A 72,089-nucleotide genomic window follows, 5' to 3' on the forward strand; every position below is an offset into this window, starting at 1 on the left:
ACTATTTTTGAGGATGTTGTCAGTTTGTACGATGTGCCAGTTCTTTTTAAAGATCTGCACAATCTGGCTGGATTTTTCATTAAAACTGGTAATCATCCTCACAGGCCCATTGCATGCTGATCCTATCGGTTCTTTAGCTACAAGAAGATCTTTTCTATTGATCTTCTTGATTTTGGATTCAGCCTGGGTGAGGCCAGAGTAGTTGTATCCTCTATCCTTAAATCTCTTAATGGCCTGGGCCTTAACCTTCTCAAAATCTTGATTATTTGAGCAGTTCCGTTTAAGGCGCAGAAGTTCACCAAAAGGTATATTTCTGATGACACTTCTTGTATGGTGGCTTCCAGTGTGCAGGACAGTATTGTCCGCCATTGGCTTTCTAAACAGTCTAGTTGATAGTGTGTCATTATCAATATAAACCTCAAGGTCTAAATAGGTAACTGAGGTATTGCTAATTTCACCTGTAAACCTTAGATTTAATTTATTATTGTTTAGAGAGGCCACAAACTCCTCTGAATCTTAAAAGTTGCTAAAACCAATTGGTGCTGCTGAACAGAAGGTTTTAAGACCTCCACAACAACCCGATGGGATTCTAGAAGGGCTAAACATTCCTTTTTCAGTTATTTTCTTGAAATTTCTGAAATATGCAAAGGGTTGGCAAAATATTCCTCTCTCCCGATGTCTTTCAAAAAATTGAACACATACTTCACCCAGGGTATTTTAGTAGCACCTTCCAATTTTAGAATGTCTGTCAGAACAGCCCTGTTTAAGTGTGTTGCCTTTTGAGTCCAGAGTCTGTGCCATAACAGCACTGGCTCTAATTTGATCAAATCTGAAATATAACAGAGGCCTAATTCAGAGTGACAGTTAAAATTTGAGGAGCTTTGGGGGAGTGCCAATATGTATTTTAAAAAGGAGTTTTCAGGAACCTGAATAGGTGATGTATTTGCAAAACCCCAGACCCGCTACCGTAGGTAGCACCTGCTACACATTTAGCTTTGTATATTTTTATCAGTTCTACGGGGGGTCTGGTCCCTAATTTCCTAGAAAAGATTTTTAGAGCAGCAGTTGATCTAGTAAGCTCAAGTTTTTTCACAGAAACTGCTTGGGACCATGTCTCATTTTGGGCAAAAAGTATCCCTGATAGGAGAAATTTTTAGCGAATTCAAGCTTCTGACCCGCTATAAAAATTGGCCTCTTAGATTTAGTTTGTCTGCCACAATACATAGTGAAAGTTTTAGAAGTATTGACTTTCAGGCCTAAATCATTCATAAAGCGGGAAAAGCTGTCAACCACCCGCTGTAGACCCACTTGAGTACGTGACATAAGTACAGCATCGTCAGCTTAAAAAAGTGCTGGTATTGGGCGACCACCTATAAATTGGGGATCCAAGCTGTCTTTGCACAGAGCTTCTTCTAGTCCATTTAGGTATAAATTAAAAAGGAAAGGGGACAGAACACAGCCCTGTCTGACCCCACTCCTGTTTGGTATTTGTTCTGTGCACTCTCCCTTCAGGCCATAGCGAACGCGGGCCGACGCGTTGCTATAAAATATCACACAGTCACTTATAGCCATTTATATACTCGAACACACATATATACTGCCTTTCATATATGTAGTTACTCACACATGTACCACTGAGATATATATTCACTCACTAACACACCCATACACACACACTTACCCACCCATACAGTCCATCACAGATGCAGTCTTGAATCCATGCACCCAGTGAATCACCCACTCACACATCTATGCACACACCCCACCCACACAAACACTCAGACACATATACAGATACTCAGACAACCAATCAATAACTCATATAGACACTCATGTAGCTATTCACAAACCTATGCAGGCGCTTACACACCAACAGACGGATACAGACATTCACACAGTTTAGTCACTAATCCATGCATTCAGTAAGATATGTTTAATCACTCACTTATAGAGTCAGTCACACACCTACTAAATCATCCATTCAGACACTTATACACCCACTCATTCTTCAATACACCTGTCTATATATATATTAAACATATTTAAACTTTACAGAAACACACAGTCACTGCATGATGTCATCAGTGATGTCATTTGAGATGTCATCAGTGATGTCATCAGTAATTTCACTGACCATGTAATGAATTATGTAATATGTGACGTCATCAACAGTGCATTGCAGGGGCGTGAGTTATAGTTAGCTGAACTAACTATAACAGGGGAATTCCTATGGTTTTGTACGTGTGAAATGTCCAACTAACTATAACGCCCCTGAAACCTATGGTTTTTTCAGTGAATTTCTAAGGTTTTTTAAATGTAAATTTCCAACTATAACGCCCCTGAAACCTATGTTTTTTTCAGTGAATTTCAAAGGTTTTTTAAATGCTGATTTCTAACTATAACATTCCTGAAACCGATGTTTTTTTCAGTGAGTATATAATTATATATATAATCTTAAAAACCCTGGAGAAGCTTCTTCGGAATGAACTAAGCAAATGGTGGGAAAAAAAGTCGCTTGAAAAATATCACGATGTGAATCGCGTACCTAGAGGACTTAGAGTGCTGATTGTTCCCACCTACGAGAACCCCGACCCAAAAATGCTGCAGGAGTGGGCCGATAATAATTTGCAGGCCTCCAAAAATATGCTGCATATATTGATAAAATATGCTGAATCAGATCGAGAAGCTCTATTAGTGGAAATAGAGCGTGTAAACGGACTACTTGAGGCTACAGGTGAAACAGATTTAATTGCAAAGTCCAGAAAAGTAATAGAGTTACGCTTGAATAAATATGAAGAATCGATACAAGAACGTAAGATTCAAATTTCGCAAGGGACCAGCATGACTATGCTACAGGTCGCATATTTACATTTGCGAGAAATTACGACTCTTACAAATGTAAACACAACAAGTGATGGACAGAATGTGGATCAATGTCACACACTCACCCCAGTCCAAGGATCTGGGCCTAAATCCATCGTTATTTTGCACTCCACACCACCCTGGGTTAGACAATGGCGATATGCAAATCAGCTCTGACCCTGAGCCTCATGGGAACAGTCCAGTCCGAACTACAAAAGCCATGTCCTTCCCAGAACGGAATCAAGCATCCGAGGACCGGACCGGTTTCGAGGTAACACCTCTCATCAGCCCGGCTAGCTTGACTCCAGTGGTGTGGAGTGCCTGGGACCCACGTCTGGGCATCCCCAGCGCACTTATGGCGGAAATTGCAAACACAACAAGTGATGGACAGAATGTGGATCAATGTCACACACTCACCCCAGTCCAAGGATCTGGGCCTAAATCCATCGTTATTTTGCACTCCACACCACCCTGGGTTAGACAGGAGAGGGACGCGCCAGGGGTGTCCCTGTTCCCCTATACTTTTTGCGCTGTACATAGATCCACTAATTAGAAAAATTCTGGCTTCAGATCAAATCTCTCCGGTTAAACTCAATGGTCATGCCACTAAAATATTGGCCTACGCAGATGACTTGGCGATAACAACTACCAACCCACAGATGGCCATGACAGAATTGATTCAATTAGCTAAAACTTTTGGGTCTCATTCGGGGTACAAGCTAAATGAAGGAAAAACCATAATAATCAGCACTAAGAATATATATAAGGTTGATCGAAGCTATGTGGATTCTGCAGTCTATCTGGGGGTGAGGATTAATGCGAATGTGGAGAAAATTGTACAAGAGAACTATGTACCCTTGATAACATCAATAGATAAAGAGCTGAGAAGAATAGACGTCCTACATCTATCATTAATCGGTAGAGTGAACGTTTTGAAGATGTCTATGTTTCCTAAAATTTTGTATCTTTTCCGGGCCATACCTTTACTGATAGATGAGAGTGTATTTAGGAAATTGGAAGCAGTTTTCTCACAATTTCTATGGCAATATGGGAAAATTCGAAGATCTTTAGCTAGACTATCAGCTCCATTGGAAGGTGGGGGTTTGACGGCACCAAACTTGAGATTATATCATTGGGTTTGTCTTATATTACAAATGAATGTTCTGTTTAAATATGATGATAATGATGTCTTAAATATACTAGATAGAACTCCAACAATATATGAATTATTAGTTGGTAGAAAAGCAGTGGGTTTGCTTACTCGAGAAATAAACTGTAGATATTTTAAAAGGAGTGGGAGTAGGTTGATGATGAGTGCTTGGGGTTTATGGAAAGCATTAAAGAGATATTTGAAGATTCCGAAAATTAATTGTATTACAGATATTTGGCATGCAAAACCTTTTGAGCATCTAGGGCAGAATAGAAATAGTAAGCGATGGAAGGAAGCGGGGATTAAGTGTCTTGGCGATGTTATGGTAGAGGATGAAATTTTGGGCTTTGATGTGCTTCAACAAAAATTTGGTATACCAACTGACCAATGGTTTCTATATAGACAGCTAGAAGAAACAGTTAAGGCTGTTAGACCTAGGATTCGGATTCAGGAGCTTAACCCAATTCTGAAATATGTGAGGAATGGTGGTACGAAGATAAAAATTGGCTACAGCTATCTTCTCCAGGGTTTGGGGGATGATATCGGGCGAGTGGAATCTGACTGGGCGGAAAGAATTAGTGATCCAGATGTGGATATTGATTATGTTCTTGCAATGAATAAAAAGGTGCTAAGAGCTTCAAATTTAAAAGCACAGCATTATAAAACTATTTTTAATTTATATTATACACCTGCCAAATTGTATAAATGGGGTAAGAGGGATAATGATAGATGCCCCAGGTGTGATCAAGGACCAGCAGACCTACCTCATATGTTTTATAAATGCCAGAATTTGAATCCGGTCATTATGGAAATTGAAAGATTTATAACAGGGTTGTTAGAGGAACAGATTACCTTATCCCCTACGATGGTTTTGATCGGTAGGGATGCTAGTCTAAGGTTAGAATATGAAGCGGAAGCTTTTATCTTTATCTCCATGGCTGTGCTGAGGATTCTAATCTCAGCTGGATGGAAAGATCCGGTAGCCCCCACCTTCCAGCTGTGGATAACTAAACTGCTGGGAATACATAATAGTGAGGAATGTTTATACGAGTTTAAAGGAAGAAGAATGAGGGAATTGGGTTTGAAGATATGGGCCCCGTTAAAGAAATGGAGAGAAAATAGATGAGTAAAAATGTAAGGATCATAATGATGAGATTTAAGTTAGTATTATTAATATTATATGTTAGTTGCATGTCTTATTGTCAGATTAGGTTGAACTTTTTTTTTTGATTATTTATATTTTGCTGTTTTGTGTACTTTTTTTTGTATATCTGATTTGTATTTTGGCAAGTTATGTATGTATGTGGTTTTCTTTTGTTGCCCTGCATTTTCTCAATAAAAAAAAAAAAAAAAAAAAAAAAAAAAGGATTTGGGCCCAGATCTTTTGACTGGGGGAGTGTGTGACATTGATCCACATTCAGTCCATCACTTGTTGTTTTTGCAATTGCCGCTAAGTGCGCTGGGGATGCCCAGACGTGGGTCCCAGGCACTCCACACCACTTGGAGTCAAGCTAGCCGGGCTGATGAGAGGTGTTACCTCGAAACCGGTCCGGTTCTCGGATGCTTGATTCCGTTCTGGGAAGGACATGGCTTTTGTAGTTCGGACTGGACTGTTCCCATGGGGCAACAGGGTCAGAGCTGATTTGCATATCGCCATTGTCTAACCCAGGGTGGTGTGGAGTGCAAAAAAACGATGGATTTGGGCCCAGATCTTTTGACTGGGGGAGTGTGTGACATTGATCCACATTCAGTCCATCACTTGTTGTTTTTGCAATTGCCGCTAAGTGCGCTGGGGATGCCCAGACGTGGGTCCCAGGCACTCCACACCACTTGGAGTCAAGCTAGCCGGGCTGATGAGAGGTGTTACCTCGAAACCGGTCCGGTCCTCGGATGCTTGATTCCGTTCTGGGAAGGACATGGCTTTTGTAGTTCGGACTGGACTGTTCCCATGGGGCAACAGGGTCAGAGCTGATTTGCATATCGCCATTGTCTAACCCAGGGTGGTGTGGAGTGCAAAAAAACGATGGATTTGGGCCCAGATCTTTTGACTGGGGGAGTGTGTGACATTGATCCACATTCAGTCCATCACTTGTTGTTCTTACAAATGTAAAGCCATGTCGTCACAGCAAAGAACAGGGCCAGTAGTGGGCCAGGCGACAAGCATTACTACGGACACAACAACACCTGACAATGTTTCCCTGGCATCTTATAGCGGATCAGATGATAATTATTCCACCACCTCTTTAGATCCAGTTGAGCTGACTAATTTCTCAGTAATAGATGAACCTAATTTTGTCAGCGAGGACCGGAGGTATTCCCTGCACCCCCGCAACCCTCAGCAACCACAAGGCAGAGCCGCAGCCAAAAGCGCCGCAACAGGAGGCGCAATTCCAAAAAGAGGCACATCACGGGGAAATGTTCGCAGGAATTGGAACAAGTAAGTGCGGCTCAAGAAAACACAGTGATTAACCTGACTGATTTGGTGTTGTCTAAAGCCGAGGAACAACTTTTATCTTTAGGCTTATCGTATTGTCCACCTAATGACTTTTCCTATACTCAGGCGCGCATAGATGTTTTTAAATTCATACGAAAAATCAAGTTGATTAAATATTTCGTATTACACCCTATGCGCAAAGACAATACCCCTGACCAAACTGTGACTGCTTTAAATGAAACTCCTCTGCAAATAAGAAATCTGGGAGGTCTACAAACCCTCTTATCTTTGACTCATGAAGAGAGCTCTCAGGGAATACCAACGGTCAGTCAAATCACCTCAGTCAGCAAACCCGCACCGAGTCCTTTCCAGACAAAATCTACGTTCTTGCCATTAATGCCTAAGGACGCAGTTGATGTTTTCGGCGACAGAGTGGTCGCTGAACTTAAAAATCTTAATCGTGGCATTTTGGGAAGAAAGAGACAAATTGAATACAATATGAAACAGTACCAGTCATTGATAAAAAGAATTCAGGGCGATTCATCGGTCATAGTAAAAAACGCCGACAAAGGTGGAAACACAGTGCTGTGGGCAAAGGAGGACTATCTAATTGAAGCCTACAAACAATTGGCGGATCCTTCTTGTTATCTAAAAACCACCAAGTTTGCCATGTTGAAAAGTAATGAGCAAACATGCAAATCGATTTACCAATGGCAAAGGCAAGGCCTTCTTACTAAGGAGGAGGCCAAATTTCTGAGTGTTGACCATCCAATTACGCCTGTGTTCTATTTGCTACCCAAAATTCACAAACTCATCACCCCCATCCCTGGACGTCCTATTATTTCTGCCCAGGGAAGCATGAACGAAAATCTGTCTAAATATGTTGACTTTTTTCTCCAGCCCCATATGATTTCACTTCCATCTTATTTAAAAGACACTACGGACTTTTTAGTTAAAATCACAAATGTCACTTGGTGTTCTGATTACTGCTTTTTGGTTATGGATATTGAGTCATTGTATACGAGCATTCATCACTGTCAGGGTTTGGAGGCGATTAAACACTTTCTTGATTCCCGCGATGCAATTTTGAGGGACCATAGTTTAATGTTATTGGAAATGATTAAAATCTGTCTGACGAATAACCATTTCCAGTTTCAAACTGATATCTTCCATCAACAGCGAGGCGTCGCTATGGGTTCGTGCTTCTCCCCCAGCTATTCATGCTTGCATGTTGGCTGGTGGGAGGAGCACGTGCTCCATAGGTATCATCGCCATTGGTTACCATATCTAGTGCATTATTGGCGTTTTATCGACAACATTTGTATAATTTGGAAGGGTTCTCAAGAGAAAGCCCAGGCCTTTGTTAATGAAATTAACAGTAACAACAGAAATTTAAAATTTACTGCCTCAATATCATCGGACTCGGCCGAGTTCCTTGACGTACATCTCTATATTGATAAGGGCATACTTCAAACCAAATTGCATGGGCAGACAACAGCCGGGAACTCGATTCTCCATGCCCACAGTGCACATCCATCTCACACCATTAACAGTATACCCTTTGGTGAATTTATCAGAATCAAACGTATTTGTAGTGATGTTACCACAACCAATCAGTGTCTGGCTGAGTCAGTCAAAAGATTCCTACAATGTGGTTACAAATTCAATCTTTTGAACCACGCTCTCTCAAAGGCAACATTACGCCAAAGAGAGGATCTATTGAGACCCAAAGTGAAAGAAACTTTTGACTCTAACAGTATTGGTCCAGTTCGACTCATTACGACTTTTTGTTTGCAAGAACGAAAAATCAGACGTTTAATCAATAATGAGTGGCCAATTGTTCTCACTGATTTAATCTTGGGCCCAATTCTACCTAAGCTGCCAGCTATAACCTTCAGGAGGGCTCCCTCCATGAAGGATTGACTGGACAGAGCTATGCCTGAACTGACCCCCAAAGTTACATGGCTTTCTAAAACAGGGTTTTTTAAATGCCCGTCTTGTCGGGCGTGCACCTTCGCCAAGAATGGTACTCACTACAAATCAGCATTCAGTAACAGGTTGATCCCTATTAAAGAATATCTGACTTGTCGGAGTGACTTTGTTACATATAAACTGATGTGCACTTGTAACCTTGAGGCCATCGGGAGTACAAAATTGCCTGCTAACCAACGCATTTTACAACATCTGCGAGCAATAGTAAATTTGGATAGTAATTATCCAGTGGCTCGCCACTTCAAGGCCGTACATGATAACAAATTGAAAGACCTCCAGTATACCTTGCTAGGATCGGTCCCTAACCCCGGACGCGGTGGTAACCGCGAAAAACTCCTTAGACAAAGGGAATCATACTTTATTTTGTTGCTTGACACCAAGGCTCCTAACGGATTGAACACCATTGATGAATTGCATCCCTTTTTGTGATTATTTGTTTATCTTTTCTTTGTATTAAAATACAATTAAAGCATATAAGTCTAGAATTGTTAAATTAAGATGGATGAAATCGCTTTACAAGTTCTCTTTGGGGACTTTTGAGATACAATGATGATGTATATATGAATATTGAGTCTCATCTGAATTCGTTGTCCATTAGTTTTCATGTAAGGCACTATTTTTGAAAATATTAGGCACTAGCACTTTAGAGGTTTTGGTATATAGCCATGTGCAGTTGTTAGAATGGTTTTATATATTATACATGATTTTTTTTTAAGAGGTCGGCTATCATGTTTTACCATATCAGCATTTTGAAGGTTGCAATATACTATCTTAGTTGTCTTAACTTTTAAGCCTGAATAATTGAGCACTTGCATTTTATTCTCGTAAAAATGTTTCCTATGATGAACTACCTGTTGGTTTTTACAACCCAAATTTGTTTGCTGACGCTTTTGATTGCCAGGCACTTGCCACCATTTGTTACCTTTTTATAATGGTTGAAGGATAGAATGTTTAATGAAGCACTATGCTGTTATTTTCAGTAGGCATTGACATTCTACATATATTAGATTGCCATTAATTTTCGTTATGCCTAGGCTATAATGCACTTAAATGCACTTTTTTGCCTATTGTCCCTATTTCTTTGGGGGATAGTGCTTTTAATGACGATAAATTAACTTACCTGTTTGTCACGCGTCATGTGATCAAGCTCCGCCCGCGGAGCGAAACGCGTCAGGGAGAGCACTTGCTCCATGATTTGCACAATAAATTTCTCCACTGCTACAACTTTCTATGTTGTGATGGCGTTTTATTGAGAATAAGACTCGTTGTGGGGGAGAGAGGTCGGCACCTTTTCAAACCCGCAGTCATAGCGGACAGGTCTTCTTTTGATATATATATATATATATATATATATATATATATATTCAGGTCAGAAGTACTACATCAACACGCTCTCAGTGGCAGCCAAAGATACGCCAAACAGGAATAGTCCAAGGGTGTTTAATCACCTGCTACATGTTTCTGCTTCTCACAAGCCTTGATCACGCAAATGACAGAAGTGTGCACAACTTATAAATGGAGTGAAAATGGAAGTGATAGACATAGGACTGCAGGAAAAGGGGGCAGACATCTTGTGCAAATCATACACGTAAATATGTCAAGACCTGAGACCCAATGAACGGAAAACATAAACAAATAATATGTACACGTCAACATTCAAAATAGATATTACAATCATATCAAAAATTTGAGATACAAAAAATAAATACAAATGTACTCGAAGGCGCCAAACTTCGCAGCAAAGTCTCAATAGACATAGCATGGTAAATAAAACCTGATTGAAGTAAGCAAGTGCAGAAGAAAGTCGCCGGGGACATATGCAGTCAAAGTCTGTAACCACATGAGAACACCCGGGAAACATGAACAGTTGCTTGTGCTGTCTCTGACATTAAAGGGACAGCACCACGTAAATACTGGCAACAATAACATATCCGATAGAAAGTAAAAAGGGCATGACTTGAGCATGCAAATAACAGGGCAATATAAATGGCAAAGTCGTGGTAACGAAAGCCAAATCAGATGCCCAGTACTAGAGGCAGAGAAAGGTAAAATACTTGCAGGGCAGTGCTGAAGTCCCAGGTGAACGAAAAGTGGAGGTCAGGTCAGCACGTCATGCCCAGTGCCCGCATAATAGTCCGTGATGTGTTCAGTGATGCCCAAGTGGACGTGCTCTTTAAAGTGTGAGCAGGAACATGGTGGATAGCTCGCCCTGTGAAAAGTGTTGTGATGGGCTAGGTTCCTGAAGGGCTCTAGAAAAAAGAGAACAAAGTTAAAATCAAACATGACAACATCATGTGCACGCGTAATAAACAAGTTCAACAACATGGAGAAATGCAATAACAGATCAAAAAAGGTTGACGAAAGAAAGTTTCAAAGCTATGTATAATCATCTTTAAGATGGACAGCAAGTTCCTCGTCATGATTTAACCCTCCCGGGGCCTTGGTGTGGAAGGAAATGATGTATTTGGATCCATCTGTCTCATTTTGAGTAGTCTGTTGCCGCCCCTGGGGTTCCTGTTAACCTGCTCTAAAATGAAGAATTTCATCAGAGAGGGATTGGAAAAATGGTGTTCACTGAAATGTCTGGCCACTGGCTATTTGGCGTCTTTATGAATGATGGCACGATAATGTTCCAGAATGCGTTTTTTGGCATGTGCAGTGGTACTGCCAATATACCATAGTCTGCAGGGACATAAAATGACTTAGACTACGAACATGGTATTGCAAGTAAGAAATTGATTGTTTTCTTTGCTGACCCCATTGTATGTAGCTTTCTTGAGCGAGGTGCTATATCTACAGGCCTTGCAGTGTCTACACGGAAAAAACCCTTTCAAACCACGGTCTTGGCTGTTGGGGTAAACCGTGATGTCACTGCGGACACATATGTCCCTGATGTTCTTGCCTTTCCTATAGGTGATGCTGGGCCTATCTGAAAGAAGATGGCTGATGGTAGCATCACTCTTGAGGATATTCCAATTCTTGGCTACAATTTTGTGTATTTTCTTCGACTCCCTGCTATATGTGAGGATGAGTCGAGTGTTATTTTCATCACAAGATGTCTCTTCAGAGGGTTCATCGCGCAAGGTGTCGATGCGTGGAACGGAGTCAGCCCTGGTTTTAGCTTTCTTCAGAACCCAGGCAGGATAGTTCCTGAGTTTAAAACGTTCCATCATTTCGGAAGCAGCTTGTTGGTAGCTGCTTTCCGTATTACAGTTTCTTTTTGCCCTCAGCAGTTCGCCGTATGGAATACTCCATTTAAGGGGTTACGAGTGGCTGCTGAGGGCATGGAGAATACTGTTGCCAGCAGTGGCTTTCCTGAAGAACGCCGCAGTGAGGTCGAGAAGAATGAGGATGGCATTCTTCTTCAGGTTTTATTTACCATGCTATGTCTATTGAGACTTTGCTGCGAAGTTTGGCGCCTTCGAGTACATTTGTATTTATTTTTTGTATCTCAAATTTTTGATATGATCGTAATATCTATTTTGAATGTTGACGTGTACATATTATTTGTTTATGTTTTCTGTTCATTGGGTCTCAGGTCTTGACATATTTACGTGTATGATTTGCACAAGATGTCTGCCCCCTTTTCCCGCAGTCCTATGTCTATCACTTCCATTTTCACTCCATTTATACCTTGTGCACACTTCTGTCATTTACGTGATCAAGGCTTGTGAGAAGCCGAAACATGTAGCAGGTGATTAAACACCCTTGGACTATTCCTGTTTGGCGTATCTTTGGCTGCCACTGAGAGCGTGTTGATGTAGTACTTCTGACCTGAATTGGATTTCCGGCATGCTCGACTGGAGTACACGCCACCTCCCCAGGGGCCTCTAGCAACCTGCGGAAGCACCTTTTTGAAAGATATATATATATATATATATATATATATATATATATATATATATATATATATATATATATATATATATATATATATATATATTATTTATTTATTTATTGAACTTGTATTGCGCACAGCTACCCGCAGTGGGTTTCCCGGCGCCAGGGACAGACTGGAGAAGAAAACAAGCAAAAGCCGAAAGAAGAGAAAAAACAGAACCGAGGAACCTAAAACAGAAGAGTCTTCAATTTTTTACGGAAAGCAAGAAGACTCGTTTCTGTTTTTATATATATATATATATATATATATATATATATATATATATATAGAGAGAGAGAGACAGAGAGAGAGAGAGAATTGAAAAAACCTTAGAAATGTATTGAAAAACAGAAGGTTACAGGGAAGTTATAGTCGGCTCAGATTTCACTCACACAAAACCAGTGAAATTCAGCAGCTATAGTTACCTGAGATAACTACAACATTACGCTTTCACAAGTGACATCACTCATACTGTAAATTACTAGGGCAACTTCAAATGCTATTTTATCTTAAACCATCAAGTAAACATACAGAGAGGCAAAATTGATAAAAAATACAAAAATATTATTTATTGGTATATATCATTTTCCCAATAAAAATATACAACACCTCATATACCCCACATTCATCTATTCATACATCCACATCATTCATAAGTATCCACATGGACAGGCTTCTTAGATATATGAGGCCTTGTTCATTAAACTCTTATTTACATAGTCCTATACATTAAATTACTTGAAAACATGCAAGATGGCCGCGGGAGGGTTGTGGTGAGCGGTCGCACCAAACCTCTCTCCCACCAGTAAGCAGTAGCAGTATGCTATAACGATAGCACGAGACTCCCCTGAAGGCCTATGATTCTCTTTCTGCTGGAGCAGGAGCAGGAAAGTGCGTATCTGTTGTCACATCACAGCCATTCGGTGCCTGGCTTAGAGGCAGTGTGATTTCTGAGTTTGACAGGCTAAAAAGTAAACTAAGGTCCCTCGTAAGTAGCTTGCTGCCACACGTCAAGACTACATCCGATCGAAGAGTTAAAGCCTTAGCCCTCTCACTGTTTCTGAAAATGCCCCTCAGGCCTGCGAGGACCGACAAAGTGAAGGCTAAGGATGGGATCGAGGGCACGAAGACGACCCCTACTGAGCCGGAGACACCCGCTTCACAAAAGACTCTGATGCCAATGAAGAATCCGGGTGCAATCAGGAAGGTGATCGCACCCCCGGCAAGAAAAAAAACGGACGTAAAGGGGAAGACAGCTAGCGGTGATGAAAACGCTACACTGAACTCGCGCTCGAAAGCGACAGGAAAACTCGGGACTGAAGGCAGTGCAAAAGTAAAAAACAGAGGAACCCCCCTTAAGCAGCCCACCTTACCGGAGTCTTTTACCTCCCGCCCAGCCATGGGAGAATCGGTGGCGGGAGGCCCCCGCGATGAGGAAACTGGTACCAACAGCAATCAGCAAAGCGTCCTCGAGGATGCAGCGGCAGCAGCAGGAGTGGTAGCAGGAGACGTGCTGGACGCCGAAGTAGCTGTTACTAGGCAACCGCCTTCAGTGATTGCCGGGCAGAGTGCTAACACGAGCGCTGGAGAGAAAGGGGAGACGGAGGCTCTGCAGAAAACGGTATCCCCAATAGGGACTACTGAGGATGATTTGGCTGCTGGTAAGGGGGAGCCAGGGGGGCAAGGTAATGCGGATATGTTGGTGGCAATTATGCAGGTAGAAGCTGAGTTACTAACTAAAACCCCTAAATCCTCATGGGGAAGCTCTGTAAGCCTGGTGGCAGCGAAAACGACAGGCGGACACCCTAGGGCAAAGGTCTTCAATCTGTGGGGCGCGACCCCCAGGGGGGCCGTGGAGTCCTTGGAAGGGGGTCGCAGATTCTGTCACGGTGGAGGCCTAATTCACACCGAGGTGTGAAAAACATCAAAACCTCATTAACAAGTAAAAGGTCTTTTAAAGACCTGCCAAGTACTCGGATGTGGCTGTGTGTGTGTGTGTGTGTGTGTCCCTGAAGCCCTTTCGAGCTGGGGGAGGAGGGGAAGTGGGGGGCTGGCGGAGGGGGGCCGGGGGAGCAGGCTGTAGTGTAGCCCTTTGAGGTCAATGGATATTGCGCGCCTGGAGCTGTGGGTCCCGTGACACGTCCCCCGCCCCCAACAGGGAGGCAGAGACATACCCTCCCATGATCGGGAAAGAAGGAAGAAGACACAGAGAGATACTGACCCCCCCCTCCCCCCAATGAGAGAGGCACAGAAAAGGTGGGTGGATGAATGATGAGTGGATGGATGGATGTAAGGATGAAGGATGTATGGATGTATGGGTGAAAGGGTGGATGGATGAATGATGAATAGATGGATGAAAGGGTGAGTGGATGGATGAAAGGGTGGATGGATGGATGAAAGGATGGATGGATGGATGAAAGGGTGGATGGATGGATGAAAGGGTGGATGGATGAAAGGGTGGATGGATGAAAGGAAGGATGAAAGGGTAGATGGATGGAGGATGTATGGATGGATAAAAGGTTGCAGGGATGAATGAATGATGGATGGATGTGTGAAAAGATGGGTGGATGAATGATGGGTGAATGGATGGATGAAAGGGTGGATGGATGAAGGATGGATGTATGGATGGAAGGATAAAAGGGTGGATGGGTGAAGGATAGATGGGTGAAGGATAGATGTATGGATGTAAGGATGAAAGGGTAGACGGATGAAGGATGAATGGATGGATGAAGGATGGATGGATGGATGGATGGATGGAAGGATGGATGGTTGTGTGAAAGTGTGGGTGGATGAATGATGGATGGATGTGATGAGGTCTAACAGGCGCATTTATGGTTGTCAAAAGTTGATGATGAGTAGTACCAGTTTCTAGAAACTTTTGTCGGAAGGGGGTCCTTACCCCTAAAAAGGTTTTACAAGCGGGTCTCGGCATCAAAAAGTTTGAAGACCTCTGCCCTAGGGAGAAGGAAGATTTATGCTCTCTGGAGGGGGAGCACTTCTTTTCAGTAAATGAGGATTCTGATTCCATACAGCAGGAAGAAGAAATATCAGATGAGGAGGAGGTTGAAAAGGAGGAAGACGAAGACGATGAGGAGTCATGGTCAGCCACTACCTCCTCGGGAACAGACATGGGCAAGGACTCTACGCAAAAGAGGAAACAGACCAGGTTGTGCAGACGCGGAGGGTCGCCTACAAGGGGAGCTGAGAAGAGACTGGTCTGGGATTATTCGGCGACATCACAGACCTATCGGGAAGAGCAAGAAGCACCCCCAAGGCAGGAAGACTCATTTGGAATGGTGTTCAATATGCTGAAGCAAATACAAACAGAAGCAAGAGCGACAAGTCGGAAAACAAGGCAAGACTTCAAGAAAATACAAGCAACACTACGGAAAACAAATAAACTTTATGACGATTTGGCTGGGAGAGTTGCTGAGGTAGAGGAAAGGACTGGCAAGATGGAAGATGATTTTGGTAGCTTTCGGGAATTTAAAACAGAACAGGAGAAGAAGGCAGACGATTTCCTTTGGAAGATGGAGGATTTTGAAAATCGTCAAAGACATAACAATGTTCGCATTTTGGGTGTGGCAGAAGGGCTTGAAGGGCAGGATCCTAGAGGGTTTGTGATCAACTTACTAAAAGGCGCATTTCCCGAGTCCCAGTGGCAGTGGGAGACGGAGATCCAGAGAGCGCACAGGTTCCCCTTTGCCCAGCGGAAGACATATGGGGTAGAAGGAGGCTCTAAAGCGACACTCCCCAGGGCAATATTAGTATATGTGGGAAACTTTCTGCTTCGAGAAGAAATTATTCAGAAAGCTAGACCAGACAGCAAAAGAACTGTTGAGGGAGTTACCTTCTTCTCTAGGCCAGACTTTTGCCATGTGACAGTTGAGAGGAGGTGGAGGCTCAGGCAACTGATCTCACAGTTCCAGGCTCTAGGGTCAGAGGCATACCTACTGTTCCCAGCTAAAGTGAAAGTCATTACAAAGGGAAGAGTTAGGATGTTTATGTCGGAAGTTAAAGCCCAGCAGTTCATCCAGGAGTTGGGGGGGGGGGGGGGGGAATAGGAGGTTGTAGGGAAAGTGTAATTTTCTAGGATTGCTGTAGATTTAGTACTATGGGCCAATGAATGGGGTATAAGAGTGGCCAAAAGGGGGGGGGGGGATGTTGGAGAGGGTGGGAGAGGGGTGCGACTAACGCAACCCAGAAGCGGCCACACATAGGTCATTGCTGACCTATTTGCCTGTAAGGGGGGGAGGGGGTCAGAAAGGGGGGAGAGGGAGGGGGAGGGGTAGGGGGGTTAAAAATCAGTGTCAGTTTGTAGGTTGGTTAAGTTCCTTAGCGCACATTTTTCTCATGTATTTTGTTGTCTGTTCTACGGGTAGAAAAAATAGAAAAAACATAAAAAATAGGAGGGAGATTGGTGATTGGATAAGCTCAATCAAGGAAAATGCTAACATAAGTTGGATATGCAGGAGAGTCCTTTATGATAACTCTCAATGTCCTGTAAGTTAGTTTCAATAAATGTATGTGGCCTAAATGACCAAAGAAAGAGGTCAAAAGTAGCAGCCTATATCAGAACTCTACAAGCGGATCTAGTATGTTTACAGGAGACACACATAGAAGAAACGCAGATATATTTAATGAATCAGCTGGGGTTGGATGTACTAGCAGCTAGTAGGCAAGGATCTAGGACAAGAGGGGTGGCAATTTTAGGGAGAAGAAGGGATGTGACAATTCAAAGGAAGAAGGAGGATCAATGGGGGAGATGGGCTTTTGGCGGAACTATGCTTTAAAGGTCTCAGGTTAACGCTGGTAACTATGTATGGATCCACTGAGGATGATCCTGAGATATGGAAATTTATGGATGCAGAATTAGCCCAGTGGCCTGAACCAGTGATATGCTGCGGGGATTTTAACATGCATGATCCTACAAGTTCATTTTTGAATACAGGAGGGGGGTATATTGGAAGGAAGAGAAAGGTATATAGGGCTATTGTTAGCATGGTTGAGCATAACTCGTTGGTGGATCCCTGGGTGATACAACACCCCTTTGTAGATAGTAGTACCTTTTTTTCGGCACCACACCAGGTTTTGGTTAGGCTGGATTATTTCCTAATCTCAAGGGCATTTATTTCTGGTACATTGATTGAAAAACAACCAAGGATCATTTCTGATCATAGTCCGTTAGTATTGACAGTGAGGATTCCTCAGATACAGAGTAAGAGGTCGACATGGACTTTTGAGCGGAGCCTTCTTCAAGATACTGAATATCAGGAACATATGGAAGATTGGATTAAGTTCTTTTGGGAAACTAATCATGGTACTGCGCCAGTAGGACAAACCTGGGATTGTTTTAATGCAGGGGTAAGAGGAGAAACATTGAGTTACGTTTTGACAAGGCGTAAGAAGGAGAGGGCGAAGGTTGAAGCTATTCGGCAAAAGCTGATTATTCAGGAGGGGAAGTTAGTTACTGCGGTAGAATCTAAGTCTGGTCTGGAGCATTTGTTATTAAAACTGGTAGCATTAAAGGCAGAAGCTGTAGAAAGCTTTTCTAGAAAGACGGCGGAGAAATATCTGGCTAAAAGGGAGGAGGCTTACGAGTGTAGTGAGAAAGTGGGTCATATCCTTGCGGTTAAAACTAGGCAGCAGAGAGCGGCGGCAGAGATAAAAGAGATATTGGATTCACAGGGGAATATCGTCACAGATCCGGATAGGATAAGAGATGTTTTCAGAGTATTTTATAAAGAGGTGTATGCACGGGAAGATACAGGGGGAATCGTAGAAATTAGCAACTATCTTAGGGACATAATCACCCCATCTCTCTCAAGGGAGGAAGGAGAAATATTAGAATCTACCTTACATTTGGAGGAATTTATTGAGGCATTGGGTAGTTTACCATCAGGAAAGGCCTCCGGGCCAGATCAAATTCCGGTCGAGTTCTACAAAGTATTTCGTAAAAGTTTGCTGATATACATGTTTGAAGTTATGTTATTTGTACAACAGGGGGGGCAACCACCAGAGTCATGGGGAGGGGCTGATATAATTGTTATTGCTAAAAAAGGAAAGCCCCCATCTCTCCCTGGTTCGTACAGGCCAATTACGCTGATGAACTCAGATGTTAAGATCTACTCGAAGATGTTGGCAAAGAGGTTAGCAGGTTGTATTGAGCATTTGGTGAGCCCATCACACACGGCTTTATACCCAGGAAGGGTACTACCCAGCATATTAGGATGGCGATAACTATGATTGATGCAGCAGGGGTCACAGGCGACCCTATTTCAGCACTCTTCTTAGATGCCGAAAAGGCTTTCGATAGGGTCGCCTGGGAATATCTATGGGAGGTCATGAAGTGGTGTGGTAAAGGGCCAGGCTATATACTTGCTATACAAGCCCTGTATAGAGATCCGGCTGCAAGGTTTAGAGTCAACGGAGGGCACTCAGATATAGTTAATATACAAAGAGGGACTCGACAGGGTTGCCCATCATCCCCGCTGCTTTTTGCCCTATATATCGAGCCACTACTTCGCAAACTGGAGGGAAATCCTGAGATTCAGCCTATGTCATTGAATGGTTGTATTGTGAAAACTCTTGCCTATGCAGATGACGTGGCTATATTGACCCCGAATCCGGATTTAGCTATGGTAGGAGTGGAGACAGAGGCACACGTCTTTGGGCAGGTCTCAGGATATAGCTTAAATAAGACAAAAACCCAGATAGTTTTGAATAGTTTTGCAAATAGTGTGGATAATAGGGTGGATAACAGTGCAACCTACTTAGGGATTGAAATCTCTACAAATCTGCAGGAGGTGGTCGAGTTAAATATGAGTCCATTGCTGGCGAAAGTTAAAAGGGATTTAGAAAGAATAAATAATTTACACTTGTCATTGGTTGGGTGCACTAATGTGTTGAAAATGGTGGTTTTACCAAAATGTTTGTATTTATTTAGATCAATTCCTTTAATTTTTGAGAATAAATGGTTTAACATGTTAGAGGGTATAGTAAATAGATTTATATGGGCTCATGGAAAGACCCGCAGGGCTTATAAATGTATTACTCTACCATGGGATAGAGGGGGCTGGGGTGCACCAGATTTTAGATTATATTATCTTGCTGCTGCACTTCACTATATGCAGGGGCTAATAGGAGGGGGCGGTGGGCTACGGAAAATTACTACTATGTCAACTGAAGTTTATGCAGCTGTACTAGGCCAAGATGCAGAAAATTGCTTCCTGTACCATACGGATCTGGGCTATCTTAGAAGACAGCCATATAAGACTCTTAGTGCTGCACTTAAAATTTGGAGTTCTTTTTTAAAAAAGACAGGTCTGGGAAGATTCAATAGGTACACCAAAATATATCAAAATAAATCCTTTCCTGCAGAGATTTTCGCGGATTCAGTAATGGCAGGCTGGGAAGATAAAGGGATACAACAAATTGGGGATTTAAGAAATTCAATGGGGATAGTCCAATTTGAGGATTTGGTAAATAGATATAAAATAAGTAGAAGTGACTTTTTTAAATACCTTCAGGTTAGGATTTTTTTGAGAAATAAGCAAGGGGGACCGGCGGGGTTCGAATCTAATGATTTGATGGAAGGGATAACTACGGGGGAGGACCATTCCATTAGGTCGGCATATGCCTTTTTGTCAAAAAGCAAGACGGATGATTTGGATAAACACAGGGATAAATGGGTGGAGAAAGTAGGGATTACTCCTGAATCTTTCCATGAATCCCTGGAACTAGGTCGGTCCATTCTTTGTTCTGCTCCCTTGCAATCCCAACATTATAAAACCTTATTTTCACTATACCATACTCCAGCCTGGATTGCGAAATGGGGGGGTACTGAGGGTACTACTTGTCCCAGATGTAACTCGGTTGATGCAGATATTGTGCATATGTTTGCTACATGCCCTCAGTTATATACGTTAATCAAGGATATTGAGTACTTTTTGGATAACTCATTAAGGATAAAAATAACCCTTACAGCAAGTTTGATTATGTTGGGAGTTGGTACGGAAAATACCTTAACGGATCCAAATGATACAATGTTTTTGTTTATGGTGACTGCTGTTTTTAGACTAATGTTAGCTAGAGTATGGCTAGATAAGATTCCTCCATCCATGCAAACATGGTTATCAAATCTAATTTCTATACACAATTTAGAGAAACATATTTATGCAAGAAAAGGTAGGATTGGGAAGGCTCGGGGTATTAAAATCTGGGAGCCCCTGGCGAGGTGGAGAGCAGGGATAGGCTGATTGGTTTTTTTTTTGTTATTATTATTGTTTTGTGCTTACTCTCTGGATTCAATTGAAATCCTACAATATTGTATACTGATGTAACGGATTTTCTTTTCTTTCTTATTGTGAGATGAACAAATGTAAGATGGAATATGTTTTTTTTCTCTCAAATGTGTGCTTTGGTTGTAACGTATAAAATAAAAATATATTTAAAAAAATAAATAATGAAAACATGCATTTGACATCACTCATGACATCATTGATGATATCTCAAATGATATCACTGATGACATCATCCAGTGATTATATTTTGTGAATGTTTCTGAGACTTAAATATATATACTAAGCTACTGCATACATTAAATTACTGTTATTTCTGTAGTACTAATGGGTGATAATATTTCGAACAAATTTGATCTGAGTGGTTGTGTGACTGTGTGTATCCGTGTGTGAGTGGGTTTGTGAGTGGCTGTACAGGTGTGTGAGTGGCTATATGGGTGTATACGTGGGTGTGTGAGTAGCTGTGTGGGTAGTGAGTGGCTCTGTGAGTGGCTGTATTGGTGAGTGAGTTGTTGTGTCAGTGTTTGTATGGGTGAGTGAGTGCCTGCTTGAGTTGCTGCGTCGGTGGGTAGGGGCTGTGTGAGTGATTGTATGGGTGAGTAAGTGGGTGTCTGAATGGCTGTATGAGTGTGTGACTGGGTGGGTAAGGGGCTGATAGGTAGTGAGTGACTTTTTGAGTGTTTGGGTAAGTGAGTTGGTATGGTAATGGTTGTTTTGGAGAGTGAGTGACTGTGTGAATGACTCTATAGGTGAGTGAGCAGATATGGGAGTACTTGTATGGATGTGTGAATGGGTATGTATGTGGCTGTATGAGTGAGTGTGGAAGTGCTTGTATGGGTGAGTGAATGGCTGTGTTGAGAGGCTGTATGGGTGTGAGAGTGGGTATGTGAGTGGCTGTATAGGTGAATAAGTATATGTGTGAGTAGCTGTATGGGTGAGTGCATGGCTGTGTGGGTGAGTGACTGGTTGTATGAGTGTCTGTATGAATGAGTGAATGGGTGTGTGAGTGGTTTTATGGAGAAGTGAGTGTGTCTTGAATACTAGTAGGGGTCTGTGAATGGGTATGTGGGTGGTTGTATGGGTGTGTGAGGGGGTGTGAGAGATTGTAGGGAGATTCAAATGGTTGATTGAGTGGATCTGTGAATGATATCATCAGTAATGTCATTTGAGATGTCATCAGTGATGTCACTGACCATGTCATGAGTGATGTAATGTGTGAGGTCAGAAGCAGTGCATTGCGGGCCATAAGTTATAGTTAGCTCAGGTAGCTATAACTGCTGAATTTCTGTGGTTTTATATGAATGAAATCTGAGCCTAACTGTAATGTCCATGTTACTGTTGGTTTTTCCATTGAATTTCTAAGGTTTTTAAAATTCTATTTCCTAACTATAATGTCTGTGTAACCTTCGATTTTTTCAGTGAATTTCTACATTTTTAAAAATATTTTTAGTCCTAAATGTAACCTGTTAACTTTGAGACTGGGTGTGTGAGTATCTGCGTAGGCCTGTGAGTGGGTCTGTGAGTTCCTGTGTGTTTGTGAGTGTCTGTGAGTAGGTGTGTGGGTATCTGTGTGACTGGGTGTCTGAGTGCCTTTGTGTGTTTGTAAGTGCCTGTGTGAGTGACTGAGTGGGTACGTTAGTTCATGTGTGGCTCCGTGAGTGTGTGTATAAGTGTGTGTATGGGCCAGTGTGTGGGCATGTGAGTGCCTCTATGGGTCTGTGAGTGGGTGTGTGAATATCTGCATGAGTGTCTGAATGAGTGTCTGAGTGCCTGTGTGGCTCTGTAAGTAGATCTGTGAGTTCCTGAGTACCGGGTGTGTGAGTCCCTGTGTGGGTCTGTGAGTTCCTGGGTGGGTTTGTGAGTGCTTGAGTGGGTCTGTGAGTGCTTCTGTCTGTCTGTAGTGGGTGTGTGAGTGCATGTGTATCTGTGAGTAGGTGTGTGAGTGATGCTATGCATTTTGGGTATTTGCATACTTCGAGTATTTACACAGGAGAATCATGCACCCTGCCCTCACCAGAAGACAATAAGAAAGAAATCACTTGTCATCCACATCAGATTGTACTCCAATAGATCAACAATGTAGTTAACTCCATTAAGGATTCAAAATTGTTTTCAACTTGGAATATGAAAAGAAACACATTTACTTTGCTTTCGCCAACCCACAGAAGTTAGATTTATTTGTGCTTTACTAAAGGTGTACTTCCACTGTAGCACCTGCTATGTTTATATTTGTAAGTACTTGTTGAGGTTCAATTTCTGTGAAAATTGCATCAGGGTCAAAACGGCCCCGGGGACCCAATCCCCCAGAACCTGATCATAATTCAATGGGAGAGGAGGGCCGCGTGTCCCCCCTCTCTGGGCCGATTTCGGCCCCTGGGACACCATCCCCCAGGGCCCAGCCATGTTTCTGTGGGTGCTCTGAAGCCTAACCCGGACACTCAGTGTGCATCTCGGGGACTGCAGGGGGAGCCTCATGGCCCTCACAGTCCCTGCCGGCTCCCACCTGCTGCTGGAGGCGGCATTGCTATTGCACACAGGAGCAGCTGGAAATGCAGCTCCCTGTGTGCAAGAGCAATATTTTCATCTCTTACCCAGCCCGCATGTCTGCGAGTAGGGAAAGAGATGAAACCTCCCCTTCCAGCAGATGGGAGCACTTTGACAGCACTCGCTAGCTGGAAATGGAGTGTTTACATTGACTTAGCAGGAGCTGTCAAAGCTCCAGCCAAGTCAGAGCAAACAGCTATGTTCCTGAGTGGGCACCCTGTGACATAGCAGGAGTATGCCCTGGGGTGTGGGGGTCCCTAGAGCCATATATCACTACAGGAGGGGGTCCACACAGCCCCTTTCCTTCGGTTTGCATCGGCTGGCCCCACAGAGGTTGTGGTCCCAGGGGCCATACATGACTTAGGAGGAGGGGCGGCACAGCTCCCCTCCTATTATTATATGTTGGGCAGTACCCGGGCGGTGGTGGTCCCCATGGGGTCTAGGTATCTCCCACATTATGTTAAACCTATTGCCCCAGAGTGGTGGTGCTCTCCGGAGTTTGTAGTAAGCCCAGGAGGTGGGTCTGTGTGGCCCCCTCCATTATTAATATGAAAGCCCCAAGGAGGTGGTGGTCCCGGGGTTTTGAGGAAGCTCAGGAGGGAGGTCCACCAGAACCCCTCCATTATGTAAATAAAGCCCCTGGAGGTGGTTGTCTCCAGTGTTCTAAGAACCTTAGGAGGGGGGCCGCATGTGCACCCCAGCTTGTTAAAAAAATGTCAACAACCTGGTCTACCAGGGGGCCTTTTCAAAACAAGCACGGAAGGCCACACATTTTTTTTTATATTTTCACAGCAAATTTTACTGCAAAATATTTTTGGATGGGGTTCTTTTGGGATCCCTCCACCAGAGCTAGATGGTTAGGGTATTCGTACTCTGTGCCCTTTTCTTTTTTTTTATGTGTGTTTTGGGACTCAGCTGAAGCTGCCAACACTTCCTGGTTGAAGTGTAAGGGTGGCCAGTAAATTCAGCTCCTCTGGCGGAGTTGGCGGAGTCGGCGGAGTTTGTGGAGTTTGCTAAACTCTGCCTTCCGCTTGAAGTGTGGAGTATGGCAAAAACTCAGCTGACTGAAGCGTAGATGTGTTTACTGGTGCTCCTGCCCACCACGTCATCTTTCTACTTTATTAATGGACGGCCCGTGGAAAAAGAGTCATAACTATCCAGTCAGCTATGGCCACCATGCTCGAGTCTCTTTCCTTCTTTTCTGTCTTTGACCATCTTTTCCTGTGGTGACGTCACTCAGCAGCCTCGCTCACAGCCATCCGCCCCTCCAGCAAATGAAGTCAGACCAGTCCTCCCCTGCCACCACAAGATGACTGCGGGCCAACTCTTCACTAATTGTCTGTATCAGTGAGTGACTTCTATGGGGGCCACTGCACCATGACTCGTCCCGACCCAAGAAGAGGGCGGACCCGGAAGTGGTGTGATGTAAGAGACTCCATGTCAGGGCCCCACAAGTCTTACCTGGTATACATGCGGCGCGATCTCGCAGAGACGTCGTGAAAAACCTGCACCACCCACTACCTTTCCCTAGTAAGGGATAGTACACAAACCAGGGCAAGGAGAGGTTTGGGGGAAGAAATTCTAATATGAAGAGGGGGGATATACTCATCAACACCCAATGAGACGTCCCTATTGATGTAGGGATGTTCTCTCTGGGTCACCAGCTGGAAGGAGATGACCATAGGTATTAATATCAAATCTACCTACCTAAAGAGCACACGTACAACAAACATACTGACATCAAGGTATTTACAATGTGTGTAGTCACCTGGAAAATGTATAAGAGTAAAAGAGAATGCCGTCAGGGGTGCAGCCAGGTAACCATGCTTCCTGCCTGTTTTGAAACAATACGAGACCGTGCTCCAGCACGTCTTGTGGGGGCACAAAGTATGAGAGTGCACCTGCGCTTTAAAGGGAAATACAAAAACAACAATTGATGGACAGAATGCAGAACAATGTCATACATTCACCCCAGTACAGAGATCTGGGCCTAAATCCATTGTTTTTTGCACTCCACACCACCCCAGTTCAGACATGGCCATATGCAAATCAGCCTTGACCCTGTCCCTCATGGGAACAGTCCAGCCTGAACTGCCAAGCCATGTCTTTCCTGGACCGGAATCAAGCATCCTAGGACCGGTCTCTGGCTATCAGCCGTCTTCAGCCAGGATAGCTTGACTCCAGTGGTGGAGAGAGCATGGGACTCACGTCTGAGCATACCCATCCCATTCGGGTGACAAATACAAAAACAACAATTGATGGACAGAATGCAGAACAATGTCATAGATTCACCCCAGTACAGAGATCTGGCATTTGGCATTTGTCTGAACTGGGGTGGCAGAGTGGGCTAAAGAACGGTGATGGATTAAACCCAGATCTGTTGACTGGGTGGGAGTATTTGATTGGTTCAGATGCTCTGTCCATCACCACCCCCTTATGTACCGCTTTGTTCGCCATAAGTTGGCAGGGTATGGTCAGACCTGAGTCCCTTGCTCACTTTGCCACTGGATTCAAGCAAGCCTGGCTGAAGACGGCTGAAATGCCAGAAACCGGTCCTAGGAAGCTTGAATCCGGTCCAGGGAAGGCATGGCTTGGCAGTTTGGGCGGGACTGTTCCCATGAGGCACAGGGTCAGACTGATTTGCATATGGCTATGTCTGAACTGGGGTGGCAGAGTGGGCTAAAGAACGGTGATGGATTAAACCCAGATCCGTTGAATGGGTGGAAGTGTTTGATTGGTTCAGATGCTCCGTCCATCACCACCCCCTTTTGTTCCGCTTTGTTCGCCATAAGTTGGCAGGGTATGCTCAGACGTGAGTCCCTTGCTCACTTTGCCACTGGATTCAAGCAAGCCTGGTTGAAGACGGCTGTAATGCCAGAAACCGATCCTAGGAAGCTTGAATCCGGTCCAGGGAAGGCATGGCTTGGCAGTTCGGGCTGGACTGTTCCCATGAGGCACAGGGTCAGACTGATTTTCATATGGCTATGTCTGAACTGGGGTGGCAGAGTGGGCTAAAGAACGGTGATGGATTAAACCCAGATCTGTTGACTGGGTGGGAGTGTTTGATTGGTTCAGATGCTCCGTCCATCACCACCCCCTTTTGTACCGCTGCGCTTTAAAAGGGGACGACAATACGAGACCACGCTCCAGTGTGTCTCGTGGGGGCACGAAGTAAGAGAGCTCTCCTGTGCTTTAAAGGGGGCGACAATACGATACCGCGCTCCAGCACGTCTTGTGGGGGCACAAAGTAAGAGAGCACTCCTGTGTTTTAAAGGGGGCGACAATACGAGACCGCGCTCCAGTGCGTCTCGTGGGAACACAGAGTAAGTGAGCGCTCCTGCGCTTTAAAGGGGGTGACAATGCGAGACCGGGCTCCAACGCATCTCGTGGGAACACAAAGTAAGAGAGCGCTCCTGTGCTTTAGATGGGGGAAACAATGCGAGACCGCTCTCCAGCACGTCTCGTGAGGCAAAACAGGAAAGTAACAATGTGAGACCGTGCTCTAGCGCGTCTCTAGAGGCAAACAATGATGTCAGCGAAAGAAGTGCTCCGGCGCTTCAGATGAAGGAACCTATGCGAGACCGCGCTCCAGCATGTCTCGTGAGGCAAAACAGGAAAGTAACAATGTGAGACCGCGCTCCAGCGCGTCTCGTGAGGCAATAAGGAAAGCAACAATGCGAGACCGTGCTCCAGGGCAGCCCGCGGGAACAATGATTTCAGCAAAGGAAACGCTCCAGCGCTTCTGAGAACAGACACACCTGCGCTCCAGCGAGGGTGTGAAGGCGGGCTAGGAAGTCAAAAAACTGTGTCACGGACTTCTCGGGCTCCACGACATACAGTACTTGAAGCACCCCTGGGTTGAGATCTGCAGGATTAAATGCGGTCTCCCCCGGTAGTGCAGGCAGCAGCATACAAGTGCTTCCGGAGCATGAAGGCCATAGTGTGGTGCTGCTCGCTACGCCTGTGCCAGTTATCATGCTGCAAGACGTTTGAATCCTGACATCTAAAGGATTCTGGGGGTGTAACCTTCACCCATTGAAACCCCTTTATACTGGCAAAAATTGGTTGGAATCAGTTGGTGTACCATGCCTTGGTTTCCAAGAAATTCCACCTAAGCACCTTGTTACTTCTGTGGCTGGAACATTCCAATTATTAGGTCAAGAGACAGATGATGGCTCACAACATTTTTTAGTAGCGCCAGACACGAGTATTCATTATGGTGGCACTATAATTTGTTCTTGAACGACCAGATATAGTAAGCACCAATACACTGAACCTATATATTCGCTTCATATTCTCCTGGAACCCATTATCAAATCCAGGACAACGGGATATGAGGTTGACAAGCCACTGATCCATATATGACGGTATAATACTATGCAGGTTACTGAACCTATAGACTACGCAAGCCCTGACGAAGTTCCCGTGCAACTGGGGAACGAAACGCGTTGGCTGTGTGCCGGTGTTTTTTTTTTCCAAGACGTTAATAAAGAGAAGATTCCATAAAGTATCTACTTGTCATTGGTCCTGACTTCTACGAAGTGCACCTTCCTTTGTTTTTGATCTTTAGTGTGACGTGGTCTGCCTTCAGTGAGAGGATTGTCCACAAAACGTGGACCGGATCCGCTCAAACATACATCATGCATTCAGAGCGGAGGGCAGAACATGACAGTACCCCCTCCCAAGACGGAACCCCCCCTATATAGGGGTGGCAGGGCGTGGCCTGTGTGGATGCAGTTCATGGAAGGCATGTGCTAATTGGAAAGCGTGGCGGACATGGGATAAGGGTTCCCAGGACCTCTACTCAGGCCCAAGACCCTTCCAATCTACTAAATAGAACAACCTCTCCCTGGTTCTACGGGAATCGAGGATGGCACGTACTTCGTATCCCTCGTGGTCATCCCTGATTACAGGGGTGTCTAGATGGCTATCAGGATGGGCATTGCAGGAGAGAGACGTGAAACACTGGGTTGGCAAGGTGAGTCGCATCGTCACTTTGTTGATGACCGTCTCGATGGTATATGGGCCTACAGAATGTGGTAACAGCTTCTTAGGTCCATGCATGTTCAGGTTTCTGATTGACATCCACACTCTATCGCCTACTCAGTAGTTAGGTTTGGCCTGTCTGTGCGCGTTGGAGAACTGCTTGTACGTTTCTTTGACCTTAGCCAGCTCAAACCGGGCTGGTTGCCAGATGTCATGAAGAAGGGCATGGTATTCTTGTACGATGGGTATTGGAATGGTTTGTGGTTTCTTTCCATGGTTCTGATCGTGGGTGCTGTCCTTGGAGGCAGAAGAAAGGTGATGTTCCTATGGACGTATGTTTGCTGTTGTATGTGTATTTCACCATCGAGAGTACTTCAAACCATTCCTTTTCAATGGACAGTGACAAACAACGCAGGCATTGCTCCATTGTTAGATTAGTTCTTTCCACTTGCCCATCGGTTTGAGGATGATAAGCCAATGTCAGACATACTTCCATTCCCATGTTTTTGCACACCTCACCCCAGAACCTGGATACGAACTGGGAACCCCAATCTGTGATCAACACAAATGGTATTCCATGCAATCGTACATTGTTATGCATAAAAACGAAGGCTAGCTCAATTGCTGATGGTAGGTTTGTTAACGGTACGAAATGTGCCATTTTGGTTAGGTGGTCCACAATGGTGAGGATGATGGTGAATCCTGTTTTGGTCCTGGGTAGTTCACCGACAAAGTCCATGGAGACAGTGTGCCATGGATAGGGAGGCACTGGAATAGGACTTAGCAATCCTACCATGGGTCTGGACTGGTTCTTTACTTGAGCACAAATGGAACAACGGGCTATATGGGACAGTATGTCGGCGTCCATGGATGGCCACCAGAAGTGTCTGTGCAAAAGGTCCATGGTCTTATGGTATCCTGGATGGATAGAAAAGACGTGGTCATGGCACATGTATAGAGCGTGTCGTCTGTGGTCTGCCAAAGAAAGATAGTAACGGTCTCCCTTGTATAGGAACCCCTGCCGTGTTGTGATACCCCTGAGATCCCCAATCCATTCCTCCGGTCCCTTTTGCTCTAGGTCTTCCTTTAACCGAGATAAGAAGGAGGAGGACAGGACCACGCCTTGGAAACAACGGCCAGGGAGGATGGACACTGGTTCGTCCTTGGTTGCCTCTTCCTCTCGTCCAATCTGGATAAGGCATCCGCTATGGCCTTTTCTTTTCCTGGGTGATAAGTGATTAAAAAATCGTACTCATTGAAAAATAGGGTCCACCTCAATTGGCAGTGAGAGCCCTAGCAGAACGGAGGAACTGCAGATTCCCGTGGTCGGTGTATATGGTCACCGGGTACCGGATGTCCTTGAGGTAATGATGCCACTCCTCGAAGGCTGCCTTGATAGCAAGCAGTTCATGGGCGGATACCGTGTAGTTACGCTCCACTGGTAGCAGTTTCCGTGAGTAAAAGGCCATGGGATGCAAAAGAACAGTGTCTAGGTTGAACTGTGACAATAAACCACCCAGGGCGTTCTGTGAGGCATCAGCCTCTACTATAAAGGGTTGTTCAGGATTGGGGTGTTTTAGGACGGGAGTGCTGATGAACCTATGCTTCAGATTCTGAAAGGCCTTTTCAGCCTTTGGATCCCACAAGAACCATTCCCCTTTATGTAGCAGACTCGTGATGGGGTGACAATGCTGGAAAAACTGTTGATAAAGCGTCTGTAGTAGTTGGCGAATTCTAAGAAACTTTGAACTTGTTTTACGGCACCAGGCGACGGCCATTGTAGGATTGCTTTGACTTTTCTGGTATCCACTTCGATCCCTGCAGGGGTCAGGATGTGTCCCAGGAATTCAACCACAGTAATATGCAATACGCTTTTTTCCTGTTTAACGTAGAGCTTATGCATCTGTAGTTGTTGTAAAACAGCACAAACATGGCTAATGTGTTCTGGGATACTCGTGGAATAGATCAGAATGTCATCGATGTAGATGATACAGAACTGATCGATGTATTCTCTCAACACTTCATCAATGAAGTACTGAAAGGCTGCAGGGACATTGCAGAGATCGAAGGGCATGACCTGGTACTCAAAGAGGCCGTATTTTGCTCTGAATGCGGTCTTCCATTCGTCTCCCTCCTGGACTGTATACCCCTCATAGGTCCAGCTTAGTGTAGATGGTTGCATCCATTACCTGGTCCAGTAGGTTGGCGATAAGAGGCATGAGGTACCAGTTCTTGATTGTGATAGTGTTCATGGCCCTATAATCTATGCACGTTCTTAGATCACCCTCCTTCTTAGCCACGAAGAAGAGAGAAGACGAAACAGGCGATTTAGAGTTGTGTATGAATCCGATTTGTAAATACTCGTCCAAGTACATGCGTTAATGGTTGTTTTCCTTTTCTGTTAGTGAGTAGACACAGCTACAAGAAAGCTTAGAACCAGGGATGAGGTCTATCCTGCAATCAAAGAAACGATGAGGCGGTAGGGTGTTAGCCCCTTTCTTGTTGAAAACAGAAGTCAGATCTGCATACGCTTCGGGCACCACTTCTAGTGTAACCGTGCCCATTCCTGCTAGAAGCAGTGCATGGGCTTGTATTGCTTTTCCTCCGGAGTCATTTTCTGCGGATAGCAGAAGGTGGTACAATGGGAGGAGCCCAATATCATGATTCGGGTAGCCCAGTCGATGTGTGGATTATGGTTCACTAACCATGGGAGACCCAGGATGAGCTTGAACTGTGGTGCATCGATGACGTCAAAGGCGATGATTTTGGTGTGTCTCTTCCACACGTCATTCTCATGGTTTCTGTTTGGTAACGTATGCGTCCATAGGTCAGGTTGGTGCCGTCCACTGCCTTCATGGTTTCAGGATTGTCCTTGTACATCGTAGTTTTACCCAAGCCTTTCATGTACTGTGTGTCAATGAAGTTCCCTGTGGCACCAGAATCGATGAGGGTTGTGACTGGTCAGGTTTGACCCGTCTGTGATTGTAGGGTTAAGGCTACGCCCACGTGCCATTTACTGTCAATGGGGCTGAAGATGGGGACCCTTGAGAATGAAGAAACCAATATACCGAACCCTTTGCCTACTGGGTTGTAAAGTTTCTCGCTCCATGTTCACGTGGGATGGAAAGAGCATAAGGTTTGCTAGGTTTTGGCTTGGTTGGTTTGACCGGACATTTCCTAACGAAGTGTCCGATTTTACTGCAGAACAAACACAGGTTCTGTTTTCGCTTCTTTTCTCTTTCTTCACGAGATAGGGGACCATGGATACCACCGATTTGCATTGGTTCAGGAGCCTTATGGGATTTGGTTGACTCAGTTCTAGGTTTGTCTCTGAACGCTATGAACCTGGTGTCGTTGCCTTTGGTTTGTTCGGTTTTTCACTCCTATAGTCGGTAGCCCATTTTCACTACCAGGCCAGGTCGATGAAGGATCCTATGTCCTCTGGGGGCTCAGATATCTGGGAGATTAGATCCTTTACCTCCTCTCGTAGGCCTCTGTAGAAGACGGATATCTTTTTGGATTCTGGCCATCTGGCTTCAATGACCAACCTGTTCAAGGTAGTTATATAATGCAACAAGTCAGACGTGCCTTGCTTAAGGCCGAGGAGTTTGTTGTCTGCTGCTTGTACAAATGTATGGCGGGCAAACATCCGTCATAGCGTTTCCTTGAAGACAGGGAGACTATACAGCCTAGGGTCATCGTTTTCCACCAGTGGGATTGACCGCTGACGGCATCTCCTCCTAGGTAGGATAGGATGAAAGCAACATTGGAGGCATCTTCTGGGAAGGCAGAAGCACGTGCCATGAAGTGCAAGTGGCATTGGTTTAGTAAGACGCTGTATTTGGAGCTATCACCATAGAAGCGTTCCGGGAGGCTAACTGTACAGGATGAGGAACTAGTACTTGTATGGGAGGGTTAGATCTCTGAAAAGCGGGTGAGGAATCCCCAGGAACGAACGAGGAGGGCCTTAAAACACTCCCTTATTTGGCCCTAACAACAGGTTCCGGACCCCAAGCCCCTGTTGGTTCAGTGGCTACTTGACCCTGTAGAGTTGTTATGTCCTGGCGTAGACTTAGGTTTTCTGCCTGCATGCAGGTCAGCATAGCTGCTATATCCTGCAGGGTGATATCAGGATCGCTCATGGCGTCTGGGCAAGATATATAACTTGGGCTTCAAGTTCTGTCAGGATCCCAAAAGTCTTACCTGGTATACTTGTGGAGCGATCTCGCAAAGACTTTGTGAAAATCCTCCCCCACTGCCTACTTTTCCCTAGTTAGGGATAGTACACAAACCAGGGCAAGGAGAGGTTTGGGGGAAGAAATTCTAAAATGAAGAGGGGGATATACTCGTCAACTCCCAATACGACGCTCCTATTGATGTAGGGATGTTCTCTCTGGGTCACCAGCTGGAAGGAGATCAACATAGGTATTAATATTTAATCTACCTACCCACGGAGCACACGTACAACAAACATACTGACATCAAGGTATTTACAATGTGTGTAGTCAGTCACCTGGATAATGTATAGGATCAGAAGAGAATGCCTTCAGGGGTGTAGCCAGGTAACCACGCTTCCTGCGTGTGTTGAAACAATACTATACCCCCCTCCAGCGCGTCTCGTGGGGGCACAAAGTATGAGAGCGCTCCTGTGCTTTAAAGGGGGCGACAATATGAGACCGCACTCCAGCGCGTCTTGTGGGGTCACAAAGTAAGAGAGCGCTCCTTAAGCATGGGCGAATTTTGCGAATCTCGCGTTCGCGAATTTTGCGGATTTGCGAACTCGCAATTCGCAAAATCCGCGAATTCTCGCGAATTTGCGGATTTTTTTTTTTGTGTTCGCGCGTGTTTCTGCCAGTTCGCGAGGGTTTTGTACAATTTCGCAAAACGCGAACTTACCTGTCGGGTCGCATGTTTTTCTACGTGTCCAGCCTGTTTGGGACACTCTTCTTCATCACTGCCACTCTCTGTCACCACTGCCACTCTCTGACTACTCATGCCACCCTCTGGCCCACCCATGCCACCCTCTGTTTCATCACAGCACCCTCTGGTTGTCCAGTCAGTGTACATTATTGTGGCAAAGCAAAGCACACCTTCCCTGTCTCAAGTGACCTGAATTAATTTGGGGCTGATTAATGTGTCACAGAATATTTTTTTAACTGGCACCTGCTTCCTTAGTGCTTCCTGATTAGTGATCTTTTGCACTTGCTAAGTGCTTTCATTGTTGCAAAATTAGTTACAACACCTGCCCTGCCCCAACTGACAATAATGAATTAGGGGCTGATTAATGGATTTGAACTTCCAGCCTGGCTCCTGCTTGTCTCCCTTAGCTGTAATTCAGGACCTTTGTGGCATATGTGTAACTATTCTGAGGTTCAGAGCTGGGTCACATAATAGTTGCAAGTAGGCAACTGAACTCTGGAGGGGCCCCTCAGGAAGCACTACAGGAAATGGCTACTAATGATGAGCCTGAACTTTTGAACCTGGTAAGTAGTTTCAGTTTTGCTAAGATCGTATTTCTGCAATTTAGCGCTTATTCGCGGGGCGCGTAGTTGTACTGGGAAGCCGCGAACTCACGTGAACAGTGCGAGCAAAATCCGCTGCTCGCGGATTTGCGGATTTTGCGGGAGATTCGCGAATCTCGCGGATTGCGAATTTACAGAAAATCCGCAAAATCCGCGAGCGAAATGGATTTTCCGCCCATGCTTAGCGCTCCTGTGCTTTAAAAGGGGGTGACAATACGAGACTGTGCTCGAGCGCATCTCGTGGGGGCACAAAGTAAGAGTGCGCTCCTTCACTTTAAAGGGGGCGACAATGCGAGACCGAGCACCAACGCGTCTCGCTGGATCACAAAGTAAGAGAGCGCTCCTGCGCTTTAGATGAGGGAAACAATGCGAGACTGCACACCAGCGCATCTTGTGAGGCAAAACAGGAAAGTAACAATGCGAGACCCCGCTCCAGCAAACAATGATGTCAGCGAAAGAAGCGCTCCAGCGCTTCAGATGAAGGAACCTATGCGAGACCGCGCTCCAGCACGTCTCGTAAGGCAATACAGGAACCTAGCAATGCAACACCGCGCTACAGCGCGTCTCGTGAGGCAAACAGGAAAGCAACAATGCAAGACCGTGCTCCAGCGCGTCCCGCGGAACAATGATTTTAGCGAGGGATACGATCCAGCGATTCTGAGAACAGACACACCTGCGCTCCAGCGTGGGTGTGAAGGCGGGCTAGGAAGTCAGAAAGCGGAGTCACAGACTTCTCGGGCTCCACGTCAAACAGTACTTGAAGCACCGCCGGGTTGAGATACGCCGGTCTAAATGCGGTCTCACCCGGTAGTGCAGGCTGCATCATACGAGTGCTTCCACCGACAAAAAGGTAAAGACACGAATCCTACAGCATTGTAGCAGGATTAGGTGCAAGGCAGCGGGAGCACCACTTGTGGAACTTTTTTCTAACCATATTCACACTCCAGAATCTATCAAATGACTAGTGCTGGAGAAGGTACATTTTGGCCAACGAGGAGGTGACCTATGCCCTATCCTTAACATTAGGGAATGCAAGTGGATGCACCTACTGGACACAGTGATGAATGGTCTTAACGAGCAAGATGCCACCTATGCCCAAATGGCTGGTCTACTTGCAGAATAAAGCTGATCACACTGACCTCTGTACTAACAGAAAAGACTAATACATACATGATCTACACTAGTTCTTAGATATTAATCCAGCATATCATATATATATGTCTTTTTATGCATAATGGTCCTTGTCAATAGATGGGATACATTGAAACATGATGGATGTTTCTCCAGCCTTTCCCTTTTGAGGGTTAGTCCTTTTCAAATAAGCATTATCCCATTTCAAGGTATATATAATGTTAAACAATGCCTAACTGCACCTCTTTGTCTCCCTATTCATCCATTGTAAATTTCAATGTCGAATATGTAACGCATTGTTTAATAATATAATGCGGTGTGGTAGAATGTTCGCTACGTATGCTTATTGCGCACAAAATATGCTCTCAACCAATGAACATATATTTTCCAATGTTTGCTTTTGTGAATAATGTATTTAATAACGTTTGCTGAACAGCCAATACGTTAGTAGATGTTGCCCGGCATTTGTGCAAAGTGAATACAATCAGTTTTGTGTAAAGGTCAATATAACACGGTCAATATGGATATCTCACTGTTAGGTGGGAATATGGATTCAACATTGCCTGAGGTCTCTAGATGTTCGATATCAGTAACTTTGCCGTTTAAAAAAACAACCCTTTTTGTGACGGGCCCCAGCCGGGCCGAGCAATGCCTCTAACAACCTGACAACGAGCTGCATCACCTCTGCACGGAAGCACTCCCGCAATGTATATATGGGAACAAACAGACCTGTAATAAGCTGAAAAGGTCATCTTGTACATAATTGTGATTGCGTCTTTGTCACTACACCTTTACCCTGTCCCTCACTCGCCAATTCACTACCATTGCCCCATCTTTCTTTCTTCTCACGCTGAGAGCACTGTGAATATTTCATGCTCTACCAATGTTTTGGAACTAATGCATTGCAACCTATTAATGCTTTGATTGACAATCGCATTTAATGCTGGTGTTACTTATGCAAATTACATTTTTGTTTTTGAATTTGTTTCAAATCTCGAGTGGTGAATGGTTTTGGTTTTTTTGCAATTTTTATATGAAAAAGAACTACCACAACCATTTTCTTCCACGTACTGTCCGTAGCATGAAGGCCATAGTATAGGGTGACCAGATTTTCAAAATTAAAGACCGGGACGGGCACAAACATAGAAAAAGGACTAAATGTTCTGTCAGGTTTCAGGGATATCTATATCTATCTATCTATATATATATATATATATATACATTTTTTAAGAACACAAACATATATATTTGTGCTCTTTTAAAGAAATGTATTTTTAGATTACCTCCCGTTCTGTAAAGAGCACCAGGGTCCAGCTACTGCTGGGCCTGGCCTTGCCCTGTGGCCTCTGCAGCCCTGATTCACACCTCATCAAATCCTGCTGTGCTGCTCAAGTGAGGCGAAGCAGCACAGCAGGAGAGGTAAAGAACTGAACTTCTGCCGCCGTTTCCTGGAGGGAGGGTCGCAATGTGAGCCTGCATAACACTAATTAACTTGCAGGTTCACCCGACCCTTGCTTAAAAACCAGGACATTTCTTTTAATAACCCAGGCACTACCCAAAAACCCGGACATTTCTCCAAGTTGGAGAAAAGTGTCGGGACACCGGGACACTTCTCCAAAACCCCGGTTCGTCCGAGGAAAACCGGGACGTCTGGTCACCCTACCATAGTGTGACGTGTTCTGCCTTCAGTGAGAGGATCATCTGCAAAATGCTGACCGGAACCACTCAAACATACATCATGCATTAAGAGCGTAGGGCAGGACATGACACTCCCGGAGTGTTGCGGGGGCCGCATTCTAGCATGGTTGGGTGAATAGTTTGCTAATTTGTTTGTCCCACAGGTAAATGAATGCGCCCCCATTGCACCACAAATTGTTCTCTACAATCCCCAGCTCTCTTGGTATGCCCGATTGCGCTATCCTCTTGTATTAATCTGTGGTGGTTTGCAGAGGTCTGTAGCGGCCCGCTCGTTCTGCTTCTGTTGCTTGTGTCTGGCTCTCCTCTCAGCCCTGGTCAGTAGACAGTTGGCTACATTACCTTACACTTACCCTATGATTAGAGTCACGGCTTGCCCCTCAATCACCTTTTACCTTAGAACAACACTTCCCTTTTGTGTTTGTACAATTGTCACTGTCCCCTATCTGATCGATTTTTTATTGTTAGTAATTGTGTCTGTACAGGTGTGCGAAACTCTACGAAATTGCACAGAGTTGTTATAGAACTCCACAGAATTCCACACAGTACAACTCCGCGAGCTCAGCCCAACCCCTGTTAAAGTGTTGACAGCCAATCTGTTATTATTCATGCTCTCATTTTTTTTTTTTTTTTTTTTTTTTTTTTTTGAAGACGTTTATTATTGTGAGAAAAAAAAAGGTGCAGTACATATAGCTGAGCCTACAACCCTGCGGGCCGGCTGCAAGAAATCTGTGTATGGTAGGGACATAGTGTTACAGGGGAGGGCATTATGCATCTTCTCGCTCGTGGTCCGGCGTGCCTCTTCACTGGTGGAATATGTATACTCTTCACATTACGCACACAGTCAGTTCTAAAATTGACGTCTCATTTTTACATTTTTCTATAATTCAACCAGTAACTTTTTCAACATAAAACAGGGATGACCATATCAGTATTTCCCAGCGTGTCTGTGATGCCAGTGCCGCGCCACGTACCATCGGTGCGCACGGCACCAACGTCCCATCGACGTGTTAGGTATGCGCCGGTGGCGCATCAATGAAATGTGGGGTCAGTGGCTCGCTTATGTATGTAGCTGCAGAGCTGGTGCAGAACGGGTTCGGTGAGCGGTGGTGACCCCCCATCTGTCAAGTCAGTGTGCGGCGCGTGTGGCAGACGTATGCGTCGCCCCTGTTGTACCGTCGGTGGGTGTCACCCGCTCCCGTATTCCCTGCCGAGTGTCCAGGCAGTGGTACTTGACCGCCGCTGTGTGGAGGTGGGTATTCACGCGGCTGGCATGGACAGGAGTGTGAAACTCTTAACTTGGGGTTGCGTGGGGGGGGTCGGACATGGGGGGGGAAGGGGGGGAAAGTGTACTCTAGGGGACTGGGTCAAGGCAGAGTTGCTAAGAGCAGTGTTCGATCTATTATGTGGTGGAGGGCCCTCGTGTGCGCGGCCGGTTGTTGGTCGTGGCATGTGTGTTGGGGGGGGTCAGTGCCGCGCATTATTCATGCTCTCATATATGCAAATGTAGTTTTCCTTTAATTTCTTGACAAATACTGAACGGATTTACACCAAATACCCGAAAGCGTGATGTGCATAACCAAATCTACCATTCTGCTAAATTTGGTGTAATTCCGCCAAACGGTTTGGGCTGTAGCAGTGTTCAAAACTCCTTTAGAAATTAATATTGAAAACCCCATTTTTTTGCCACCCCCAGGTTACTTGGCCTCCGCCAGGCAGATGACCCTAAAACTTTCCATGCGCAACAAGAATCACATGCACACTTTATGGGAGAATTTCGTGAAGATTCGTCAAATGACACCAAAGATATAGATAAGTCAACAACACTTTTCCTGTGGAAATATGGTCCTAACTATAAATACCTAATGGCGACTGCCAGAAGGATATGGATATCCACTGGTTTCAGCGGCGGGACTCAATAAATCATGTGCATACAATCAGCCTCTGTTTCTCTTTGTTACAGCCAGTGATCAAGGGCGGGATGACGCCCGAAACGCGTTTGGCATGTAAATGGACGGATGTGCTGCAGGCTGTTGTGGTGCTGCCGGCGGCAAGTGTGTGTTAACCTCCTCGTGAGTGACCTTCCAACTTGGCAACTTTTGGAAAGAATTTAATGCGGCTAGTCCGGTCGCGGAAGGTCCCGCCGCTGAAACCAGTGGATCTACACTGCTCAGCATCTTGTGCAGTGAACAGAACGAGGGGGGCCTGAGCCGTTGGTATATATTGGCAGCATGAGGGCGATGCATGACATTTCCTTCCACCCACTGGGGTAAGACATTGTGAAACAACGACAAAACAGAGGTGCCCACTGGGGTTTTAGCACGATCAAAGTTTGGGCAATGGACTGTTAAGACCAGAATGCAACTTTGCCACACCCACATGGGTGGAACTTGTTACTCAATAAATCATGTGCATACAATCAGCCTCTGTTTCTCGTTGTTACAGCCAGTGATCAAGGGCGGGATGACGCCCGAAACGCGTTTGGCATGTAAATGGACAGATGTGCTGCAGGCTGTTGTGGTGCTGCCGGCGGCAAGTGCGTGTTAACCCCCTCGTGAGTGACCTTCCAACTTGGCAACTTTTGGAAAGAATATATATATATATATATATATATATATATATATATATATATATATATATATATATATTTACATGCCCACATTCTCTCAGCAAAGGATTGGATGCAGACACAAAGATACTACTTAGATATCATTTAATCGACTGCCATTTCTCATCATAACACATTTTGGCTGTTACACACGACCTTGATCACATTACAAGTTTGCCAACCATTGCCTTGCTTTAAATACCTATTTTGTCATCATAGATATTGAAAACATACTTCAAAGTGCTTGTACATGCAGGAATTCATTGCATTTTTGCAAAATATAAAATTCTTTTTTATACATGAGGAAAGCATGATCACGCTATTGCAAAATGAGTAAATCAAATTTAAACAACAAATGTGAGTAATTTTAGTAAATTTGAAATCGATCGCTGTCTGACTACGTTATCAACAATCACATTCGCTTCATTAAAGCTCACACAATGCTCGTTCTGGTGATTTGTAGAGGCTGATTATTATAAAGTCACTTGACTTGATAAAGAGTACAAAATTGTGCCCAAATGGACAGATTCTTCATATGTGTTGTATATCTAAACATCTAAATGTGAATTGCTTATGCAATATGTATGGCATAAAAAATAATATATACTAAAACCAAATAAGTAGATGACAAACTATAATGATACACATAAATAAGGACAAGACCGAAAAGCAGCTATATACTATACAAATAAATAAAAAACCATTAAAGTTAGGTAGTGAGGATACAGGATATTTATCACACATGGGATGTATTTCGCTCAGACAGCTGACTGAAAAGCAAGTGTATAGTTCATCATCAACATTTAAGCCATTTTTTAATTTAGGTTCAAGGTATATTTCATTTCAAGTGCCTTAGTGCTCTCACTTGATCTCCGCCCTTCTTACTGCTTTGAATTGCATCTATGACCAAATAACTCAATTGAATTGCAACATGGTTATGCACTTTTGCAAAGTGCCCAGCCACATGATACATGTGGTTCATGTTTTTTATTGCTCTCACGTGTTGTAGGATACGTTTCTGGACCTGCAGTGTGGTGCTATCAGCATATCTTAAATTGCAACTGCACATCAACACATACACAGCAAATTCAGTCTTGCAGTTGTATGCACCCTTAACCTGATAAGGTCTATCATGGAAGGGAGTTAAATATTTAGTGGTATTTACCCCAATTTGCAAGCCCTGCACTTGGTGCACCTACGGAACCCATTGTTGGAACTCAGCCAGCTTTTTTGACTTGCCACTTCTGGGTTGTTCCTGAAAAGAGCATCTCTCATCAAGTATGATCTACAGTATGTTATTGGAGGGTTTTGTGGACATTGTGGATCAAGTACTGGGTCCGATTTGATAATATACCAACGTTTCTGAATTAGGGATCTCAGTGCTTTGAACTGGTTGCTATAGGGGGTGATCAATCTAATGCCACCACTTCATGCCTTTTTGCTTTTTTAGCAAATAGAATTGCATTCCTTTATTTTTTATTGACTGCAGCTTATATTTCAAAAAGTGAAATTTCTACAGGGCTCATAGTGCTCATTTAAGTTTCCAAAGAGCAGTAGTTGTTTACAGATCAACTAACCCCTGAGAAACTGTGTGCCACTTGAAATGTTGGAGAGTGTCAATAAAGTCCATGTGTATCCTCCCCCAGGGACAGTTTAGGTCAATGGTAACACACATCCCATATTGTGTGCTGTTTCACTGACTTCAGCGTGATGGTAATCTGCCCATAATGCTGGTGGAGAAAGAATTTCTCTGGTACACACTCTCAACCACCAGGTTATTTTGCCAGAGCTTCTCTCTTGTAACAGCTGGCTACGGGATGTAGGGGGGAGGGCAGAAAAAAAATGTTGCTCAGGTGGGAGCAGTGGGCAAAGTATTTCTTCTTTTAGGCTACAAGAAGAACCTTAGGAAGGTGCTTGATGCACTGAGGATACACAGAGCATTATTGTTTGCTTCACTAGAAGTTAGGTTAATCTGAGTCAGACAGACAATAATCTGGCTACCATGGTCTGTGTAGGGAGAGGAAATCCATGGGGGGTGTGCAGGGACTTTGCCTTCCTGCAGGGACAAGCATGCATACAGAGAAAAATAGACATCACCAAGATCTATAGCTGTCTCAGTGGCTACCCACAAACCTACATGGGAAAATATGCACTTTTGAACATATCCAGCTGGAGTACTCCAATCTCTTATGTTCTTACAAGGTCAACACACTCATACAACTTACGCTCAAGAGAACATGGGGTTCCAGGCGTCCGCCTACAAAGAATTGCCATGAAAGGACTGTAGGCAGCCTCCCCAACATGAGGTGCAGGTACAAAGGCCTTTACCACAAGACCATCAATGATCTGCAATGAACTGTTAGTTATGGCCTGGACAGAGGCATGGTAGTCGTCCATGTTGAAAGAATGTTCACTTTGCGTGAATGCCATCTTCATCAGAAGAAAGCACTCAGCTGGGAAGCACCTGCAAACTATTGTGGCAAATGTATTCTGTGCAGACAAAATTACTGGCTCAATCGGAAACATGGAAATCAGGGGCAGGATGACCCAGGGCTACTATAGCTGGGACTTTCCATGTACAAGCAGGAAGCATCCTTTGGCCTAGAACCTTCCCATGACTCTAGATGTGGGAGACTGCTAGCAGCCTGACTTTGGGTGACAAAAGTACCTTCACCATTCCTTGAAGTATTATATAAGTCCACTTACAACCGATTCTTCCGGCCATGGCCATCTGAAGTGCCAAGCCAACAGTTGCATGGACAAATGTAGCTCAGATCAGAGCAGGGATGCAAACATTGTAAGATAAAGTCCTTTTCTAGGCCTTCTTTTTTAGTAGGACCAAAACACATCTACATATACATGTGATTAGCATATGGCATTAATATGAGAACACATTTGCTCTATTAAAGTGAATGATGTGGAGTAAGAACTTATAAAAGTATGGCTTTACAAGAGCAATGACATAGTAAGTATTGCCTCTCCTTAAAAAGTATTGAAAATAATCCCCACAAGGAACAAACATATATGTCATTCGTTCTTTGTCCCCAGTTCTAGAGGGTTTATGGGATCTCACCTCATTTACTCCTATCTCGCTCTAAAAGAAATCTTGACTGTTAGCTCTTCACTTGTAGCCAGTCCAGGATATAAATATTCTTCTACGAAAGGCAGCCTCCAGTGTCCCAGGATCTCCTCCTTATATTGTCGCTGCTACATACTCCTGAAATGCTAATGCTGGTTATAAAAATGGCATCCTTCTTCTAGTTTAGGCTTCATTTAGCATCCATAGGTTTGCTCAAGCTTCCAAAAGTAGCCTACTCTCGCTTAAGCTTTAGGTACACCGTCTTTGAAGTGTGCATGTGTGAAATGTTCATATTTTGCGTAATTATGCAAACTTTTGGAAAAAATGAGTAAATACCATGTAATTACACAAAGAACAAAACCAGGATTTGGCACTATATTTCACCACAGAATGTGCTTGTGCCCACTATGGATGCAAGGAAGCATTTTTGGTGCTTAAAAAGTAGCACAAAAAACTAAAGTGCAGAAAAACAGCATTAAAGTAATTTTGTGAGCTTAGCATAATAATCATAACATGAAATTATGCTAAATTACGCCAGCGTAATGAAATTTACCACGGGCCTATTTGTAGTCTATTAAGACCACCACCGTGGAGTGGCCATTCAATAGGACTAGTTTGCTAGACTCATAGTAATGACAGGCGAAAAAGCAATTCACATAAAATCACATTCATGCTGGGTCCAGGGTGTAAGTTTGCACCCAATTATTAGCTGCACATAATGAAAAGAGGAATAGCGTGCACAGTTCTTTCCACAGGTTTTTCACTGGTTAACACTTGCAATTGCCATGAGATGGTCATGAACTTTACTAACAAAACAAGGAGCACATTTTGCGCTCAGCTCCTGATTGTCGCTACATGTTTGCCTTTAGGGCTTTGATCTAAATGACCCTGATAATGTTTCCCTCAAGACCATGTAGTTGTGTTGACATTTCAAGGAATGTAAAGTGTTTTTGTGATAAGATGTGAGAAAATAGGTCTTGGTGCATGATAATTATTAGCAATCTTTTCTTGTTTGAAAAAATTGTAACTTACATATTGTCCACATGAGTTGTTTTTCACCAATCACCAATACAAAAATATGTGTGTCTAGTTTAATTTGAAGAATTGACTCATGCTTGGCTGAGCATCACAGCAAAATGATCAACGGAGTGCTGAAACTTTTCAACCACTCATACCCAATCGAAAGATCTGGGTTGCTCCCCATGCCACCCCAGTTTGGTCCCAGCCATATGCAAATCAGCCTTTAAACCTACTCCTCATGGGAACGGTCCAGCTCGAACTGCGTGGTGAGCACAAACAAAACGATGGACTTAGGCCCAGATCTTGAACTGGGGTGAGTGTTTGATATTGTACAGCATTCTTTCCATCATTTGGTGTTTTTGCATTTGCCGCCCTGATTGGGACGGGCATACCCAGACATCGTTTCTGTGCTCACCATGCCACTGGAGTCAACTATCCTGGCTGATGAGGGGCTGACACCCTGAAACCCGTCCTAGGATTCTTGTTTCCGGTACGGAGAGGAGCTGGCCTGGCAATTCGGCACCCAAGTAATAATTACTGGAACTTGGGACCCCACACTGAATCATTATTAGAATCTGGGGACCCCCAATGAGTTATCACTGGAGGTAGGGGGGCACGACCTAAGCATTTTTGATGATTTTAACTAGAAAATAATACAAAAAAAATACAGAAACAAACATCCATCAAACAAATGCACAATTGATGAAATATTTAATTTAATTAACAAACAAATATAAATTTTTAGAGGAAGGTTGAAGCTTTTCTAAATTCAGTTGGTCACTCATTGCCCGTACTATATATTCTGTTTGATGTACTTGCTCTGTTTCCACCAATCAATCTGAGGATACTAACATAATTACCGCCTCCAATTTCCAATTCCTTCACATTTACAAAACGATAAAAAATTAATTTGTTATACGTATAGCTTTTGGTGCAAAAGTCACGCATTTGCTGGAGTCGTGTTGCAAGCACGACGCAACTCCAGCAGTGCATGGGGGGACCCATTCCTAATACACTGCGTCACTCCTTACGCCTGCTCCAAACAGTTATAGGGTTTTGATGCAGTGGCATCCTAGAAATGGCACAGTGAAATCTTGTAGATTTCACTGAGTCACTTCTACTAGAGTTTATGTTTATGTTATGATGTACGGAGGAGTTCCAGTAGAAGTAGTTAGGCTAAAGATGCATTCGTTTATTGTTCTTAGAAGTTAAGTAGGTCTTCCAGTAAGCTCAGAAGTACAGATGTAAATAGCCCCACCAGGAGCAGGCTCTGTACTGCTCAGCCCATGATCCAACTGGCACTCTCCAACACCGCATTCCACACATTCCAATACATCACCATCCACACCAATATTCTACCCAACACACTCACACTGACTAAGCAGCAGAGATAGAGAAACAGGGAAGATGCATAGAAGGAAACCTCAATATAACACTTTCCCATGTGGGAACGCCCACCCTGCATACTTTATACCTGACACAGGAATAATGTGGCGCAGGGCTTTAAGAGGTGACGCATCTCCTTAGATGTGTCACGTTGTAAACGGGCCTTAACGGTGCGCATTGTTTACGCTTCCGCTGCCTCACAAAAGTGACGCAACAGCTGCACTAAGGTGTCGCAAGGGGCTTGTTAATTTGCCAGTTCGTTTTTTTACATTTGCTTGAGAACCTAAGTCCAGTTACTCCTTTAGTCAAACGCCAGAATGATGACTTAATCCTAACCTTTTTTATTTACATGAGCTTTCGTGTATTTTAGCTGAAGAAAATAACTTTGGTACAAACTACAGCCAGTCCGTCAGTTTCCGAAGAGATTGCCGGTCAGGGAGGATATCACAGTTTCTTGGTCTTGCTCTAAAACCTTGAAGTGAACTCTAAGGGCTCCTTCCCACTAGCTTCCTAATTCTGACAGAGCTGACATGGGTGGTGTATAGGGTTCGAAAAACGGGATAAAGTTTTCTCTTTTCGGTGATGGTGTAACCCAATTTTCACTGAGTTGGTTAGACTAATGTATGACTCATTCATTGCCTGTTCCCACGACATGAGCATAATTATCTAAATGTGATTTGTGGTTTAATCTTGTTTCACGGATAAATTAACCTAATTCTGTCCTAGCAGTTGAGAAACACTATTTTCATTGTAAAAGTTTCTGTACTGGCGACATGAGGCTGCCACTGAAAGCAAAGCTGCAACACTTCAGAGCTGGTTTAAGAATCTAAAAGAATAAACAAAACACCGGAAATACTGTGGATACAAAAAAATGAACTCGGATTGTGACAATGTTTCATTTACTTCGCAGCAGGGGGGCCCTATCGGATTTACTAACCAATGGGGGTAGCCTGTTCTCTTTCAGACAAACTGAGGAAAGGCTGGAATCTGGGCGGCTCCCACAGGGTCAGAGGAGGGCAGAAAATAGGCCACATAACCAAATTAAGTGTCTCCAATCAGGGAATCTGACAGCTGAAAAAGTGGCCCACATTTCACAATCTGGACAGTTTTCATATTCTAAAGGCACACTGTGTAGTTTTTTTTAAGAGCATGGGTGAATGTATGCATTTGTGTTTGCTGCATGCACTGTTCGTGGTAAAAGAGAAATCAACAGCAAAAACCAGAGCCGAGACCATATTACTGGCGCATAAACTGCCACAAAACTAGTCCATTCACTGACCTGTGAAAAGTCCTTTAGGCACTGCCAGGCTGCTCTATAGGCCAGTCTGACCCTGGGTGAACTTGCTGTGTTGATATTATGTGTACTCAAGCTGACATTTCCTAATCACCCTTTCCCATCCAAACACTATGTGCTTGTATATAAAAGTGCTTTCCATTCAAAAGCCTTCAGTTCCTAAAAATCACAGATATGTAAAGACATTTTTATCAACATTTATAATAAGACATGCATAACAATATTAAACAGGTATTGCAACTACAAAACACAGGATTGCAATGCACAAAGGTTACTTTGTGAGTTGGAAATGTCTTGCGGCCCTTGCTAATTGGAGGATGGAAAAGGCATACAAGAGGCTTAGCCTCTCATCCTGCCAAGTAGCGAGGAAAACTGCAGGGGTTTGCGACTACAACTGCGGTCACACACCATTGATAGAAGACTGATCAGGCAATCCAAGTGACACCATCTAGCATGTGGATAGCTTCCACATTGTAAGTGCCAGCTGTGCGTATTGGTGGGAACAGACCAATCAAATGAGCACTGTCTGCTTTCAGGGTCGGACTGGCCTACAGCACAATCAGGCAGCACCTGAAGTCTGGTCTGACGGATCAGCTTATGGGTTGTGTTTCTTAGGCTTTTGTTGGCTGGGTTTATAGTCTGGTAATCTGTATTTTTACATTTATTTGTCTGATATTACCACAAACATTGACTGCAGCAATCACAAATGCATACATTTTCCCATATCTTACAAACGCCTCTTTTAATTTGGTGGCCGTGCCTGTTTTCTGTCCCAGTATGACGCTGGCAGGCTTCTACAAAAGTTCTCTCACATCATGCAACATTCCGTGTTCTGAATGCAGCTAATCTTTTAGGGACATTGAGGAAAAAAGTAACGTCTTGAGGTTGTGGAAATATGGCTGGAGGTTTGCTATCCCTTGCAAGCTCCATAGTCGCTTACCCGCAGACAGGCTGCAGCTTCTTGAAGTTGTTTTACTCTGGCCTACATAGCTGTTGCAGTGAGGAGTGGAGCCTAGAGTTGTGCAAAGTCGCATAGTTTTATTTACGTGGAGTAAATGTAATTATGCAAGGATTATGAGTATTATGTGTATTTCACTTGAATATTTGTAGTCCATGACATTTTTGGTTCCAACATTTGTTTTCTGATTGTCTGTTCATGACAAGAACAATGCAATCTACCATCAAAATTCAAAACCTGGAGGAAACAAAATGTCACAAGCACAACACAAATATCACAACTTTAATCAGTCACAGAAAAAAGTATGCAACTTTGTAAGTGAAGGTAATGAAATAATGAGCAAAGTGCATGCAAACCCTCGCCAAAAATTCTACACAAGACTACATTCATGTAATAAGAAATACTGAGAGGCCTAGTTAGGTCTAGGCTATCCCTTTAAAAGATGAGCCACTCATTGGTAGGGGTTGTGGGCCAACTTAGACCCTAATTTTCAAAAGCCTAAAATACGTGATCAGAATTTGACTCATTCCCCTATGCTTACACTTACATTTGGAGTACATTTTCAACTTTTTTGGGATTCAAATGGACTTTTAGCAGGCCTCCAGGATATCTGAGCAAGTTGTAGATTTCGAGGAATGTTCATCAAATAAATGCATAATTGTTTACAGATATAGAAAATTGACTGGTATCCCTGTAGAAAGGTAACACAATGGTTTGTAGCTTTTCTACCTAAGGAAATTTTCATTTACACCTGACGCTGAACACTATACTGTTTCTTCCAAATCTCTGCCATGTAAACACAATTAGTCTTGCCTAGTGAAGAACATTTATAGACATTTTCCTAATGGAACACTACCTGCTACTTGGAGAATGCCCCCAAATGTTTGAGTTTGTTGCTTTTTACTGACTTCCAGGGGTGAATTCACCCACAATATTAAATGACTGACCACAGATATGGAGGTATTTGCCAATGATGTGGCTGAAGACCTGTATAAACGAGCAGATGAATCTCCTTAGCTACCTTCTAATGACTAGCGTTTTTCTAATTTTCTTAAATCTCCAGTTCATTTTGCAACCTTCAATGCTAACTTTAGATTGTTAAAACCTTGTCTAGTCTTATTTATATATATTCTGCTGGAACCAGGATTTTCAACTTTGATTCACGTCAGATTTTTCTAAATGAAAAGCCTTGTGATAGTCAATGGTTCTAACAAATGCCCCGAATTATGCTTTGAGTTGGCAAGTATCCAGCGGTGAGTATGCCATATCATATCTATGTCCTGTCTCCTTCCTACCCCATATACATATTTTTCGCTTTGAGCCTCTTTTCTTGTAAGCATTTTCTTTTGGTGTTCCCAGAAGGGCAGCATCTCATGAGAGTTTCATTGAGACAGCCCATGAACTACAGTAAAAGCCCATTGCCAATGTCTTCTTTTTTTTATGGGGGGTGCACCTTTTGTTTCTTTTTTGTAAGGGCATACCTCTCCATCCCATCAGTTTTTTTTAATTTCTCAGTCTGCTGCAACAGTGTTGTGACATTCTGGGAATTGTCCAGCAGAGTGGAGAAAGAGCTTGCGATATTGCATACCACAATCAATGGCATTCCTAAAGAGTTGGCATATATACACCCTCACGATTCAATGTTGAACAATTTTGTCCAGGAGGATCTTTTGATCTAGGATTAGTGATCCTGGATTTGTGGTATTTATTTTTGTAACATATCCATTCCATTGGCATTTATCCATAAATGTTTTGTGTTTTGAAAAAAAAATGGAGTCAATTTATTGAATTTCTAAACATGCAGTCATACTTTGATACTTGTCACGTTTAAGAAAATAAAGCAGCCAAACATAACAGAACCCTACAACCACAAGTAAATATTAAGATTATATACAAATATATGTTTCATATGCCTGCAATTAAGGAAATCTCATCCTGTTTTTTTAACTCCCCATGCCATCTGCTCAGATGTTGGCTTGGAATTCATGAAGGACATCATGGAGAGTCACTCAAAAAATATTTTCTACTGTATTTGTCAACATTTAAAAATAAATACAGAAAGGACACAGATTGTTTTCTTTCTGAATTTATCTGTAAAAATTGAGAGCCTTATCTATGATCATGGATGAGACCTAAATCCAACCCTACATGGTTGGAGATGCATTATTGCTCGTTATCCTGATTTCAGTGGATTTCTCATTCACTGAAATTAAATGGTTCTTGTTGGATCTGCCCTCTCTGCAAGGTCACCCCAAACCGTTTTTCTTTACCCTTCCTGTTTTCAGAATTGTGTGCTCTTTACCACTGCTGTCCAGTGCTAAAGTCCTTGTGCTGTTTCCCTAAAGCATGGTACAATTGACTTACACCTGAATTGTCTATTTAATTTACTTATAAGTCCCCAGTATACAGTACTATATCTAAATGGGCCTGTAATTTAAATGCTACCAGTGAGTCTGCAGCACTCATTGTGCCACCCACTTAAATGGCACTTTATAACATGTCTCAGGCCTGCAATTGCAGCCTGTAGTGCAGTTTTAAAACTACCAATTTGACATGGTAAAATAAACCTTTTGCCAGGCATAAATCTTTTTTTAAAACATATAGGTCACCCCTACGGTAGGCTTTAACCAGCCCATAGAGCAGTGTGCATTGTATTTAAAAAGTAAACATGTGTTTTTAAGTTTAATATGCCCGGTTAGTGAAAAACTCCTACATTCGTTTTTCACTACCGTAAGACCTATCTCACCCATTGGATAACATTAGGTTGCCTTATTAAATTTTATAAGTAGGAAGTTTTGATTGGGAACAGGTAGGGAGGGCAAGTTGGGACTCAAATGATTTGTCATTTTAAATTCTCTTTATTGGTAAAATTGCATTTTAAGTCACAATTCCGAAAAGGCCAGTTTTGTAAAGTTTCCATTTCATTGTCCTAACCATTTGGTGTTTGCTACTTGTGTCCTAGGTCACATGATTGTGAATAACTTGACAGTTGGCCTTTGTGTATTCCTTCCAGACAGTGAAACAAAGGGGGGCTAAGTGTTGGCAGGATGGACCCTCCTGTCAGGCTGGGTGGGGCAGAGTTGTTCCTTGCCCCACTTACATTATATTACACAGCTCGGTGCAGAACATTAACAGGCTCCAACTCCCTGTCTAAGCACTGAATCAGGCTGAACCAGGCTGCTCAGACCAATCACAACACTGTTGTCCTGCTAGTGATAGCAGCGTCATGATTGGCTTAGGGGAGTCTAAGATCCTGTGTGCTGCCGGGAGCCAGGAACAGAGGGAGGACAGAGGAAAGGCGGCTGCCATACTCAGGTAAGCATGCTTTTTTTTTATCCTACCCTGGCACTACTACTTTTCCCCAGCAGGCACCACTGACCTAAAGTGACAGTCAGTGAGGACCAGCAATGTGAGACCTGACCACGCGATACAGCTACCACAGCCATGGTGAATGCCAATGCGAAACTCCAGCAATGACCGTCTATGATGGACAAACAGATCTTTGCGCCACAGGGATGACCATTCACGACACTCTCCCTGCTCCTCATAGCCTCCTCCACCACAAATGGAACTGTTTGCGTCAGACTTGGAGAAGGTAGCTTTTGTAGTAGGACTAACCTGGCTCTTGTATCCAGCCTCCACTCCATCATGGTAGTCCTGAAATTGTGACTTTCCCCCAGTTTAGCGTGACCAGATGTTCGAAGGTGATGCTTTGTGCTTTTAGGCACCATATCTACCTAGAACCTGGAAATTGCATATCTACTGATTGGCTTAACTTGTTTTTATGTAATTTAACTTTTTTTTTTAAATGTACTTTTTGTAAGTTGGTTTGGAATTTTTCTTGTGTGGCGTTTTCACTTTATTTCTGCCTGGGTGAGGCATAAATACTTTACACTTGACCTGTAAGTTAAGACAGACTGCTTTTGCACCAAGCTAATAGAGGGTTAATTACAGTTTAATTTAATGATTTTTGTGGTTCACCCTGACAAGGATTGTGGTTGTTGCTTGTGAAGGGGTTACACCATAATTCTCATGTAACAGAAGTGTTAAAAATAAAAAAACTTGTTAGGAAGTTCAAAGTCTAATGTGTGTAATGCAAAATAAAAAACAACACAGCAAATAATTAAAAGACAATTGTCATGTCAATTGACCAGACCTCTTGCTAGTAAAGTGTCATTTTGAGCAGAATGCTAATATACATAAAATTTAGGACTGTTTATTTAAGTTTTCTTTTAATACAGGTCTGTGGAACCTAAACATGTGACAGAAACGTGTTATTGTCAGCAAAACCGTATCTAACAAGTTTGTGGCAGTACTTCTCATACAAGAAGAGCAAGACATTCTTGAGGAGAAGATATAATTGATGGGCTCAACACTGAGCTCATTATTCTTCCAAAAATCCACTTCCAGTTGTCAATATTGGCAACCTTCAAGAAATGTGTAAATTTATCACTCTGAATAAAATGGCTTCGGACCTCGTAGAATGATGAAATGAAGCAAGCATATAAAACAATATTATTGTCTATGGTGCTTGTGGAAGACAATTTCTATGGACTGGAATCTAGGGAATACTAAAGTGGTTCTGGTATTTTACTGACCTCTGCTGGTCGTTTTCTATCAAGAAAGTTAAATATAGGCAGTTGCCAGAAAAATTAAAAAAAGAAAGTCCCTCAGCAGAAAGCAATTCTGGTAATTTACTGACCACCACTGGTCGTTTTCTATCAAGACAGTTAAATAGAGGCAGTTCAACAGAAAAAAAGTTACTAAGCGGAAGCAGACAAGTCCAAGGGCTGATCTCCAGAGCTCAAAAAGTACATACTAAAGTATATACAAGAGGTCTCGAATGCTCAACCTAAAAAAAGGTAAAATAAGGCAAAAATAAAGAGAGAGGGACCAATAGAATAACATAGCACGAGAGAGAAAGGTAAAAAAGAAAAAGTAAGGATGAAATAAAAAAGATTGAGTATGGAAAAGTAAAAGAAAGGGAGGAAGAAAAAGGGTGACAGAAACGAAGGAGACATGAAAGGAAAGAATAGAACGAGTGTAAAGTAGGGTGGAGAGGGAAACAATGAATAGATGGACGGGCAAAACTATAGATAGATGGGGTGAAATGTTGTGTAGAAGAAAGAAAAATTAGACAGTAGAAAGGGTGACTGGACAAGTGGAGAAGGCTCAGGCTGAATTGATGGATGGTTAGAGGACGGATGGATGTGCACATGATTACATTGATAAGCCAGTAATGAAAGGATGGATTAAAGATGGAATGTGATGAGATAACAGGATGATTAGATAAAGGATGACTGGATGGATGGAAAGATGGATAATGGAAGGAGGATGAAAGGGTGAAGGGAATCCTCATAAGGAGGGTTGTGTTTGCTCAGATTGTATGCTAAGTGCGTATAGAGGCATGTTTCAAGTGGGGGATATTTTCATTTTCTGGCTAGTTCCTTGACTGATGCATTATTTATCACACCAGATAAATAGTGACAATCTGGGATATCGGATAGAATAGGTAATGCCAAATAACACCAATTAAGAGTCGCCTCATAAAAAAGGGCATAACATGTCGATTTTGCGACTTATCACACCAGAATTAAAATATTCCAGCATTACCTGCTTTTTTTTCAGCCATGAAATTGTAACAGGCTTTAATTGCTGAAACACAACACTGACAGTGCGGTGGGTGCCTAAAAAAAGTAACAAGTGAAAGAGCGGTGGAGGAAGAGATGCCAAGTGGGGAGGGGAGGGAGACATGAGGTAGAGGGGGGATATTTACATAAATCAGCAGAAGGAGGACTGGTGGAGAAGAACTCAACAAGCTGTGGGGGAACATATTTAGAGAGAGCAACTGCACACAGGGCAGAGAGTCAAGTGTTGGTCTTGTAAAGAGAATTATGTTTTCTTCTGACAAGTTACAGTGTGCTGTTTTGATCTGTCACCCGAAATTCTTGAACATCCACAGGTTCAGATAATCAATTTTGGGGGGGAGGAAGAGATTAGATCCTTTCAGTCTCCTGTTTCATTACATCTCATCAAATGGGGAAAGGATCACTTGTCCTGCAAAAACTCAGGTCTGCAGGTTGGTAACAGGGTGTCTCCCAATAAAATGACCCTCATACACGTGTGTTTCCGTTCTTACTTGTTTTCGTTAGCGGTATATGATGTGTCCCCGCTTATATCACACGTGCGTGCGTAATCACTGGGTCAATTCATTTGTGTGCACCCTCCACCAGGAGGTTATACCGTAAGTTTGAGGCAGTAGTGATTGTGGAAAAAGTGATCGGGAAAGTGGTGAGTGATTAAAAAATAGTCCGGACAGCCAGTTCTTGGAATTTTATTAAATCTGTATTCGGGCTATTCTTAAAAAAGGGGAGTTCGTGCTGCTGTGGAATCTGTTATGGATTCTAGCACACTTTAATGGTCTATTAAAATGGTCGACATGTTTCAGCTCTAGTTGACAATTTGTCAGGCAGCTTTCTTCAGGACCAGGGGGTGAAAGTAGTGAAAAAGGTGAAAGAATAGGTAAAATTATAACCTGATTCTCCAAGTGTTGAGAGGTCTCATTGTACCTGTAAACAGAAAGCACACAACAACAACCAAAAGGGAGATCGGGGGAAGAGGGAAAACAAGATAAAGTACAAATATGTACACATTCAAAATCACTTGATTTCGAATAAAGAAACTGTAAAATGGCAATACTTAGCGCAGAATCACTCTCATTTCAGGCGTCAACTCATCCATTCTCATGCCTTATCAGCGTGAGGTGATTGTGCTATACTGTTGTATAGTGCTCTTAGTTGTTACCGATAATTGGTGTCTTCACATCTCTCTTGCACGGTGATGTGACATGCTTTTTGTAGGCACAGTGTGCTCATAATGTGAAAATAGAGGTGGTAATTTTGTCGTCATTTGCACTGAATATATGTAACACATCTCATTTTCTCGTGTTTTTAAGTACTTAAGAAAGCAGGGACCCCTTAAGCTTCCCACCGAAATACTACTTTGAAAATGGCGGTTATGAAACCGTGATCGATATTGGATTGGGCGTGGGCCTATATCGGGTGTTTAGGATAGTGCCTACCTCCTTTTTTGTAGCTAGTAGCTTCATCGGGGGAGGGGTTTTTTTTGGAGAGGAAGGTAGCCAGAGAGGAAGTAAAATATTAGTTAGTATGGGCAGGTTGTACTTGCGCTTTCCGTCTGTCAGTTGCGCGAAGCCTTCGTCTTCTACCTTTCGCCTTCGCGTCCTCGTCTGCAGCATGTGCTGTCTCTACCTCCGTCCACCCGGAAATGATGATGGCTGTTGGAGCGGATGTTTTTAACGGTGTGGTGTAGAGATAGAAGAAATCTTTACATGTCGATTGTTATTGGAACTACTATAGCTTTTCACGTTGTTTTTGTGAGAATTCAGGTTTATAAATTCTACAGTATTTTAGGAGAAAAGGTGTGTTATTCCATTATTTGGAAATGTCGCGAGGTTTTTTAACCCTTCGGGAACGGAGATGGTATCTCTCAAAAAGAAATCAGCAAATTGATTGACAATTGTTGGTAAACTATATGTGTTGCAGAGAGATGGTAATTATACCGGGGAGTTAAGATGGGAGAATAGCCAAGTTATTTAGGACATCAAAGTTAATCTAGGTTCAGTTATCTATTGAGGGCAAGCCATGGGATAGAATCATTGAGGCCCAGGATGTCAGTTTTGAGTCTATGCACCCAACGTTGTTCTTTCTCGAACAAGATTTTGGAGGCATTTCGATCTACAGTTTCTAGGGTCTCTAAGATGACCCATTGTAGGTCATTGACCGTGTGTCCCAATTCTTTGAAATGTGTTGACATCTTTGTTGTTGTTCTCTTGCAGTTAACATTGCTACGATGTTCATACATTCGTTGTTTGGCCTTGCGGCAGGTCATGCCGATATACCTCATCTGACATGGACATGTTATCATGTATATCACATGACTGGTGTTGCAGTTGGTGTGTCTCTTTAATTTCCAAGTCAGATCAGGGAGTAATTGTATTTCTTTGGTAGGTTTTGTAGTCCCACATGCTGAACAGGTTCCACAGGGGTAATGTCCTGTTATCGGGGCAGTGTTCCATAGACCCTGTTGTTCTTTTCTCTTTTTAGGCGGAGATCTAGTGTGTACTAGCAGATCTTTTAAGTTCCTGCTTCTTTTGTTGGCAAAACGAGGTTTTGGCCAATCAAGGTTGTTCGATGTGATTATTTTCCAGTTTTTATTGATTATCTTCTTGACCTTGTTCGTGATTGGGCTATAAGTGGTGACACATGTTGTCCTGTTATCCTGTGTTTTAGGGTGTGTCTCCAAAAGTGCTTCTCCAGGCTGATTTCGCGCACGTTTTTTGCAAGAGAGAATTACTTTCTTGGGATATTCTCGAGCTGTGAGTTTGTCACAGAGGTCATTTGCCTGGTCCTTGTAATCACTTGTCATACTGCAATTTCTCCTGAGACGGAGAAATTGGCTATAAGGGAGATTCTCCCGTAAGGGCCGAGGATGGAAGCTTTTGAAGGACAGTAAGCTATTTTTGGCTGTGGGTTTAAAAAATGTTTTCGTGTGTAGGGAGTTATTCATCTCAAAGATGGTTATATCTAGAAAATCTAGTGTCCCTTTATTGGCAGTATATGTGAATTTCAGACAGTCGTCTTGGTCATTTAGCCACCGATGAAAGAAGCTAAGGGTCTGGTTGTCTCCTTTCCAAATCAATATGATGTCGTCTATATATCTTTTCCAAAAGATAATATTGTCAAGAAAAGGGTTGATTTCATTTTGGATGAACTTGTTCTCAAAATTGCTCACATACAATCTGCTTCTTTTTTCGATAGCCAATTATTAGCCTCAGCTTCCTCAATCATGAGTGATATCGTTTTTTGTAAACGTGCAGTAGGGTCTATTGTGAGGACCTCATACTTTCTTAAGTACTTAAAAACACGAGAAAATGAGATGTGTTACATATATTCAGTGCAAATGACGACAAAATTACCACCTCTATTTTCACATTATGAGCACACTGTGCCTACAAAAAGCATGTCACATCACCGTGCAAGAGAGATGTGAAGACACCAATTATCGGTAACAACTAAGAGCACTATACAACAGTATAGCACAATCACCTCATGCTGATAAGGCATGAGAATGGATGAGTTGACGCCTGAAATGAGAGTGATTCTGCGCTAAGTATTGGCATTTTACAGTTTCTTTATTCGAAATCAAGTGATTTTGAATGTGTACATATTTGTACTTTATCTTATTTTCCCTCTTCCCCCGATCTCCCTTTTGGTTGTTGTTGTGTGCTTTCTGTTTACAGGTACAATGAGACCTCTCAACACTTGGAGAATCAGGTTATAATTTTACCTATTCTTTCACCTTTTTCACTACTTTCACCCCCTGGTCCTGAAGAAAGCTGCCTGACAAATTGTCAACTAGAGCTGAAACATGTCGACCATTTTAATAGACCATTAAAGTGTGCTAGAATCCATAACAGATTCCACAGCAGCACGAACTCCCCTTTTTTAAGAATAGCCCGAATCCAGATTTAATAAAATTCCAAGAACTGGCTGTCCGGACTATTTTTTAATCACTCACCACTTTCCCGATCACTTTTTCCACGATCACTAGTGCCTCAAACTTACGGTATAACCTCCTGGTGGAGGGTGCACACAAATGAATTGACCCAGTGGTTACGCACGCACGTGTGATATAAGCGGGGACACATCATATACCGCTAACGAAAACATGTAAGAACGAAAACACACGTGTATGAGGGTCATTTTATTGGGAGATACCCAGTTACCAACCTGCAGACCTGAGTTTTTGCAGGACAAGTGATCCTTTCCCCATTTGATGACATCCACAGGTTCTTCAAAAAGTGGAAAGAAAGGACAAGGGTTGGACTGACAATCCTCCAGAGGAAAAACCTGGAAACAAGTGGGAAAAACCTGCTGGACAGGTGGAGAGAAATGGTAGCAAAGAAGCAACAACTCAGTACACTATGAATTAAATCAAGATGCAGACTGCATTCTGTTGAAGTCTGGAGGAAATAGCAGGACACAAGAACGAACAACAAAGAAACCTTAGTGAGCACCACAATGAGTCAGGAGAAGCTGTGACATACCACCAGCTCTGAAGTGCCCCTTTATGAAATATCCAAAAGAGTTTGACCTGAAAGAGGCAGGAAAAGAGTAGCAGGAAGTAAACGACCACACGACCACCGTGTCAGAATAGAAAGTTAAATAACAAAAGAATATATCAGCAACCTGTATGCCAAGAACAGTATAGAATAGAATAGATTTTAAATAAAAATATTGTAGATGAAAAAGGGTTGAAAATGGAAATGAAGAGATAAATAATCTAGACTGCGAATATTCAGTAAACATCTCCCTAAAAAATGCTGAGGAGGTTTAGCCACCACCCGACCAAGAACTGCAGTAAATGCATTGGCCATCAGCAGCTAGCCAAATCATGCCAGCTGAACCTGAGCTGCTGCAACACATCAGACTCAACTCAAGAGTGCTCACAGAAAAAGTATGAAAAGAATTCCTGAGGCAATCTGGACATCAAATAAATATAACATCTGAAGCTGCTTGGACACCCGAGTATACCTCTGCTAAAGTGTAACATTGGCTAGTAGAAGTGAGAATGACCTATTTAAAGGAAGTTTAAATCCTCACCTTTTTCTGAGACTTGATTTACTTCCCTTTAGGAAACTCCAGCAATGACCCTCTATGATGGACAAACAGATCTTTGCACCACAGCGATGACCATTCACAGCACTCTCCCTGCTCCTCATAGCCTCCTCCACCACAAATGGAACTGTTTGCGTCAGACTTAGAGAAGGTAGCTTTTGTAGTAGGACTAACCTGGCTCTTGTATCCAGCCTGCACTCCATCATGGTAGTCCTGAAATTGTGACTTTCCCCCAGTTTAGCGTGACCAGTTGTTCGAAGGTGATGCTTTGTGTTTTTAGGCACCATATCTACCTAGAACCTGGAAATTGCATATCTACTGATTGGTTTAACTTGTTTTTGTGTAATTTAACTTTTTTTTTTTTTTTAAATGTACTCTATTTTTCTAAGTTGGTTTGGAATTTTTCTTGTGTGGCGTTTTCACTTTATTACTGCCTGTGTGCTGCATAAATACTTTACACTTGACCTGTAAGTTGAGACAGGCTGCTTTTGCACCAAGCTAACAGAGGGTTAATTACAGTTTAATTTAATGATTTTTGTGGTTCACCCTGACAAGGATTGTGGTTGTTGCTTGTGAAGGGGTTACACCACAATTCTCATGTAACAGAAGGGTTACAAAATAAAAAAAAATGTTAGGAAGTTCAAAGTCTAATGTGTGTAATGCAAAATAAAAACAACACAGCAAATAATTAAAAGACAAGTGTCATGCCAATTGACCAGACCTCTTGCTAGTAAAGTGTCATTTTTGAGCAGAATTCTAATGTACATAACATTTTGGACTGTTTATTTAAGTTTTCTTTTAATACAGGTCTATGGAACCTAAACATGTGACACAAACTTGTTATTGTCAGCAAAACCGTATCTAACAAGTTTGTGGCAGTACTTCTCATACAAGAAGAGCAAGACATTCTCGAGGAGAAGATATAATTGATGGGCTCAACACTGAGCTCATTATTCTTCTAAAAATCCACTTCCAGTTGTCAATACTGGCAACCTTCAAGAAATGTGTAAATGTATCACTCTGAATAAAATGGCTTGGGGCTAGTAGAATGATGAAATTTAGCAAGCATATTTGTGATTAACTAATATTTAAAATCAATGAATAATTACATTCGTATTTCATTATAAAATATACCACAACACACTTGGTCAAACAAATGTAAATCAATAACATAGCAGTACATAAGAATATATGATTATGTTAGAACATTTTTGATTATATAAAAACAGATTTCCCCAATTTTAGAAAACAAGTCCTTTGGCATTTTAGGATTTAAAATGCTTTATATGTAAGGCTGCTTCCCCTGCCATTATATAAGTCACTTTTTCTTACAATTTTCTGATTCTCTATTTTTAAAATCATATAAATTATAATTAGTTATTTTCAAAATAGTTTTAAGCCTTGGGCGGTGAACTCCGCTCCTTTTGCGGAGTTTTCTGCACGTCACGCTCCGCAGGGCATGCGAAGTTCCGAAAAATTCTGCTGTGCGAAGTGGAGTTTTTTCCTCACTAGCTCTCACCAATGAGAGAAAATCTACTCAACTGGCAGAAAGAAGCAGCGCCTTCTTGCACTGCGCATGGTGCCATTTGCGCTGATTTTCCAGCACGGGACAAGCACCTGGTGCTAAAAATGAGTGCAAGCGGTGCGACCTAACAAACTCCGCCGCTTGCGGAACTCTGCGTGGCACTGCAGAGTTTTTGGGTAACTTCGTGGAGTTCCTTGTAGCGGAACCCTGCGAACTCCACCCAGGCCTACATAGTTTCATTTGTTATTTTCTCTCTTCCGGCCTCTGGTCTGTCCACCACGAATCCTGCAACAAAAGGCTTTTAAGTATAGACACAAAGATGTCAACAATGAGTCCTCTGTTTTTGATGCCAGTGGTATAGGGAAGCCCCAACTTAAGCTGCTTAAGTGGGTGCTGCCACTAGGTCTAATGGGCTGATAAATTAGCAGGTCTGCAGGCAAAATGCTTATAAAAGGGAGTACGTGAAAGCGGCTTTTAGACTGTGGGCTGGCATACACAGAGAAGGAAATAGAAAGCACAAGCATTTGCAATGCAATCGGTCTCGCCTTTGGGACCTTATATGTATTTAGCTATGCAGCACATTAGCCTGGGGCCTGGTTTTTCCACTCGCCAGTTGCACCACACATAAGATTTTCTCTGTTACATTCTTGCGTACAGGCAGAGCGCCCCTTTTGTACTCCCTGCCTTCCAAACCCTGTTCTTCTAACTTTGTCTTACATTTACACAGAGTGGGTTGCCGCCGCGCACTAAGCATTGTATTTTCAATCTGATGGATAGAGCCAAGGCAGCAGCAGAACTCTTTGACAATTTGGCCAAAGGGATGTCAACCCATGTAGCATCCACCAGTGGCGGTCCACCACGCAAAGAGGGACTGAAAGACAAATTCCTCAAACTTGAGAGACTTAAAAAGCAGGAAAACTCAAGATGGTGGGACGGTACCACCCTTAAACAATATCTGAGGCTCAAACGCATTCATAGGGGGCTAAGAGCCTAGATTTTCCCCACGTATGATGATCTGGACTCGTACTTGATGGGTAAATGGAAAGAGACCCTCACCATCAACTCCATGACTCTTATGGATATACTCATAGAGAGTGCCGAGAGCAAAACCACCAAATTACAGGCAGAAATCACCATACTGGAGAAGGAGATCAAAGATCTCAATCTCCCTGAAGCTACAGTCAAAAATTACACTATTCTCCACGAAGTCCTTCTCAAACATCAAGCTGACATTAAGAACAGTAAGGCCAGGCAGCTCAGGAGAGACGAGCAAGACTATAAAGAGGGTAGAATCTTCACCTTCGCTAAAAGATATGATGCCATGATACCTAAACAATCACGTGCAGACAGATACAGCACAACAGGTACAGAAGCTAGTTCTATCTCCTCAAGCAACACTTCACTAAGCATTACAAGTGTCAGTGAACCAGACATGGATAATGCAGACAACACAGCACAAGGGTCTTCCTCTTTTTTATTGGAGGTACAACGGATCAGGAAGGGTTACCGGGAGTTTATCCCAAGAGACAAACCAGAACCAAAACCCGCAGGGGCAGGAGGGCCAAATGCAGAAGATTATTGCAAGAAGCTAACATCGGGGACAACCAAAATTAAATCAGACATCCTCTGAAGTCTAGTTGATTAACCTCTCTTCACTAACCCTCACTCCCGACATGACCTCTCTGCTAAGCAAGGGCCTTAATTTCAACCCTTAGGCCGCAGGGGACATCTGTAAAGCTAAGATTGATCTCTTTATATTTGTCAGACAGGTTAAACTAAAAAAACATTTCTCGTGTTCTGACAACACGACTAAGACTATTAAAAAGATTTCTGCACCTGTTGATTCTGATACTTTATCAATAAAAGATGTACAAGCCACTCATTTGCTTATGACTCTTACTGATCGAGAAGAAATGCCTTTTGATATGGACAGACTTTTGGATGAATTAAATATTGATACCGACTATAGCACTGCCAGTGGGTTGAAATCGAAATCCATATGGATCCCTACCCTCCCCCGTGGCAATGCCATAGATAATTTTCACAAGCTTGTACTTGCGGATCTGAACAAGGTCAATCCCAAACATTGCAGACGCACCTTTAAGTACAGGGACAATCTCACCCATGGTGAACGCTCGGCTCTCACCACCTTAGCAAACAATCCAAATTTACTTATAAGAGAAGCCGACAATGGAGGGAATGTCTTATTAATGGACATACAAGACTGACATAACGAAATTTCCAGTCAATTGAGTGATGACACATGCTATGAACAACTGTCATACAACCCCATAGGTCCACTTACCATTGAAATCAACGGCAAACTACTGATCTGGAAACAAGCAGGCTTACTTAATGACAACAAATATCTCTTTCTCAAAGTCTTCAGGCCATCATACCCATGGCTTTACACCTTGCCCAAGGTTCACAAGCACCTCCCATTTCCCCCTGGGAGGCCCAATGTTTCGGGTATAGGGGGGCCCACAGAGAGGTTGGCGGAGTATGTAGACCTTTTTCTGGGTCCACTCGTATGAAACCTACCAATGTACATACAAGATACGAAGCACATTCTGAGCACACTGGCAGACCTACAGTGGCAACCGGGGACTATACTGGCAACCATGGATGTAGTTTCACTCTACACTAGCATCAACCCCACATTGGGTATCCAAGCTGTGAACAAGCTACTTCATAACAGACCAGCATCCCTATGGCAACATACACAGATGCTTACATCAATGATGGAACTCATCCTCAATAACAACTTTTTCATTTTCGATCGCATCTGGTATCGACAAAAGAGAGGAGTGGCTATGGGGTTGAAATTTTCGCCCTCATTTGCCAACCTCTTTTTGGGCGCTCTTGAGTCAGACCTTATTTGGGGTCCTAGGGGCGCTCAATATGTTGACTCCATTATTTTCTGGGGTCGATATATTGACGACTGCATTTTGCTCTGGTCAGGCACTGAAGAACTCCTACTTGAATTCTTTAAACACCTTAACACCAACTCGTGGGAAATGAGCTTTACAATGCAACACAGCACTTCACAAATTGACTTTCTAGATGTACAATTGTATGTAGCATAGGACACTTTGCACAGCAGACTATTCAGGAAGACCACTGCGTGAAACGCCATCTTACACGCCTCCAGCTCGCATCCACCACACCATATTCGCTCTATACCATTTGGGGAATTCCTTAGGGCAAGGAGGAACTGCAGCGAGGATGTTGAATTCAACAGATGTTTGGGCAACATGAGAGACAGATTTTCTAAAAGAGGATACTCACAGGTCACACTACGAAAAGCACAGAAAAAACTTGCTAAAGTTACACGAGCAGACACATTGAAATCAAAAGAGAAAACACCAGTAACAACCAGTCCCGTACGATTGGTCACTGATTTCAATTCCTTGCATCACACGATTTGCAAGAGTGTCAACAAACATTGGAACATTTTGAAAGCAAACAGATCCATTAGGGAATTCATCCCAGAATCACCCCAAATCACCTTCAGGAAAGGCAAAACACTGAGAAATCGATTGAGCCCCACAATTCCCCATAGTACTGTCAAGAGCACTTGTATGACACAGCATAGCATGGTTTTTTTTCAAGTGTGGTTTCTGCACCATGTGCAAATGGGCGAAACATGGCATTAAGGATTTCAGGGGTATTGACGGTGAGAAGTTCACCATCAAACAGAATATAAACTGCACAACGAAATTTGCAGTTTACATTATTGAATGCGCATGTGGCAAGTACTACGTGGGCAGCACAATAAGAGCATTGTAAGAGAGAATTACAGAACACATGAGGGCTATACAGAAGCAGGACCCCAAATATCCGGTGGCCTTACATGTAGCAACATGCCACGCACACCAAGATAATATCGGTGTACATTTCTTCGGAATTGAGTCAGTCGCAAGCAGCGCCAGGGGAGGCAATCGAGAACTTAACCTAAGACGCAGAGAAGCGATGTGGATAATGCACTTGCGTACTGTAGATCGGGGTCTTAATTATGACCAGGAGCTACAATACTTTCTAGGAGACTAGGTCCACTAAGTCTGTTACCAGTTCAAATGGATCTTTTGTGCTTCTGTATCTGGATGTTCACTGTTTTCTTGTGTTCACATACTGATGATATTTCTTTTCACCAACAACGTGCTTTGTCCTAACAATGGTTCTAATTAGTTCGCTTAACTGTAAGAATAATTTTTCATATGTGACAAATGGATTTATTATATTTTTCTTACACTAAACTGGAGTAAGATGTCAATTCCTATGGGTTTATGATGTGACTGTAACCTCATAATGTGTTGAGGACAAATACATAACAGATGTGACTGCCCACCTGGGCATCTATATGCTATACTGCCAAGACTGGCTTAAACGGTCCACAGAACAATTGTGAACTTATACACTATTGAATGGGTGTTCTACTTTTGAATTATATTGCTTGCAGAAGGTGGTCGGCACTTCACGGCACTGTGCGCTATCTGCCGACGACTATGACACCTCTGCACACTCCTTCCTTTTTAAGGAAATACTATTAAAGAAAGCCAACTCTTGCACTTTTTACTTAGGTTCATTTCGAACCATTAACATCACTATCTCTGATCTATAGCTGCATGCGGTTCTACTATGTTCAAGTGAAATTTACGCAATCACAATACTTTCTAACATCGCTAAAACACTGTGGACTCTTTTTCATTTCATCACGATATTATACCTTACTGTTTCAACGTGATTTTAGTAACGCCCCGCACTCTGGGTCTACTCTGGATACCATCGGGTGTGGGAATCCGCCTTAATACCATTTGAGATCACCTTTTATCCTCAGGTTTTTATTTATAATATAGGGGTCAGCGTCTTGTTCAGTTACACACCAAGAACACTGGCAACCCTGGCGGGTCCTTTTGTTCTTTTCCTGTTTACTCCAACTGGGCCCTGCGTTCTAGTCTTTCAGATAGGCGCGCCCAATCACTATATAGTATATAACCACTTCCTGCTTCCGGGTCACGTGTCCACACTTTGGAACACAGCGACCCGGGAGACAGCATTGTGATTCACATCGAAAATGTAAGTACTGCCTTGGTAACTCTCGAGCGGAGCTCTAGCCACCCTCGTTCCACGTTGTAGATGTCTTTTACACATGGGCCAACCTACAACTCATGGTTGGTTTCCTTTGCCTTCATAGCGACCTCACTGCGAGTGATCGCCTCCGGTGTACGGTTGACAGCACTTACTCCCGGGCATCTAATATTGAAGATTGCTGCATTAGGTAATTATCTGCTGCTACATTTTTAGCTTGTTGATTTGTTTATTTCCTTCTCTCACCTGATTGGTTTTTTACTAAAGCTATATCGGGTGCTAAGGGTTCTTATCATTTTTCTTCTAGCGCAACCCCTACCAGTACCACTCGTCTTAGCAACAATACTTGAAGACACCTACCAGTGGTTATAACCACTCCAATTCGTACATACTGGTATGATACACCTTGATATTTTATTCACAAACATACTTAAGGCTATCACTGTGAAATAAACTATCTTTTAGGGTTGGTCCACCTCTATACACGCTTCTTTTCCGATCCCCTTTCCACAGTGCAACCTTTACCCGAGTCGCCTTTTTTGAGTTGAAGAACAATTTTCTTAAGCCTGTTCTGGTCTCGTGCCCTGCCGGGGCGGAATTATCACCGGTGGAGAGGTGAGCATTTATTCTCGCTAAATCCTCCTTCCTTTATTCTACCGCCCCTCTCTCCATTTACAGGGACCTCTCCTCTCTGCTCCCACCCCTCTATGTAACTGAACCCCATTCACTGTCATTTCTGACTCTTGTCTTCTTTTCTTTTTTCTCTTATCCATTTTCTCTCTGTACAGACCTTTTATTCTTCGCGGCAAACATCACAGGTTTGTCAGCTACTACCGTCTTTTCACTGCGATACAGAGCATGTGCACCTATAGGCACTTGTGATATTGAATCCACACCTGTATGAATTACTGAGCATGTGAGAGCACCTCGCCACGTCATACCGTATACTTTTGCGCATGCACTAGCTAGGAGACTTGATGATCATTAAGAATGGTTCTTTCCGCCACATTTGTGCATGTAAGAACAGATGGGTTTTTAATTTTTAATTTTTAATCTTTTATTTATATCATTTGTTACTGGTCCCAGTAAAACACCTGACGGTCTTCGCACCGGGTTTACACTTTCGTTTTTGACGGCTTACACGTATGGATGCTAAGCACTCATATTGCTCACTCAAAAATCATTCGGGTAAGGGGGTGGTGATGGACAGAGTATCCGAATTAAGCAGAGCACTCCTACCCAGTCAACAGATCCGGGCTTGATCCATCACCTTTTTTTAGCTCACTGCACCATCCCAGCTCAGAACCTGGCTACATGCAAATTAGTCTGTCCCTCGCCCAGTGCATCATGAGAACAGGGCAGACCAAACTACCAAGCCAATTCTTTTACTGGAAAGGAAAAAAGCTTCTGGGGACCGGTTTCTGGCATTACAGCCGTCTTCGGCCCGGCTTGCTTGAATCCTGATGGTGCAGTGAGCAAGGGACTCATGTCTGAGCATACCCTTCCACGCTTATGGTGGACAAAACGATTCAGGTAAGGGGGTGGTGATGGACCGAGTATCTGAATTGAGCAGAGCACTCCTACCCAGTCAACAGATCCGGGCTTGATCCATCACCGTTTTTTAGCTCACTGCACCATCCCAGCTCAGAACCTGGCTACATGCAAATTAGTCTGTCCCTGGCCCAGTGCATCATGGGAACAGGGCAGACCAAACTACCAAGCCAATTCTTTTACTGGAAAGGAAACAAGCTTCCGGGGACTGGTTTCTGGCATTACAGCCGTCTTCGGCCCGGCTTGCTTGAATCCTGATGGTGCAGTGAGCAAGGGACTCATGTCTGAGCATACCCTTCCACGCTTATGGTGGACAAAACGATTCCGGTAAGGGGTGGTGATGGACAGAGTATCTGAATTAAGCAGAGCACTCCTACCCAGTCAACAGATCCGGGCTTGATCCATCACTGTTTTTTAGCTCACTGCACCATCCCAGCTCAGAACCTGGCTACATGCAAATTAGTCTGTCCCTGGCCCAGTGCATCATGGGAACAGGGGAGACCAAACTACCAAGCCAATTCTTTTACTGGAAAGGAAACAAGCTTCCGGGGACCGGTTTCTGGCATTACAGCCGTCTTCGGCCCGGCTTGCTTGAATCCTGATGGTGCAGTGAGCAAGGGACTCATGTCTGAGCATACCCTTCCACGCTTATGGTGGACAAAATGATTCAGGTAAGGGGGTGGTGATGGACAGAGTATCTGAATTAAGCAGAGCACTCCTACCCAGTCAACAGATCTGGGCTTGATCCATCACCGTTTTTTAGCTCACTGCATCATCCCAGCTCAGAACCTGGCTACATGCAAATTAGTCTGTCCCTGCCCCAGTGCATCATGGGAACAGGGCAGACCAAACTACCAAACCAATTCTTTTCCTGGAAAGGAAACAAGCTTCCGGGGACCGGTTTCTGGCATTACAGCCGTCTTCGGCCCGGCTTGCTTAAATCCTGATGGTGCAGTGAGCAAGGGACTCATGTCTGAGCATACCTTTCCACGCTTATGGTGGACAAAACGATTCAGGTAAGGGGGTGGTGATGGACAGAGTATCTGAATTAAGCAGAGCACTCCTACCCAGTCAACAGATCCGGGCTTGATCCATCACCGTTTTTTAGCTCACTGCACCATCCCAGCTCAGAACCTGGCTACATGCAAATTAGTCTATCCCTGTCCCAGTGCATTATGGGAACAGGGCAGACCAAACTACCAAGCCAATTCTTTTACTGGAAAGGAAACAAGCTTCCGGGGACCGGTTTCTGGCATTACAGCCGTCTTCGGCCCGGCTTGCTTGAATCCTGATGGTGCAGTGAGCAAGGGACTCATGTCTGAGCATACCCTTCCACGCTTATGGTGGACAAAACGATTCAGGTAAGGGGGTGGTGATGGACAGAGTATTTGAATTAAGCAGAGCACTCCTACCCAGTCAACAATCCGGGCTTGATCCATCACCATTTTTTAGCTCACTGCACCATCCCAGCTCAGAACCTGGCTACATGCAAATTAGTCTATCCCTGGCCCAGTGCATCATGGGAACAGGGCAGACCAAACTACCAAGCCAATTCTTTTACTGGAAAGGAAACAAGCTTCCGGGGACCGGTTTCTGGCATTACAGCCGTCTTCGGCCCGGCTTGCTTGAATCCTGATGGTGCAGTGAGCAAGGGACTCATGTCTGAGCATACCCTTCCACGCTTATGCTGGACAAAACGATTCAGGTAAGTGGATGGTAATGGACAGAGTATCTGAACTAAGCAGAGCACTCCTACCCAGTCAACAGATCCGGGCTTGATCCATCACCGTTTTTTAGCTCACTGCACCATCCCAGCTCAGAACCTGGCTACATGCAAATTAGTCTGTCCCTGGCCCAGTGCATCATGGGAACAGGGCAGACCAAACTACCAAGCCAATTCTTTTACTGGAAAGGAAACAAGCTTCCGGGGACCGGTTTCTGGCATTACAGCCGTCTTCGGCCCGGCTTGCTTGAATCCTGATGGTGCAGTGAGCAAGGGACTCATGTCTCAGCATACCCTTCCACGCTTATGGTGGACAAAACGATTCAGGTAAGGGGGTGGTGATGGACAGAGTATCTGAATTAAGCAGAGCATTCCTACCCAGTCAACAGATCCGGGCTTGATCCATCACCGTTTTTTAGCTCACTGCACCATCCCAGCTCAGAACCTGGCTACATGCAAATTAGTCTGTCCCTGGCCCAGTGCATCATGGGAACAGGGCAGACCAAACTACCAAGCCAATTCTTTTACTGGAAAGGAAACAAGCTTCCGGGGACCGGTTTCTGGCATTACAGCCATCGTTGGCCCGGCTTGCTTGAATCCTGATGGTGCAGTGAGCAAGGGACTCATGTTTGAGCATACGCTTCCACGCTTATGGTGGACAAAACGATTCAGGTAAGGGGGTGGTGATGGACAGAGTATCTGAATTAAGCCGAGCACTCCTACCCAGTCAACAGATCCGGGCTTGATCCATCACCGTTTTTTAGCTCACTGCACCATCCCAGCTCAGAACCTGGTTACATGCAAATTAGTCTGTCCCTGGCCCAGTGCATCATGGGAACAGGGCAGACCAAACTACCAAGCCAATTCTTTTACTGGAAAGGAAACAAGCTTCCGGGGACCGGTTTCTGGCATTACAGCCGTCTTCGGCCCGGCTTGCTTGAATCCTTATGGTGCAGTGAGCAAGGGACTCATGTCTGAGCATACCCTTCCACGCTTATGGTGGACAAAACGATTCAGGTAAGGGGGTGGTGATGGACAGAGTATCTGAATTAAGCAGAGCACTCCTACCCTGTCAACAGATCCGGGCTTGATCCATCACCATTTTTTAGCTCACTGCACCATCCCAGCTCAGAACCTGGCTACATGCAAATTAGTCTGTCCCTGGCCCAGTGCATCATGGGAACAGGGCAGACCAAACTACCAAGCCAATTCTTTTACTGGAAAGGAAAGAAGCTTCCGGGGACCGGTTTCTGGCATTACAGCCGTCTTCGGCCCGGCTTGCTTGAATCCTGATGGTGCAGTGAGCAAGGGTCTCATGTCTGAGCATACCCTTTCACGCTTATGGTGGACAAAACGATTCAGGTAAGGGGGTGGTGATGGACTGAGTATCTGAATTAAGCAGAGCACTCCTACCCAGTCAACAGATCCGGGCTTGATCCATCACCGTTTTTTAGCTCACTGCACCATCCCAGCTCAGAACCTGGCTACATGCAAATTAGTCTGTCCCTGGCCCAGTGCATCATGGGAACAGGGCAGACCAAACTACCAAGCCAATTCTTTTACTGGAAAGGAAACAAGCTTCCGGGGACCGGTTTCTGGCATTACAGCCGTCTTCGGCCCGGCTTGCTTGAATCCTGATGGTGCAGTGAGCAAGGGACTCATGTCTGAGCATACCCTTCCACGCTTATGGTGGACAAAACGATTCAGGTAAGGGGGTGGTGATGGACAGAGTATCTGAATTAAGCAGAGCACTCCTACCCAGTCAACAGATCCGGGCTTGATCCATCACCGTTTTTTTAGCTCACGGCACCATCCCAGCTCAGAACCTGGCTACATGCAAATCAGTGTGTCCCTGGCCCAGTGCATCATGGGAACAGGGCAGACCAAACTACCAAGCCAATTCTTTTACTGGAAAGGAAACAAGCTTCTGGGGACCGGTTTCTGGCATTACAGCCATCTTCGGTCCGGCTTGCTTGAATCCTGATGGTGCAGTGAGCAAGGGACTCATGTCTGAGCATACCCTTCCACGCTTATGGTGGAAGGGTATACTCAGATGTGAGTCCCTTGCTCACTGCACCATCAAGATTCAAGCAAGCCGGGCCGAAGACGGCTGTAATGCCAGAAACCGGTCCCCGGAAGCTTGTTTCCTTTCCAGTATAAGAATTGGCTTGGTAGTTTGGTCTGCCCTGTTCCCATGATGCACTGGGCCAGGGTCAGACTAATTTGCATGTAGCCAGGTTCTGAGCTGGGATGGTGCAGTGAGCTAAAAAACGGTGATGGATCAAGCCCTGATCTGTTGACTGGGTAGGAGTGTTCTGCTTAATTCAGAGACTCTGTGCATCACCACCCCCTTTTCTGGATCGTTTTGTCCACCATAAGCGTGGAAGGGTATACTCAGATGTGAGTCCCTTGCTCACTGCACCATCAGGATTCAAGCAAGTCAGACCGAAGACGGCTGTAATGCCAGAAACCGGTCCCCGGAAGCTTGTTTCCTTTCCAGTATAAGAATTGGCTTGGTAGTTTAGTCTGCCCTGTTCCCATGATGCACTAGGCCAGGGTCAGACTAATTTGCATGTAGCCAGGTTCTGAGCTGGGATGGTGCAGTGAGCTAAAAAACGGTGATGGATCAAGCCCTGATCTGTTGACTGGGTAGGAGTGTTCTGCTTAATTCAGAGACTCTGTCCATCACCACCCCCTTTTCTGGATCACTCAAAAATCATGTCAGATGTTGTACTGTATGTATTTTGTATCTTTCCCAGCCCTGAGGAGTCGCGTGGGATTTGTACCAACGCAACGAAACACGTGTCGGCTGGTTGTGGAACCATTAAACATTCCGAAAATTTATCAACGATTTCTTCATACTTCTGATTACTTGTGTTGTCTTGGACATTGTATTTACATGTTTATATAATTTCTTCACTACTGTATATTATACTACTGGTGTGTGCATAGGCATTTGTTGGATTGACATCTACTGTTCTTTAACATGGAGGGAAAGAAAGCACCAAACTGCGTGACACGCCAGGTATGGGTACACATGGAGAGAAATATTGCCTTTCAGCTGGAAATAGTATAGTCCAAAGCTCTGTTTTTAATATAAAATCAGGGCCTTCGGTGGTCATATCACTGAAAATATAAGATTTGAAAAAAATATTATTGTCTACGGTGCTTGTGGAAAACAATTTCCATGGACTGGAATCTAGAGAATACTAAAGTGGTTCTGGTATTTTACTGACCTCTGCTGGTCGTTTTCTATCAAGAAAGTTAAATATAGGCAGTTGCCAGAAAAATGAAAAAAATAAAAGTCCCTCAGCAGAAAGCAATTCTGGTATTTTACTGACCTTCGCTGGTCGCTTTCTATCAAGACAGTTAAATAGAGGCAGTTGAACAGACAAAAAGTTACTAAGCGGAAGCAGACAAGTCCTAGGGCTGATCCCCAGAGCCCACAAAGTACATACACATATAAGTATATAATAAGTATATACTAAAGTATATACAAGAGGTCTCGAATGCTCAACCTAAAAAAAGGTAAAATGAGGCAAAAATAAAGAGAGAGGGACTAATAGAATAACAGAGCACGAGAGAGAAAGGTAAAAAAGAAAAAGTAAGGATAAAATAAAAAAGATTGAGTATTGAAAAGGAAAAGAAAGGGGGGAGGAAAAAGGGTGACAGAAACGAAGGAGACATGAAAGGAAAGAATAGATTGAGTGTAAAGTGGGGTGGAGAGGGAAAGAATGAATAGATGGACGGGCAAAAGTATAGATAGATGGGGTGAAATGTTGTGTAGAAGAAAGAAAAGTTAGACAGTAGAAAAGGTGACTGGACAAGTGGAGAAGGCTGAATGGATGGATGGTTAGAGGACGGATGGATGTGCACATGATTATATTGATAAGCTAGTAATTAAAGGATGGATTAAAGATGGAATGTGATGAGATGACAGGATGATTAGATAAAGGATGACTGGATGGATGGAAAGATGGATAATGGAAGGAGGATGAAAGGGTGAAGGGAATCCTCATAAGGAGGGTTGTGTTTGCTCAGATTGTATGCTAAGTGTGTATAGAGGCATGTTTCAAGTGGGGGATATTTTCATTATCTGGCTAGTTCCTTGACTGATGCATTATTTATCACACCAGATAAATAGTGACAATCTGGGATATCGGATAGAATAGGTAATGCCAAATAACACAAATTAAGAGTCGCCCCATAAAAAAGGGCACAACATGTCGATTTTGGGACTTATCACACCAGAATTAAAATATTCCAGCATTACCTGCTTTTTACATGTTTACATGTTCCTACATGTAAACACACCAGTTTATCACCGTCAACGATGGCAGCCACTGATTCACACACGCCGATAGAGCTCTAGTGGTTAAGTCCGCCTTTTACCTCTACCCTAACATGGGCGTTTTTCCCACATTATATCAGTGGCAGGAACGCGAAGCAAACAGGAAAAGAAACACCACTCGGCTCTTAGATACTCGCACTGGAAGTCAAAACGAGGTAAGATTAACAATAAAAAAGCGATGATATTTGATCAGGATATTGCTATAGGCAGAATCCAGATAACGGCATAAAATTACGTTTTTCGAACCCGGGCAAGTTTCGCGTAGTTGACTAAACGAGCATAGAAAATTAACGGGCTTTTTATAATGGGA

The sequence above is a fragment of the Lissotriton vulgaris genome, chromosome 12, assembly GCF_964263255.1.
Source record: "Lissotriton vulgaris chromosome 12, aLisVul1.2, whole genome shotgun sequence".
NCBI classification, from domain to species: domain Eukaryota; kingdom Metazoa; phylum Chordata; class Amphibia; order Caudata; family Salamandridae; genus Lissotriton; species Lissotriton vulgaris.